This window comes from Pelodiscus sinensis, chromosome 5 (genome assembly GCF_052426305.1).
Source record: "Pelodiscus sinensis isolate ZL-2025 chromosome 5, ASM5242630v1, whole genome shotgun sequence".
NCBI lineage: Eukaryota > Metazoa > Chordata > Testudines > Trionychidae > Pelodiscus > Pelodiscus sinensis.
The window spans coordinates 1,382,610-1,454,493 of record NC_143056.1 but is presented as its reverse complement, the minus strand read 5'-3'; positions in this window follow the sequence as shown (position 1 = coordinate 1,454,493).

The window sequence follows — 71,884 nt, the reverse complement described above, 5'->3', positions numbered from 1 at the left end:
ATGAAAGAGGCAAGCGACCAGGCACATTTACATAAGGCGAGGGAATGGTGCAGAGACGAGGGTGCCTTGCCTGGGGCCTAGGGACCTCATTCCAAGCCAGGCCTTTCCCCAGACGTCCTGTGGGGGCGGGGAAATGGGAGTCTTGTGCCGTACGTCCCATCTGTACAATGGGGGCAGCACAGGCCTAGCGCACAGAGCAGCGCTGAGGAAAAGGCCGTGCCTATGGCAAAGTGCTGGTGCCGCGCTGAGAGATCCAGGCCGAGGGTGGGCAGGCACGAACCCGCGAGCCTGTGGCGTTAAATGCAAGAGCCCCTCCTGCATGGGCGAAAAGCCACGTTTCTGTCGGCCCAGGCTCCGGCAGACTCACTACGGCGTCTCAGTGCCCCTAGCTGGAACACAGCCCCGCACCCGGGGGCGGGCAGGGGACATTCCGACGCAGCGGGTCTGTGCGCCCTGCAAAGCCGAAACAGCCATTTCACTCCGCTCCATGGCAAAGTCAAATCGAGTGCAGGGACCCCATTTCCCTCGCTTGCACGAACCTGCGGAGTTCCTCTTCGCCTGAAGTCTACTGGATGGGACAAAGGTTTGGTCCAAGGCGCGTCGGGGGCCTGACAGAGCTTTTGGGGTGACTTGGGCGTGTTCCGGAGCAGGGTTGCAATGGCAGGTCTCTTGTGCCCCCGGCTTAGAGTTCTAGCCGGAGAGGCGACAGCAGACGATGCCCGCCCTTTGGTACCCGCAGGGGAGACGAGCTCCGCAGAATACGCTGGAGAAATGACCTTGCAGGAGAAGCACGGGCCAGGGGCCTTGGAGAATTCAGGAGGAAAACAGCAGACTCATCCCGGGTCTGAGCCTCATTCTTTGTAGCTGGACCTGCTGGCCCAGCTGATGAGTTTAGCCCATTCTCTCATTCCAGGCTTGCTCCCAGCAGTCAGCTCGTGCCCGGGGGCGTGTCTGAGAGACTCTGCCATGAGCCTTCAGCAAGACTGGAGCGGGGCAAACCCTGTAAGAATATCTGTTTGAATTCAAAGCCAGTTTCAGTTGGAACCTTCTGACACCTTGTCACGCTCCCTTTCCGTGAGGACGGGAGCTTTGCCCAGAGAAGGGGAATGCTCGGCTGTAATGCTCCAGCCCGGGCCCGAAGAGACCACGGCTTAGGACATGCCTGTAAAAGGTGCCGTTCAGAACGGCAGTTCGTGCTCCGTGGCCTGGCTGGGTTGCATTTACCTTGGGACGGTGTCTACCCGGAAAGGCCATTGTGAACTGCGCGTATTACCAATCAGCATCAGAGGCACGCAGTTACGTGCCGTACAGCTGCCCTCCTTCGCTGGGCACGTTGCAATATGCCATGTGATAGATTCAGATTCGGTGTTTGCAATCAGCACTGCGGGTGACCAAGATTCATTTGCTGAGGCAATCTGTGAGTAGCTTCATGCAATAAGTAAATACTCGGAAACACTTCCCCGTATCCTTTGATTTTGCAGCTGTCATTATCCCCCTTCCAGATGGAGAAACTGAGGCCCAATGCAGCAAGCGTCTGTCCTAAGGTCATGGAGAAACCCAATGGCTCAGCAGGGAATTAAACCCAACTCTTCCAAGCCCCAGGGTAGTAGCCAAGCCAATAGGCCGCACGGACTGGCCTGTAGTTTTTTCTGCATTTGGATGCAATCCCCCGCCAAGTTGCTGTAAGCTTCTGGCTGTACAAAGAAGCGGATTTTACCGAGCCATGCTCAGCACCAGTCACTATTCAAATCATTCACCAAGCATCACGGTTTATGCCAAACACAATTGCTACTGTGAATGAGAGCACCAATGAGGAAGCAGGAAACGCCATAAGGCAAAATAAGCTCAGCCCCAGAGTCTCCAAAGCAGCTGCCCGATAATCCACTTGCCAAGATTTTATCCCCCTGGAATCCTGCCTTGCCACGGGGCGAGTTCAGCCGAATGAGCCGGGGAGCCAGGTTTTCTTGTGCGTGCCGATCAGTTGGCAAGTCTGCGCTCGACGGGGAGAGCAGGAGATGGACTCTTCGAGCCCCGTCCTCTGTCAGTTCCCAGAAGGAAGAGCCGTTGAGATTCAGGGGGGAGACAGACTTTGTTCCGACTGGATGCTCAAGGTACAAACGAAAGAAGAAGAAACTTACAATTTGGTGCTTTTAATTAAAAACTAATCGCACTGATCTCTGATAATCTCTGTTTTATTAAGCATCTCAGCTGCAATTATCTAAACTAAGAAAATAGTATCTTGTCGGGTGATTAGAGTCAGGAAACAATAGACGTTGCTGCCAATGCTGAGTGTTCATTTCCAATTCCTGCTGGCCCCTATCATGGGGCCACCTTACGGCACTGAACACTTCATGAATGCGTTGTCACATTAGACGTGATTTCTGGTTAAGCTTAGCACTCCCTAGCGATTTGCAGCACAGGCACTTTAAAGTAGCGCTGTGTTTAGGGTCCTGTAGTAACAGCTGCCTCGTTCTCGTAGCATTGTAGGTCCTTAGCCTCTGTCTGTCGGGGGCTGGGAATGGGGACAGGGGAGGGATCGCTTGGTGATTGCCTGTTCTGTTTACTCCCCCGGGGCACCTGGCGCTGGCCACTGTGGGCAGACAGGACACTGGGCTGGATGGACCATTCGTCTGACCCGATCTGGCCGGTCTCGTGTTCTCACGTTCCCACTTCAAACAGGCTATTTCCAACAGTTGTAAAAGAAGCTAAATCGGTGCTAGAAGTTGTCCAGTCCCAATCCCACAGGCTGTGCTACGAGCGTCGTTCTGAATTCACGACGCGGTCTGTCAACCTGCTGTTGTGATTCAAAGCTAGAGAGGACACAACCCGACACTTTTTATGCTGCTTCCTGGGACCTGAGGAGGAGTTTGGAGAAGTTCTCAGGTGAGCTGGAAGAAGGGAGAGCGTATCTGGACAGGGTAGGGGGGAAGTAAGACAAGACTGGCCCGATGCAGAGCCCCTTGGCACAAGATATCGCTACGGGAAAGAGTGCCAAAGGTCAGGAAAGGAACGGACATTTACAGCAACTCTTCCGTAACGATCACGTGCGGGGGATTTCTCAGACAGGGCCTCGCTTGGGGCATCCGTTCTGTTGTAGCAACTAGGCCTGGCTTCCAGGCCCTGCGAAGAAGTAAATAGGGGAGTGGCAGAGCTGATTTCCTTCTGAAAAGCCATCTGCAAAGAAGCAATTCAGTCAAGCTGCCCATGCACATGCTGAAATGGGGGGAACTACCAGACCATTCCACAGAGGACAGCTGGACGGTAGTCGTGCGTCTGGGCTGCCTGCTAGGGAAATCCAGTAAGCAGACAGGAAGTGGCAAAATACACGACTGCCAGAGTGGAACTAGCACCTCTCACGGGGCCGACTGTGGGTTGTGCTTTCAGTTTGCACGTGGCTCTCAAAGCAAAGCCCACGTGTTCAAACCCACGTGAATGGAACCAACCAGCAACGTTCTCCAAAACACACACAAAGAGCCATTTGCAGATTTCTCACAGCCCTCACCAAAGCTTCCTAATAATTGTAACGCTTCACAATGTAGGAAAATCCAATCTTCCCTTGGAACTGCTCCTGCCCTGCCCAACATCCGTGAGGTGTGGTCTTTGCTCTACACCCGCTGAGCTGAAACTCTCTTCCTGCAAACTTGGTTGGAGCAACTTCCTTCCCTCTGGCCTTCTCCACTGCAGCGTTGCAGGTCTCAGACCCCTCCAGCATCCTTCGATGTAGGACACAGGTTTATACAACCAGCCCTCGGGCAGCAGCTCACTGGTCAACTGTTGAATTGTGGCTGGTAATTGAAAGGTACAGTCAGCCTGCCATTCATGTGGGTGTGTCAGTGAGCGTCTGCCTTGTTCTGCTCTTTGGCATGCCGAGTTTACACTGTTTCCACCACCTTTGGAAACATAATTATTCTCATTTCCCAAGGACAGTTTGGACACTTTTGAATAGTTTTGCCCTTCACCCTCCTTTATAGAGCACGACCGGTATAGACTATAGAATATATAGATAATTCTTCCCAGTTCTCATTTTTCTAGTATAGCTTCATGACCACGGCGAGCCAAGTCAGGATACAAGGTTGTCACTTCAGATACCAGCAGGGCTACTGAAAAGTTCTCCACAGCAATTGTTTTTACTTCAAGGCCAGGATCTATTCTGAGGACGTAATTGACGGCGCGTAATGTTCCAATCCCGCGCCTGTGCAGCCACAACCGCCAGGATTCCGATGTCGCAGTGTGAGCGGCCCCTTGGCTGAACTCCCGCGTTTATCCTGGTCATTCCGGGGTCGTTCTCGCCCTCAAGTAACTCACTCAGCATCGTCACCGTTCCGACGGGCGTCAGTGGGGTGCTACCGGCTGCTGGGCTCAATCAACTTCTGGGAGCCTGTTTCTAAACTTTGGCTCGAAAGCCGATCCACCTCCAGGTTTGTTTTCGGAGCCTTTTCATGTGTTTCGTCCACTTCGCAAGGCCCCAGAGGAGCGTGGGAGCATGACAGACACACATGCTGTTACTGGAGACAGACGTAAGAGCCACGTATTGAAGCCAATTCCACTCGGCGTATCAGGGATGTGGCTGCCCCACAGTGCCAGTGCTTAGCTACCCAGCCGTGGGGACCCAGGATGCTTAATCCCCAAACAACCCCCACTCGGGTCAAACAGCCAGACTTGGGCTTGGCTCTCCGCTACTGGTTTGCTCCAGGCTAGCAGAGCTCACACCGAGTCCCCTCCACGCACTCAGGGGCTGCCTGGCCCTGCTACACCGTCAGCTCCTCTGGCACAGCCCGCCCGGTCCCACCTGCCCGGCAGAGCCAGCGTGAGCTGCTGTTGAGAATCCCAGCGTCCCTGCTCTTTGCAACAAGCCCTCTCCCGTTCGGCCTGCGTTGGGGTCTCATAGATTCCTGCAGCTCCTGCTGCGTTACCACACGCCCCCAGTATTGCCCGTTCTGCTACCAGCGCCATCGGCTGTGCTGAACGAGAACCCACAAAGCAGGCACCATCTCCTGGACGCAGCTTCATGTGCGCAGCGTCCTCCTGCCTGAAGCAGCCCGCACGTCCCACACTGCACGGCAGTGCCCCGAGTGTCATTAACACGGTGAAACGGGCCAGCAGCTCAGCTCGGGGGCAGCTTGTCTGTGAAGCCTCTTAGCTCTGGGGCTCCCTGCTTGACAGCGCGGAGTCAGGTGCCATTCAGCATCCCCCCGGCAGCGGCTCTGGCCCCTGCTCACAGCTGCCACCGGTCGCTACCAGGTGTCTGAGGTTCCTGGAACTCCTGGCACCAACGCCCTGTACTGGGGCCTGCAGACTGAGCCTAAACAGAGGCTCCCCGGCTCACAAGCAAGCAGCCTGCTCCCACGTCCATGCCCCCCAGAGCTGCAGGTGTGGAAACAGGCCCCTGCCGTTGTGAGCAATGCAGGAGCCAGGCCGGCTAAGGAGGCACCACAGGCACCGGGAAGGAGCCTGTCACGTTGCTGAATTGGAGGGAAGCAGCCAAATCGCTGCTGCACCCCTAGGTGGGGGTGTTGGCCCCAGAAATTGGTATGGGGGGAGCCATGTGGGGTGTTGAATGGGAGATTGTTGTTTGTTGATCTTATGTACGCTATTTATGTGAGTGTATAATGTCTATGTGTGTAGGTAGGAATTTGTAATCTGTGTGGAAGCTGAATATTTCTGTGAATGTGGTTAAGCATGGCTATGGACAGGCTGAGTAGCAAAGCCCTGTGGAACAATGGTTCTCAATGGGCTATGGACACACCCAAAGAATGGGATTTGTCACCTGAGGGCAGCCAGCAGGAAACATAGAGATTGGCCTCTGACCAGGTGACTCGCTGCATACAAGAAGAGGCTAGGAAGGAGTATAAAGAGGCCATGTGGTCGATGCCATTTTGTTCTCAGCTCAGCACTTCATCCCAGAGGCAGCATTGCAGGGATTGAAGAGCCCGGAAGACCTGTGAACCCATCCTGATCGTAGGATGTGCAATAAGAACTTTTAACCAGCAGCTGCAACATCTCTGCTAGAGCCTGCATCGAGGACTGGGAGATTCGGTGCATGTAACGTACTGTACTTTAACAACCTTACTCTCATGCTTTTCTTTCCTGTAATAATAAACCTTTAGATATAGATTCTAAAGGATTGGCCCAGCGTGATTTGTGGGTAAGGTCCAGAGGGTAAATTGACCAGGGATCTGTGGCTGGTTTCTTGGAACCGGACAGAACTTGTTCGGGGTAGGTGGGATTGGGTGCTAGGACCCCCCACCTGTGTACAGGCCTGGGGCCATCTGGGGCACGGATATTGCTGGGGTGTCGGAGGGGTTTTGCTCGGGAGGCTTCAGGCAGGCTGCTGAAGCGCTCTGTGAGACTGGTTTGTGGCCTGTGTGGAGAGGTCGCCAGTCGGGGGCTGTAAGGAACCCCGGATTTGAGCAATTCGCCCTGAGCGGACGCACTCAGCTGTGCCCAGACAAGGCCCGGTCTGTCACAGAGCCGTCTCTTTGTCTTCTCCCCACGCTCCGGCACATGGGACCCCACCGCGAAAGCGAGACTCCGCACTCCTCAGGGGAGGGTCTAGCCCCCTTGCTGCCCCAGAAAGCTGCAAACTTGCCACAGGCCCAGCCCTGCAGCTCAGCCCCAGGCAGACGGTTTGTTTTCCTAAGCTCAGCGCAGCTCTGCCAGTCACAGGGGTCCTGGCTCGTGCGTTTGGACTGGTCGGGGCTGACAAAGCAGCTTCCCCCGTTTATTTTGTCTGCACTGCCTAGCACCGTCCAGAGTCGCTGTGGAAATAGCTCGATGTCTCCATCGATTTTACACGGCCCCATCCATCACCGCATCTGAATGCCGGCCATGGGAAATCAATAGCGACAGTAACGTCCTTAGTGGACTTCCCTAGACACGCAGATTCCTCCGCCCGCAGGGACCGCTGGGAGTGTCTTGTCTCAGAGCACAGGCCAGAGACCTGCCTGACGATAATTCCCAGCTACAAGCCTTTTGGAAAGAGCCGCCAATTGTTATTTCAAAGTTGCCGTTAATGGAGAATTCACCATGAGCCTTGCTAAATTGTTCCCATGGTTCGTCTCTTCATGGGGTCTCTGGAGCCATGTCTAGACAGCTTCCCTCTGTCGACAGAGGGATTTAAAGCAAGCACATCGAAATTGCTAATGAAGCCGGGATTTACATATCCCGTGCCTCATTAGCATAAACATGGCTACCGCTTTTTTTTTCGAAACGGAGGTTTTTGGAAAAAAAAACCCGGCAGCCTAGATGCAGCTCTGTCAAAAATAAAGCCTTTTTCAACAGATCCTGCAGTCCTCGGAAAATGAGGTTTATAGGATCTGTCAAAAAAGGCTTTATTTTCAACAGAGACGCGTCTAGACTGCTATTTTTTTTTCAAAAAAACTCTGTTTTGAAAAAAAGCGGTGGCCATGTTTATGCTAATGAGGTGCAGGATATATAAATCCCTGCTTCATTAGCAATTTCAATGTGCCTAATCTACATCTCTCTGTCGACAGAGAAGTGTAGTCTAGACACACCCTGGCTGCGTCTAGACTGGCATGATTTTGCGGAAATACTTTTAACAGAAAAGTTTTTCCATTAAAAGTATTTCCGCAAAAGTGCATCTAGATTGGCATGGATGCTTTTGTGCAAAAAGTGCTTTTGCACAAAAGCATCCGTGGCCAGTCTAGACGTGGTTTTGCGCAAGAAAGCCCCAATCGCCATTTTAGCCATCGGGGCTTTTTTGCGCAAAACGGTTCTTCCCTGTCTACACTGGCCCTCTTGCGCAAGTATTCTTGAGGGTTTTTTCCCGAGCGGGAGCGTGAAAGTATTTGCGCAAGAAACACTGATTTTGTACACTACAAAGTCAGTGCTCTTGTGCAAATTCAAGCGGCCAGGGTAGACAGCTGGCAAGTTTTTGCCAGTCTAGACACACCCTGGGTGTTCTCCCTTCTGGTGTTAAAACTGCTTGCAGGAGGCTGTTGCTGTCGTGTGTCTGGGTTTGGGGTTAGTTGTTACTGTTCATCTTCTCGCCGTGTGGCGGGATGGCAGGGGCTCTGGGTAAATGGGAAGCCCTCCTGGGGTGTCCGTGTTGGGGTTCAGGGTTGTAAGGAGTCTCATGATAGAAAGGCTGCATGCTGCAGGAAAAGCTGGTCTCTGTGTCTTTCTGTGCTGAATAAAAGCAGGACGCACCAGATGGCCCACAAGCCCCGGGAATTCCAGAGCTAAACAGCTGAACCTTCCCACCTGCCCGGCATGCAGAGTTCACTTCCCAGCATGCAGCGCTCTCGCTCGGTGACACTGATGCCGTGTCACACTCCCAGCTGTGCAGGGCGGGGGCAGCCACCTGGCTCTTTGCGCTCCTCAGTGTCTTTCCCTTGCACAGCTTGGTGCCTTTCGCGCCCCCCGAATTCCATGTGCACAGCGTGCGCCGTGTCCTTGACCGCCCCCAGGGCTCACGGCTGGGGCAGGATTGCACAGAAACACGCCTGAGCCAGACTGGACTGGGCGGAGCCCTTCTCAGACCCTGCCCTTGGGGTTCTGCACCTGCGTCAGGAGGAGAGAAAACGGTTAACGAATCGCCTGTCACGCCAGAGCTGCCTAAGCTCAGGCATGTTGCATGAGGGGCCCTCGCGTGGGAGAAGAGCAAGATCCTGCTGCTCACGTGGGTTACAAGCGCTTTGGGGCAGGGCGGGTGTCACTGCGCACAAGACACACGGGGGGGGCGGTCCTGCGCTCAGGCTCAGGCTGCCAGGCACAATGGCCGGAGGAGGAGGGACTCCGCGACATGCATGACACCTGCCATCCAGCCCCACCATGCGACTGGTCCACATGCCGAGGAAAATCACCCTGCACCCGCTGCCAGCCTGGCATGACACCTGCCATCCAGCCCTGCCACGCGACTGGTCCACGCGCCGAGGAAAATCACCCTGCACCTGCTGCCAGCCTGGCATGACACCTGCCATCCAGCCCCGCCACACGACTGGTCCACACGCCGAGGAAAATCACCCTGCACCCGCTGCCAGCCTGGCATGACACCTGCCATCCAGCCCCGCCACGCGACTGGTCCACGCACCGAGGAAAATCACCCTGCACCCGCTGCCAGCCTGGCATGACACCTGCCATCCGGCCCCGCCACGCGACTGGTCCACGTGTCGAGGAAAATCACCCTGCACCTGCTGCCAGCCTGGCATGACACCTGCCATCCAGCCCCACCACGCGACTGGTCCACGTGCCGAGAAAAATCACCCTGCACCCGCTGCCAGCCTGGCATGACACCTGCCATCCAGCCCCGCCACGCGACTGGTCCACGCGCCGAGGAAAATCACCCTGCACCCGCTGCCAACCTGGCATGACACCTGCCATCCAGCCCCGCCACGCGACTGGTCCACGCGCCGAGGAAAATCACCCTGCACTCGCTGCCAACCTGGCATGACACCTGCCATCCAGCCCCACCACGCGACTGGTCCACACGCCGAGGAAAATCACCCTGCACCTGCTGCCAACCTGACATGACACCTGCCATCCAGCCCCGCCACGCGACTGGTCCATGCGCCGAGGAAAATCACCCTGCACCTCCTGCCAGCCTGGCATGACACCTGCCATCCAGCCCTGCTACGCGACTGGTCCACGCGCCGAGGAAAATCACCCTGCACCCGCTGCCAACCTGGCATGACACCTGCCATCCAGCCCCGCCACGCGACTGGTCCACACGCCGAGGAAAATCACCCTGCACCCGCTGCCAGCCTGGCATGACACCTGCCATCCAGCCCCGCCACACGACTGGTCCACGTGCCGAGAAAAATCACCCTGCACCCGCTGCCAGCCTGGCATGACACCTGCCATCCAGCCCCGCCACGCGACTGGTCCACGCGCCGAGGAAAATCACCCTGCACCCGCTGCCAACCTGGCATGACACCTGCCATCCAGCCCCACCACGCGACTGGTCCACATGCCGAGGAAAATCACCCTGCACCTGCTGCCAACCTGGCATGACACCTGCCATCCAGCCCCGCCACGCGACTGGTCCATGCGCCGAGGAAAATCACCCTACACCTCCTGCCAGCCTGGCATGACACCTGCCATCCAGCCCCGCCACGCGACTGGTCCACGCGCCGAGGAAAATCACCCTGCACCCGCTGCCAACCTGGCATGACACCTGCCATCCAGCCCCGCCACGCGACTGGTCCACACGCCGAGGAAAATCACCCTGCACCCGCTGCCAGCCTGGCATGACACCTGCCATCCAGCCCTGCCACGCAACTGGTCCACGCGCCGAGGAAAATCACCCTGCACCTCCTTCCAGCCTGGCATGACACCTGCCATCCAGCCCTGCCACGCGACTGGTCCACGCGCCGAGGAAAATCACCCTGCACCCTCTGCCAGCCTGGCGGGTCCGTGGCCTCCGCACGTGGTGCCCCACGAGTCATTCTGGTGCATCGATCAGATTTCCCCAGGGCCCCGGCCCACGCAGAGCCCTCAATGACGCCCTCCAGCATGGACCAGGAGTGTGATGCCAGGTCTAGAGCCCCTTTCCCGTGCACGCTCCCCTGGACGTGGCTACCGGGGGCACCTGTTCACAAGTGAACACCAGACGGGGTCAGAGCAAAGACCCATCCAGCCCCGGGTCCTGTCGGCCCACAGTGGCCAAGGGCAGGTGCCCCGGGGGAGCGAACAGAACCGGGAATCATCCAGTGATCCCTCCCCTCTCGCCCATGCCCAGCCCCTGACAGACAGAGGCTGGGGACACCCTCCCTACCCAGCGTGGCTAACAGCCACTGATGGACCTACCCTCCTTGAATCTATGTAGCTCTTTTGTGAACCTTGTTAAAGTCCTGGTCTTCACAACATCCCCTGGCAAGGAGTTCCACGGGTTGACTGTGTGCTGCGGGAAGAAAATCTTCCTTTGGTTTGTTTTAAACCTGAGGCCTGTTAATTTGGTGACCCCTAGTTCTTGTGAATAAAGAAAAGTTATTGAGTTGTTCCCATAACATAACTGCAGTCACCTGACACTACAAATCCGCTACCTGAAAGCCAAACTCCAAACTCCCATGTTTGTTATCCCCAGAAGGAGCTGTCGATACAAAACCCTTCCCATATGAGGTCTGCCGAGACAGGCGAGTGAAGGGCTGGTCCCTGCGTGATGGGTGACGGGGACCCGTCACACCGGGGGTACTGAGGTCTTTTTCTGCCCTCTCACCCCCGCACACAGCAGTTCTGAACTGCACTCACACAACTACAGTTTTACTCCCAGCAGCTTGTCCACGTGAGAGACACCAGTGACCAGGGGAGCCTCACACAGGGCATCTTCTGGTCCCCAAAACCTCATGGAAAGATGTGTGTTGTGCACAGGGACATCGATCCGTGTTTGCCCAAGCCCGGGGGCCAGGCGCAGCGATGCAGCCCCCTGGGTGAGCTGGTGGCTTTGGGCACTGTGTAGATGGGGAGTGGGAGCCAAGGGAAAGGGCTGTCCAAGGGGATTTGCTTCCTGTGAGTGGCCTAGCCTGTGTGGCTGGCAGTAGCAGTGCGAATGGGGACCGATGGGTACCCAGCACTCAGAGAAAGCCCAGGAAGATGGCAGGCCGGGTCTTTGCGGGCTGAAAGAGGAATATGGGACCAACCTCGGAACGATAGAAATCCTGGGGGAGCATTTGGGACCAGAAGAGGGCTTCCGGGAACGTGGTATGTGATGAAAACGTGTCCCTCCATTCCTGCTCATGTGCGTGCAGCTGACAGGAATGTCGGGCGTTTGGAATCGATTTCCTTTGCCAAAATGGATTTCTTCAGATCTTAATGTTCACCTGAGCGTTTTAGAGACAAATCTGAAAATGACACGGCTCCTGGAACTGGCGGCAGCGCATTCTGGATTCCCAAAGAGTCTCGCTCCTAGCACAGGAGCACAAATGCAATGTGAGTAGCGGGCTTACTGAAACCGGCGTCCACTCCTAATCCAGGACTGGACTTTCTATTAGTGCTGTGAGCAGCCGGCTGTTTCTGCTCGTGGCCCTTGGCACGTTGCCGTTCTGGGTTACTCTGGAACATCGGCTAAGCCTGCGCAGGGCAGCTGTTTGCAGTTAACTCTGCTCAGCACCAATCTGCTCCTCTGGTCCCGAGATGGATCCTCCTCACACTGTCATGAGCTGAAAACTTGAATATTTCACACAGTGGCCACAGCCCCCAGCCCCCGCAAATCTCTTCTGCGCGGTGAGTGCGGAGCTGGCTGGCGCATGTGCGGAGCTAGAGGCATAGCCTGGTCCAGGACGTAGAGCGAGTGACGGGGGAGCCTTAGCAGGCTGGCCCCTCAGACACTGCTCGGCCCGTCACACATGGAGGTGCCCCAGGAGTGAATCGCTGCTTAGCCTCAGCGGCCACTGGAGTCTGGGTGGGATGCAAATCCGTCTCTGTGCACCCCTGGCTGGACCCTGCCGTGCACCCCTCGCCCAGGTGGCTGCTGCAATTCTTGCAGCTCCATGCATGGACAGTTTTGCCCGAGGCTGAAAACTGCCGGTCCCTGCTCAGGCTGGGCGTTCCCTGCTGCGCTCGCAGGTTGGACCGAGCAGCCTGTTCTCACCTGCAGGTCTGGGCAGCTCTCGGGGCTGCTATGCAGAGGGCCAGCCCCTGGCTGGTACGTGGGCCCCTGGGGCTGAGAGTAGAGGCAGTGCTGTAGGGTCTGGCATTGCACCTGCTGTGCACGGGGGCGCAGGAACCCTGGTGAGCGACGACAGGTCTGTGCACAATTTCCACCCTCCGAAGGCACCTCGCAACCCTGTAAAACAGCCCTGATCAGCATCACCAGGAGTCACAACGAGCGTCCCCGGCACTGCAGGTCAGGGCCACAAAGCCACAGCACGGCGGAGGCTGGCGTGTGCACTCCCCTGGCTGCCCAGGAGAGGCAGGGCTTTGCAGTCACCCCCTTCGTGAGCTTTTTACACACTCAGCTGCCAGAGGTGCACGTCAGGGTAAAGGCTCGCACGGGTTGCACGTGCGCCAGTTTTAAAGCCCAGACGCCGCCACAGGAACAGGGGAATAAGGGATAGCGAATAAGACCCAGAATATCTTACTGCCTCCATGTAAAACCATGGGACGCCCACCTCCTGAATACAGCGTACAGATGTGGTCACCTCATCTCAAAGATATACTGGCAGGCTGCGTCTACACTGGCATGATTTTCCAAAAATGCTTTTAACGGAAAACTTTTCCGTTAACAGCATTTTCGGAAAAGCGCGTCTAGATTGGCAGGATGCTTTTCCACAAAAGCACTTTTTGCGGAAAAGCGTCCATGGCCAATCTAGACACGCTTTTCCACAAAAAAGCCCCGATCGCCATTTTCGTGATCGGGGCTTTTTTGCGGGAAACAGTACTGAGCTGTTTACACTGGCCCTTTTGCGCAGAAGTCTTTCGGAAAAAGACTTTTGCCCGAACGGGAGCAGCATAGTATTTCCGGAAAAGCACTGGTGATTTTACATGAGATCGTCAGTGCTTTTCCGGAAATTCAAGCGGCCAGTGTAGACAGCTGGCAAGTTTTTCCACAAAAGCAGATGATTTTGTGGAAAAACTTGCCAGTCTAGACACAGCCGCATTGAAAAAGGTTCAGAGAAGAGCAACAAAAATGATGAGGGGTTTGGAACCGGTCCCGTATGGAAAGAGATGAAAGAGACTTGGACTTTTCAGCTTAGAAAAGAGGAGGCTAAGGGGGGGAGCGTAGGATAGAGGTGCATAAAATCATGACTGGTATGGAAAAAGAGAATAAGAAAGAGTTATTTGCTTGTTCCCATAATATAAGAACTAGGGGGGTCACCAAATGAAATTAATAGGTTGAAGGTTTAAAAGAAACCAAAGGAAGTTTTTCTCCACTCAGTGCACAATCAACCTGTGAAACTCCTTGCCAGAGGATGTGGTGAAGATTAGGACTTTAACAGGGTTCAAAAAAGAGCTAGATAGATTCATGGAGGTTAGGTCCATCAATAGCTATTAGCCAGGAGGGGTAGGAATGGTGTCCCTGGCCTCTGTCTGGAAACGGGTGACAGGGGAGGGATCAAGTGAGGATTCCCTGTTGTGATCCCTCCCTCTGAAGCATCTGGCATTGGCCATGTCTGCAGACAGGACACTGGGTGGGATGAACCATTGGTATGACCCAGTGTGGTCGTTCTTATGAAATATCTGTCTGTAAGGGTACGTTTAGACTACAACTCTCTGTCGACTGAGAGACGTAGATTAGGCACGGTGAAATTGCTAATGAAGTAGAGATTTAAATATTCCGTGCTTCATTAGCATAAACATGGCCATCGCTTTTTTTCAACATGGAGCTTTTTCAAAAAAATCTAGAGGGGATCTGTCGAAAATAAACCGTTTTTTGACCGATCCTGTATTCCTCAAAAAATGAGGTTTACAGGATCTGTCAAAAAAGGCTTTATTTTCGACAGATCCATGTTTAGACTGCCGTTTTTTTCAAAAATGCTCCATTTTGAAAAAAAGCGTCTGCCATGTTTATTCTAATGAAGGGTGGGATATTTAAATCCCTGCTTCATTAGCAATTTTGACGTGTCTAATCTACATCTCTCAGTCGACAGAGAGGTGTAGTCTAGACACAGCCTAAGAGTAATTCAGGGGCTATTGAAAGAATCTGGAAAATTGGGATTTCTAAATAAATCTGAGGCTCTGATATTGTAAATCAGAACTACAGGTAAACCTGTTACCGTTGCTGCACCGATATGGGATAGAAATGCAGGTTTGTAACTTGCATACACCTGCAGGTTCTCTTTGAGGCTAATACCTCATTACAACAGTGAAACAATTCCAGCCTGTGTGACATGACAGACAGCATGGGAGGCGTATCCGGCGTGTACCGGGGAACGCTGCATGCCCGACTAGAGCTGTGCTTCTTCAGAGTCTCACACAAACAGCCACTTGCTATGTATTATATCTGGGTTATTTTAATGGGCAGAAGGATTAGCTAGCCTGCCTCTAACATAAAGGGAAGAGAGAAATGTTTTCCTAGACAAGCCAAAACTCTCCCAGAACTTGAGGCATGTGGTTTGTTAATTGAAGCATGGAGCATATTAGCTTCCATTAGAGCCATTTTTTCAGGTAAGCATGGACTAGGAATGGAGGCCAAAAGGAAGGCTAGCGTTTTTAGTGCAAGGGCTAGTGGATGTTCAAGCAAAGCTAGCTCGGTGCTGGTTCGCTTGTCAGCCTAGTTTGTTTTCCAATGTACTCCCAGTGAAACTGCATGGTGATGGGGCGGCACGCTTCTGCCCAGGACGTGGCATATTTAACATCCACCCCTGTCGTGTGCACCCGAGTAGCTGCCTGTTTCCTCTCCACTGACCCGATGCAAAGGAAGGTCCCGGTTTGCATCGCTAACGTTCCTCGGTTTCCCCCGCCCCCGCCCCAATGCATTCACTTCCCTCGTGGATCTTCAGACCCGGAAGAGCTTAACTCAGTGCACTTCATTGAGCCCTTGTAGGGTCACAGGCAAACTAGCAAGGTCAGGTCCCTCTTCCTGTTGCCATGGTGAGCACTGTGGCAATATAGAACGTGGCAAAACCACTTTTCTCCCCATTCCGATAGCTCGGCCCTTGCTGCTGCTGGAGCTCCTTGGGATGCAGGGGAGATAAAGCCGGAGCTGACAGCCGTGACCAAAGCCCACACGAAGCCTGTGAATTCATGACCAGCACTTGGGGAGAGTTTTGTGCATAAGGCAAGTCTTCCACGTGCATTTTCTTTAAAAGGCGGAATGCACATAGCACCCCTGGCCCGCCAGAGACCGGTGCCTTCTTTGGGGGATCAGCATATATGTTTCTCATCTGCACGTCTTTAAGAACGCTTTCCCGCCAAGGCCTTTAAGAGCAGTCCTGCTGCAGCCGAAGTCCAGGAGGTGGGAACCAGTATTACCAACCCCAAACGTGCAACACTAAATCAGGCCCATGAAAAACCATGAGATTAGCTTTAAGAAAACAAGTTTATGCCCAAATCGTGCATCTGGTGTTCTTTGTATCTGCTTTCTGCTCCTTTAGCCTGTTGAAGTGCACTGGGGTCACATTTTGCAGCTTTGTCTGCAGCCACAAGGGCTAGCAACATACCTATGCTGTGAGAAAGAAGGCTGCAATCATCACAGACCCACTTGGCTGCCAGAGCCGGGCCTTTCAGGAAAACAATAATTTCTATGACAGGTTTCAGAGGTGACCATGTTAATCTGTTTCAGCAAAAGCAACAAGGAGTCCAGTGGTCCCCTAAAGACTAACAATTTTATTATGGCTTAAGCTTCTGTGAGTTGCATCTCCTATCACAGAGACACGAGGGGAAAGAAAAAGAAGCAGATAGCAGTGATAGCGGAGGGGAGTGTTACATCAGAGCTAATTCAGTCTGGGTGGATGTGTGAAAATAGCTAAAGTGGAAGGTTATTTATGGTAATGACAACGCAGTCCTGTGGCTCCTCAGGGCATGTCTACCCCGCAGGGCTAAAGTCGAGTTAAGCTGCGCAACTTCAGCTACGTCCATTGTGTAGCTGAAGCCAAGATAGCTTCATTCGGCTTTTGGCACAGTCTACCAGCAGGAAGTCGACGGAAGAACACTCTTCCTCTGGCTTCCTGTGCTCCTCGTGAAATGAGGGTTACAGGAGTCAGCGTAGGAAGTCCTCCAGCTCGACAATATTTTGAAATAAAGGCTTGCAGAGTAGACATGTGTTTTGTTATTCCGAAATAATACTGCTGTGTAGATTGACCCTTGGAGACTAACAGATTTACGAGGGCGCACGCTTTCGTGGGCCGAACCCACTTGGTCAGATGGAGCAGAGTGGAAGTTACAGAAGCAGGGGGTCTATAGAAGGAAGAAGTTGCTTGTGTTAATGAAGCTGATCAAGTCAGTGTGGAAGTGGCTCATTCATAGCATTGGGTGTGGAGATGTGAATATCCAGAGAGGGGAAAGTGCCTTTGCAGTGCGTTAACCAGTTGGGATCCTCAATCAGTCCTAAACGGACAGTGATGAATTTGCAAAGGAATTTCAGTGCAGCTGTCTTCCTTTGTAATCAGGTTTGGAAATTCTTGTCTAGTGGGACGGCTACTTTCCAATTTATTCCTGGGGGTCCAGGCAGGTTACAGTGTTCCCCCAACCCCCATGCTAAACCTGTAGGCAGAAAGGGTCACCGCTTTACACAAGGTTTCCCTTGTGCAGGCACAAACAGAGACCGTCGCCTTTCAGCAGCAATTTATTCATTGTTTTTTAATTGACCCCAAACCAACTGGAAAACTTGCACAGCTGATTTGGACACCAAGGTCAGTGGCTGCAGGAGCAGGGGGCTCAGCTCATGCAAGAGACAGAGAGGGAAAAGCTGGGTGAAGCGAGGAGCACGTGTGTGCAACTCGCTCCCCAGGATGTTATGGAGAGTCACAGCAGAGCCATGGAGAGCAAGCGCTTCTGGAGAAATCCACCAGCTCTGAGCACACACAGGGACCTTTTCCTCGTCTGTGATGGACAGGCCTGCTGACAGGGGGAGCAAAGGGGGCAATTCCCGGCCATTCACAGTAGGGGTGTGTCTAGACTACATATCTCCATCGACGGAGGCATGTAGATTAGACAGATCGGCAGAGGGAAATGAAGCCGCGATTAAAATAATCGCGGCTTCATTTAAATTTAAATGGCTGCCCCGCTCTGCCGATCAGCTGTTTGTCAGCAGATCGGGGCAGTCTGGACGCGCCGCGTCGACAAAGAAGCCTTTCTTAATCGGCACAGGTATGCTTCGTGAAACCAGGTTTACCTGTGCCGATCAAGAAAGGCTTCTTTGTCAAGGTGGCGCATCCAGACTGCCCCGATCTGCCAACAAACAACTGATCGGCAGAGCGGAGCAGCCATTTAAATTTAAATGAAGCCGCGATTATTTTAATCGCGGCTTCATTTCCCTCTGCCGATCTGTCTAATCTATATGCCTCTGTCGACAGAGGCATGTAGTTTAGACGTACCCTAGCAGTGGAAGGGGCCAGAGCCCCAGATCCTTTCCATTGCTCCTGGAGCGCCATGCCAGAGCACTGCACTGGAGCACTGTGCCGTAGTGCTGCACTGGAGCGCTGTGCCGTAGCAGTGCACTGGAGCGCTGTGCCGTAGTGCTGCACTGGAGCGCTGTGCCGTAGTGCTGCACTGGAATGCTGTGCCGTAGTGCTGCACTGGAGCGCTGTGCCGTAGCAGTGCACTGGAGCGCCATGCCGTAGCAGTGCACTGGAGCTCTGTGCCGTAGCGCTGCACTGGAGCTCCGTGCCGTAGCGCTGCACTAGAGCGTTGTGCTGTAGCGCTGTGCCGTAGCGCTGCACTGGAGCTCCGTGCCGTAGCGCTGCACTAGAGCGTTGTGCTGTAGCGCTGTGCTATAGCGCTGCACTGGAGCTCCGTGCCGTAGCAGTGCACTGGAGCGCTGCGCCGTAGCAGTGCACTGGAGCTCCGTGCCATAGCGCTGCACTAGAGCGTTGTGCTGTAGCGCTGCACTGGAGCGCCGTGCCGTAGCGCTGCACTGGAGCATTGTGCTGTAGCACTGCACTGGAGCACTGTGCCGTAGCGCTGCATTGGAGCGCCGTGCCAGAGCGCTGCACTGGAGTGGCACACTATATTGCTGCACCGGAGCACCATGCCGGAGCACTGCACTGGACACTGCCGTAGCACTGCACTGGAGCGCTGTGCCATAGCGCTGCACTGGAGCTCCGTGCCGTAGCGCTGCACTAGAGCATTGTGCTGTAGCGCTGTGCCCTAGCGCTGCACTGGAGCGCCGTGCCGTAGCAGTGCACTGGAGCGCTGTGCCGTAGCAGTGCACTGGAGCGCTGTGCTGTAGCGCTGCCCTGGAGCTCCGTGCCATAGCGCTGCACTAGAGCGTTGTGCTGTAGCGCTGTGCCGTAGCGCTGCACTGGAGCGCCGTACCGTAGTGCTGCACTGGAGTGTTGTGCTGTAGCACTGCACTGGAGCACTGTGCCGTAGCAGTGCATTGGAGCGCCGTGCCAGAGCGCTGCACTGGAGTGGCACACTATATTGCTGCACCGGAGCACCATGCCGGAGCACTGCACTGGACACTGCCGTAGCACTGCACTGGAGCGCTGTGCCATAGCACTGCACTGGAGCGCTGTGCCAGAGCGCTAAGAGCTGGGGGTCATGGTGTGATCTGGGCAGCATGGAGGACTGGCTGCACTTGGCCCCACCCCTTCTGGGGGTGCAGAGCCGGGCCCTCCCCCAGCTTGCCCCTGGGCCTGCCGAGGGTTCCTCTCTGTTGGTGGTATCCTGAGCGTCTCCTGCCATTGCACCTGCTGCTGTCGGCCTCGTGCCTTGGTGCCAGCGAGAGACCTGGGGCAGCGCGGAAGGCAGCACCGCCCGGGCCCTGGCCTCTGTCTCTTGTGCGCAGACGGTCCCTGGGGGGCAGGCCTGTGTGTGCCTGCGGCCGGGCCCGGGCCAGTTCTAAGCACTCCCCGGCTGGGGGGGGAGGAGTGGCTTAGTGACCGTCTCCAAGAGCTTTCCTCTCAGGGAGCATGTCCCATTCGCCCTCCGGCCTACCAGCAAGTCAGCAAGGTTCTCACCTCCCGGAGGGGCAGTGCGAGGCGGAGCCCCCCTCTGGCGCCCGCCTGGAGACGGGGCCAAGGAATCGGTCTGCCACGCATGTTACCTGATCGGCCCTGAGCGCCCCTGGGCCGGTTCCAGTGTCCCTGGGGACCTCGGCAGCGCCTCTGCCCTTGGGAGCACATGACGGGTCCGACCCCTGGAGCTTAATGCGCCCGCCAGGGACACCTGGAATTCATCCTCCAGCACTGGTGGCATCAGTGCAGCTCTCCAGCTTGCTGTTCTCTCCAGTCAGCCGCGCAGACAAAGCCTGCTGGGGAGTCTCCTTCCCCTGCCAAGGGAGCTTGCGAGGGATGCCGTGTTCCGGTGAGACCGTCCTATCGGCAACGCAGACCGTGCGAAATGGCGCTCATGCTGATCTGCCGAGATGCCTCTTCTTTTCCCCAGGTGATCCATGAGCCATGGTCCCTGTGCACAGTAACTCAATTAACCTGGAAGGACTGCCTGCTCTAGGCCAACCCCTGCTCTTCCTTACTCCATCGCCAACCCTGAGCAATTCCAGGGCCCCCGGGATCTCTGCCACACGCCCCGTGTCGTTCTCACGTCTGGGAGAGCAGAATTTGACCCATGCCAAGCGAGCAATGTCCAGCCGAGCACCACCCTGTGCTCCGCAGGAGGCTGAGATGCCAATCCCATGGGGGTTCCTTGCAACCGTCTGCATGTCCCATGGCTCCTACACGTGTCACCCTGCATTAGAAGACAGGCCATTTCAACAGCCCTGCTGTTCTACACACATCAGACCCGGACGATTTAGAGAACGGCGACGGCGCGGGAAATTAGCTGCCTCTCGTTCAACGCACTGAGCCGTATTTTTAGTCTTACTCCCAAGTGTTGGTTTCTTTTGTTTGTCAGGTCGACACGTCATCGTCTCTGAGAGCCCAACGGTCCTGTCTGAAATAAATCGCCGTTCTAGAGCCAGTGCACACGACTGAGAACCCAGGACTGCAGCTTGATATTTTAACACGGGCAAGATCGTTGGGAACACGTCTCACTTTCAAGCATCTCCACACAGGAGCTAGGTTCTTGTGCCCCTCGGATCCCCATCAGCAATCGGCATCTGTCCCAGAGCAGGGGCCTTCTGTTCCCCAGAAGGCCCAGCAGTTTGTTCAGACACAAAAATCCTCTGTATGAAAAAATCAAAATATTCTGCATACATTCTACAGGATTTTACTGGTGCATTGTCCACACTCAGAAGGGCCTGTCTGCATAGGGGAGTTATTTCGAAATCCCCAGGCGAGCGTCCACATGAACAAGTCTGGTTTTTCGAAATAGCGACTCCGGCTTGTGAAGGGGAATGAGCGTGTTTCGAAGGAGTTATTTCAGGAGTTACTATTTTGAAATACCCTGGTTGTGTAGATACAGCCTTAGAAAACCACTCTAAAAACCCACTCTACTGTAACATCTGTGCATATTGTAGCATCTCTCTTCCACATGGCTAGTAAACGTTGACTCTCAAGAGGTTTCATTCATCCGAAGCTCTGGATGGTCACCAGATGGATTTTATTTCAGTGTCTCTGATCCGCAGATGTGGGTAAATGTGTCCTAGGGACAGGCTGCCTGCGCAATACCTTGTCATTTCTGCGTCAGGCAGGGTCATCCGGAAATGCTGTGAGAGCAGCCCCTTCGGAAGTGTCGCCATGTCTCTGCAGGGAACTGACCCAGCGTCTATGCAGTGACACCCTACCAAAGCAGGCGTGGGACGGGACTTCAACCACAGAAAATAAGGAAAAAAACAAGAGCATAAGAACCACCGCCTTGGGTCAAGCCAATGGTCGTCCAGCCCAGCGACCCGCCCGCCGACAGCGTCTGGGACCAGATGCTCCACGGGGAGGGAACAAGAACAGGCTCATTACTAAGTGATCCATCCCTTGCCAGCCGTTCCTGTTTTCTGGGAGACAGAGGATTAGGATTCCCAGAGCATGTGGTTGCACCCTGGCTAATAGACATGATAGATGGCCAGATCCTGCAGGAGTTTACCTAATTCTTGTGTGAACCCTATTACAGTCTTGGGCTTCACAACATCCTCTAGCGAAGAGTTCCACTGATTCGCTCTGTGCTGTATGAAGAAAGACTCCCTTTTGTTTGTTTCAAACCTGCTGCCTGTTACTTTCATTGGGTCACCCCTGAAGTTTGTGCTGTAGGAAGTGATAAATAACACTTCCTTATTTATATTCCTCGGAGGGATTTCCTCTTTCTAACGTGAATTGCCCCATACTTTTAAATCTCACCTCCTATGGAAGCGTTTCCTACTCCCCATAATTGTACTGCCCTGCCCTGTCCTTCTCCCAGTCCTAAGATACGTTTGTTTTTCAGCTGGGTCACCGTGAACTACAGTCCTCAGAGTGGGGGGTAGCATTGTGGCATTTGTCCAGCGTTCTCTCCCCCTTTCCGAAGGGTTCCTAACGCGGAGATACCTATTGACACCAGTGCGTGTTTAGCAGCTGTCTCCAGAGAACTATTCATCCTGACTCCAAGATCCCTTTCTTAAGCGCTAAGGGGACCATGTCCTTTTATACGTATGGTCGGGATTATGTTTCCCAATGTGCAGTGTGACGGTCCGGGCCGTGTCTGGGCACAGCTGAAGGTGTCCGCTCAGGGCGAATTGCTCAAATCCGGGGCTCCTTACAGTCCCCGACTGGCGACCTCTCCACACAGGCCAAAAACCAGTCTCACAGAGCACTTCAGCTGCCTGCCTGAAGCCTCCCGAGCAAAACCCCTCCGACACCCCAGCAATATCCGTGCCCCAGATGGCCCCGGGCCTATACACAGGTGGGGGGTCCTAGCACCCAATCCCACCTACCCCGAACAAGTTCTGTCCGGTTCCAAGAAACCAGCCACAGATCCCTGGTCAATTTACCCTCTGGACCTTGCCCACAAATCACGCTGGGCCAATCCTTTAGAATCTATATCTAAAGGTTTATTAACACAAGAAAGAAAAGCCTGAGAGTAAGGTTATTAAAGTACAGTACGTTACATGCACCGAATCTCCCAGTCCTCGATGCAGGCTCTAGCAGAGATGTTGCAACTGCTGGTTTAAAAGTTCTTATTGCACATCCTACGATCAGGATGGGTTCCCAGGTCTTCCGGGCTCTTCAATCCCTGCAGTGCTGCCTCTGGGATGAAGTGCTGAGCTGAGAACAAAATGGCATCGACCACATGGCCTCTTTATACTCCTTCCTGGCCTTTTCTTGTATGCAGCAAGTCACCTGGTCAGAGGCCAATCTCTGTGTTTCCTGCTGGCTGCCCTCAGGTGACAAATCCTATTCTTTGGGTGTGTCCATAGCCTATTGAGAGCCATTGTTCCACAGGGCTTTGCTACCCAGCCTGTCCATAGCAATGCTTAACCACATTCACAGAAATATTCAGCTTCCACACAGATTACAGATTCCTACCTACACACACAGACATTATATACTCACATAAACAGTGTACACAGGATCAGAAAACAATAATCTCCCATTCAATACCCCACATGGCTCCCCCCACACCAATTTCTGGGGCCAACACCCCCACCTAGGGGTGCAGCAGCGATCTGGCTGCTTCCCTCCAATTCAGCAACGTGACACCCCCAACGCAAAATTGATGCAGGAAGTGATGCCAGTAACATCACTGAGGGCATCACAGGCCTCCCCCGTCAAAATGGTGGTGTGCCTCAGTTTCCTTCTTACACAGGACCTTCTGGCTGGAACCCTTTTTGTCCTGTAAGAAGTTCCAAAACCAGTTACAAGTGTTAACCATGAAAGAGCAACATCACAATGTCCCCTTACATACCGTCTGTCGTTTGGTACATCTCCAGACAGATTACATGGTATTTTCATAAGCTCATGCACACTGTATACCGTTACAATTCTCTGCAACAATAATACATTGGTTACAAGAATTAACATCAGTGACAAAAACAATCCTATATCAGGTGTATACTGAAATTCTCCATCAGGCCCCTTCTCTGGCCCCACACCATTGCAGTTTTTTCCCTTCAGGTTCAACCTGCAAATCTTCTTTGTCAAAGCAAGTCCTGCCCCTCCCCCTTGTCCTCTGGGCTCCAGGCCTGAAACCTCTGGCCTGACCAAGACAAAGGGCTGGCTGGGCGTGACTCCCTGGCTCACAATGGCCCTGGAATTCTCCCCCTTCCCCCACTCAGTGGGGTAACAGCAGTAAGCTGTAGACTCCCAAGTCTCTCCTCTGTCCCTCTCTAACCTCTGTTTCCACATGGAACCAGATATCAAACTCCCTGATTGATTATGAGTGTCCACAGTGTCCAGAGATGGGAGCATAACTGCCATCTCCTGCATCCTAGAGAGAGTGACCACACAGCTGTTCTGCTCTGCATACTTGGCTACACAGTCCTTCTCCTGAATCTGAGACACTAACTTCCCACTTTCCTCATTCACCTGGGAAGAATCCTGTTCCAATTCTCTGGCTGTTCCTGCCTCATCTGGAACAACCCTCAGTCCCTCTGAGACCTCTCCACCACCATCCACCCTGGGTTTCCCTAAACCCAAGTCAGTGGAGTCACTGCTAACAGACAAATTCTGTCTGTCAGGCACCAAAACAAGTGCCTCACACAAGAAGCTGCTGCCGTTTACAGGCAGAGCTTTCTCCTGAATGCCTTCTCCCAGCAAGGCCCTGTCACCTCCCTCAGTCACAGCAAACTGCTTGCTACAAGCACTGCCAGGACTCTCCTCCCTATGAGCTTCCTTAAGCAGCAGTTCACCCTTCCCTGGCTCTGCAGTAGCATTGCCCTGCTGAGCCCCAACCAATTCCTCCTGCACTTCCCTTACTCCCTGAGTTATCTCTGGCCCCTCAGGTGGATTCACAGACAATCCCCTCTCAGGCACATAGACAGACTCACAAGAGACAGGGTCAGAGGCATCTTCACTCTCTGTGCAGCTCTCTAGATGGCTGTAAACGTCCACACCCTCATTAGGCACCAGAGTTAACACACCCTCATTCTCTCCTTGTGCCCGGGCTAAGGGGTCTCCCTGCTCTCACAGAGTCGCTCCCCCCTCTGCCAGCAACACAGCAGCATTAGGCACAACATCAGGGTCACCACTGTCTGGTCTCTGGGGTTCTGGTAAAACACTGACTGACTCTACCTGAGTCACCCCATCCCTCTCCCCAGCAGACACAAACCTTGGGCCGCCCCCATATCCAGACCCAACTCCAGGACATTAGCACTGCTCTCAGCCATCACAGACTGTGGGGCACCTTCCTCAGACCCAGGAAGAAACTCTTCCCCACACACAGACAGACAACCAGAGACAGCTTCTCCCTTGTCCCAACACCCCTGGCTAATCTCAGGCATACAGCTAGCCACTGAGACAGCTTCCTTTACTGCCCCACTGCTACTTCCACCAGCCAAATTGCCAGCTTGCACACACTGTGCTTCTTCACACAAATCAATTTCAGCTTGTGCAGGTTCAATTCCACAAACCTCACCAGCCACCAACTCCTCAACTAAAACTTCACTCTGGCCAGCCACTCCAGGCTGCCTCAGAGAAACACTTCCCTGATTTCTGGGCTCTTCTTGCCCTGGTTCTGATTCCAGCCTCACCTCTGAGGCATCAGACGGGCCCTCACCCACAGGCTCACATGTAGAGACACTTTCCCCTTGGTTACAGGGAGACTGACCAGCTCCAGGAAACTTTTCATACCCACATGCACCCCCTTCCCAAACCTCCCTGTTAGCTACAGGTAACACAAAAGGTTTGCATTCACACATGCTTTGGGGTTGGGTCATCACATCAGCTGGGCAAAATACGTCTGCCATATCATAAGCATACCCCATACCCACAGAGTTATACATTGAACCTTCAGGAGGATACAGTCTTTCTTGTTCTTTTAGTCTCTTAAGCTGGAGGTCAAGTCTAGCATTTTCCTCCTTGGCTAGGGCCATCTTCTTTGCATGCTCTACCTCTTCCCTCCGCTGTCTCTCAGCATATTCTGCCTTTTTCTCCTCAAGTTCCCGATCCATCTCCTTCTGTCTCTTAGCAATTTCTTCATCTGCCTTCTGCCTTCTTTCAGCAGCTTCCTTGGCTCGCTTCTGATCCCTTTCATCCACATCTCTGGTTAGTAACAACACTACCAGATCTAGTTTAGAGGCCCTTTTCCTAAAGGCAATGCCTCTCTCCAAGCACAAATCCTTCAGAGCACTTTTGCTAAGACTCTCATATAATTCCGGGTTCATTGCAGCGGCTCTTTAATCAACCAAACTCTCAACACCAAAAATCAAATTTAGACAGCGTGGGGTCCTGATCCCAAAGCTCAATTGACCAAGATCTGTGGATCCTGCCGACTACGCCACTGTGACGGACCGGGCCGTGTCTGGGCACAGCTGAAGGCGTCCGCTCAGGGCGAATTGCTCAAATCTGGGGCTCCTTACAGTCCCCGACTGGCGACCTCTCCACACAGGCCAAAAACCAGTCTCACAGAGCACTTCAGCTGCCTGCCTGAAGCCTCCCGAGCAAAACCCCTCCGACACCCCAGCAATATCCGTGCCCCAGATGGCCCCGGGCCTATACACAGGTGGGGGGGTCCTAGCACCCAATCCCACCTACCCCGAACAAGTTCTGTCCGGTTCCAAGAAACCAGCCACAGATCCCTGGTCAATTTACCCTCTGGACCTTACCCACAAATCACGCTGGGCCAATCCTTTAGAATCTATATCTAAAGGTTTATTAACACAAGAAAGAAAAGCCTGAGAGTAAGGTTATTAAAGTACAGTACGTTACATGCACCGAATCTCCCAGTCCTCGATGCAGGCTCTAGCAGAGATGTTGCAACTGCTGGTTTAAAAGTTCTTATTGCACATCCTAGGATCAGGATGGGTTCACAGGTCTTCCGGGCACTTCAATCCCTGCAGTGCTGCCTCTGGGATGAAGTGCTGAGCTGAGAACCAAATGGCATCGACCGCATGGCCTCTTTATACTCCTTCCTGGCCTCTTCTTGTATGCAGCAAGTCACCTGGTCAGAGGCCAATCTCTATGTTTCCTGCTGGCTGCCCTCAGGTGACACATCCCATTCTTTGGGTGTGTCCATAGCCTATTGAGAGCCATTGTCCCACAGGGCTTCGCTACTCAGCCTGTCCATAGCAATGCTTAACCACATTCACAGAAATATTCAGCTTCCACACAGATTACAGATTCCTACCTACACACACAGACATTATACACTCACATAAATAGTGTACTTAAGATCAACAAACAACAAGCTCCCATTCAATACCCCACATGGCTCCCCCCACACCAATTTCTGGGGCCAACACCCCCACCTAGGGGTGCAGCAGCGATTTGGCTGCTTCCCTCCAATTCAGCAACGTGACATGCAGCACTTGGCATTTACCACCGCAGAATGTCACCTGCCATTTATGCAGCTTTGTGAGATCCTTTGCACCTCGCCACTCTCGGCGTGGCCTTCTCTTTCTTGCGTCATTGTGCACTGTCTGCGCACCGGTCCCGCTCCCTGCTCGCCCGGCCCCGCACGTTTCTAAACACGATCCCAGAACAGATCCCTGGGGCACCGCTCGGGATCCCTCTTCACTAGGAACACGGCCCCCTTGTTCTGGCCCATTGCCTCCTGGCGTCCCACAAGTGAGGGCTCCTTTTGAACCCAGCGTGCCCGCCTTTGCTTAAGAGCCTTTGCCGAGGCTTTCTGGGAGCCCGAATACACTGCCCCCTTCCATCGCAGGTGTCCACGTCCTTGTCAGCCCTCAACAGGTCTCCACGTTCGGGCTTGGCAAGAGCGACGGGCGCAGCCTGGGTCTGGTGCCAAAGAAATCCATCCGTCGCCAGTGTGGAGCGGCTCTCGAGGGGCTGTGTGCACACGGCCTGACCCCAGCGCGGTGCGGGGTGCTCTTCCCAGTGCTCCTTCACCGCCCGTCTCTGGCTGCGCATCGTGTCGAATGCTCTGCTCTGCGGCGGACTCCTACGGAGGGAGATCAGGCAAGTGACTCAAGAGGAAGAGGCTCTGTGTGTTCAAAGGCAAACGAGTGTGACAGACCAGGCCGGGTCTGGGCATTGCTGAGGGCGTCCTCTCAAGGCAAATGGCTCAAACTAGGGGCTCCATACAGCCCCAGACTGGAGACCTTCCAAACAGGCCACAAACCAGTCGCACCGAGCGCTTCAGCTGCCAAGCCGGCCAGCAGGAACCTCGCGAGCAAAACCCCTCAGACAGCTCAGCTCTCCTGTGCTACAATCAGCCCCGGGCCTACACACAGGTGAGGGGTTATAAACCCATCTCACCTACCCCCAACGGGTTCTCCCGGTCCCAAGAAACTGGCCACAGATCCCCGGTCAGTTTACACTTTGGATCTTACTCACAAGGTCACACTGGGCCGATCCTTTAGAATCTACAACCTAAAGGTTTATTAACAAAAGAAAGAAAAGGTTGTTCAGGAGCATACCTTACACGCACCGATCCCCCAGTCCTCGATGCCGGCTCTCAGCAGAGACGTTACAAACTGCCAGCTTAGAAGTCTCTGGGGGTTTGATGCAAGGAGGTTTAACGGTAGTTCGAATTAGGAGCTTTAATTTGAACTACCTAGTCCGTGCTGCGTGTAGCTGCAGGCAGGTCGTTCAAACTACGGGGCATTTAAAAATGGTGGCGCCCGGGAACATGCAAATGAAGCCCAAGATATTTAAATTCCAGGCTTCATTTGCAAGTTTGAATACCTACATTAGCCGCCCTAGTTCAAACTAGGGTGGCACTGTAGACATACCCAAGTGTACATCCAATGTCAGGGTGGGTCCACGATTCTTCCCGGCTCTCTGTCCCTCGCAAGGCTGCATCTGGGATCAGTAGTGAGATTGGAGACAAGATGGAGTCCGCCGCATGGCACTTATATGACTCTGGTGTCTCCCGAACTGGAGCTGGTCACATGATTCACGTGCCAGCAGCCATGAGAAACTGGCTGGTTTGCAGGTTTCCAGACGCACCCCTCAGGTGTGAATTGGCCACTCAGAGCCATTGTCCTTGGGCCGTGCTAATTAGCGCAGTCATTGATTGAACAATCCTTCCGTGCAACAGGCAGCCCAGGCCCACTGCTAAGTGCGTCTGCCCCATGAAAGCTCATCCCCTAATAAACCATCTTGTTAGTCTTTAAAGCGCTACATGACGGCTGGCTTTACTTTACCAAGGTTAGACCAACACGGCTGCCTCGCTGTTACTGTCTCAGGCAGAAAACATTCCCAGGACCAGCCCAGAGCCCCGACCATAACCCCACACGCAGACATCACACCAGCACGAGTAGCACACGTAGAATCAGTAGGACATGAGCTTTCATTTGACACCTCACACGGCCCCTTTGTGCACACTTTGGGGCAAACACCCCTCCCCCTCCGTGGGCGCAGGAATGATCTGGCTGCTCCCCTTAAAATCCAATGTGCCATGGAGGGGCGTGCTTCTATGGGCTTGCATGTCTCCTTCCCCTTATTGCTCGTGTCAATGCACCTCCAAGGAGGGGGATTCCTCGCTGCAGTCCAGCCAAGTGGCGGCAGGTGGCAGGAATGACGTGCAGCTCTATTGTTCTCGCCCTGATGCCGCTGTCAGCTACGTTTGGGGCCATGGAGCTCCACATCGCCAAACGCCGAAATGTGGCCCACCCAGGGGCATCCAGCCAGCCAGTGGCTTTCCAAGGCTCCCTCCAGGGCTGGTTCTGTGCCTCTTCTAGAAGCAGGCAGTGCCGATATGGGGCTGGCAGTGCCCCCCGAGCAGGTCGTCCACCACGGAAGGAAAATCCAAAATAGATTTTGCAAATTGTGTCAACGTTTGGAATTTTTAGAAGTGCCCCGAATGGAACCATTTTTCAGTTCCATTTTTTATTATGCCTTTTTCAAAGCTGCTATCGATCTCAGTGGTTTCTTCAGCAACATTTTTGGAAAGCCAATAACTGAAGACAGCGTGACATTTGTCATAGAAATCCGATTTAGACAGAGCCATTTGTTTTAGGTTTTTTTAAAACAATCCCTCCCGGCCCCTGGATGAGCAGCAAGATGGCCTGGTCTCCGTAAGGATCTGGGCCTGCGTTTGGGCAATTGCTGAATTCCCTGGGCGATTGTGCAGCTTTATCAAGCTACAAACTCCACTTTGGGAGCAGCCCTTGTGCCGTCTCTGTCGTCCTCGTGTCTAGGAGCTGCACGGAACGCTCCAGGCTGGGAGACGGGGCTGACAGCAGAGGATGGTACGAGGGTGTTCAAAGCCAAATATCCTGCGCCAAAGCCCTCCTCCCCCTCTGCAGCACCGGACTGCTGGCCAGTTGTTGCCTGGCAATGAAGACTTCCCGTAGGCGCCAGGGATCACCTGGGAAGCTGCCCAAAGGGTCCCCAGCTGAGGGACCAGAAGGTCTGGGAGAGCAGCAGCTGTTTGCAGAGGGAAGCTCCGGGGGCAGGCAGAGCCCTGGTGGTCCCTAAGGGGAAGGTGGGCGGCAGCCTAGGGAAGGGTTTTGTATTCGGGGCATTTGCTGCTGTCCCGCTGACCCGCGCTTTACGTGTGACGCGGAGAGCGGTGCCGGGAGACTCCCGTGCACAGGGTGTCTGGCTGCATTGTGCGCACCACCTGCCCAGGGCCTGAAGGACGTCACTCGGTGGGCCCAGAGCGCCCCCAGGCTGGGGCTCCAGGAGGCACTGGGCACAAGGCTGCGAGGGCGCGGCTCGTTGGAAGAGGAGCTGGGCAGAGGGTCTACCCTGCGCCTGTCCCCAGAGAGCCTGGCCTGGGGCAGTGGCAGGGCTCTGTAGGGGCTCTGGAGCTTGAGAACGCAGGGTGCCCAGCACGCAGCAGGCTGACGAATGCCCAGGAGAGGTGAGGGACTTTTGCTAGGCCTGTGGCAGGCTCCACGTGGGGCCATGGGGCAGGGGAAGGCTGGAAAACAGGAGGGACAGGGCACAGATGCGGGTGTGCAGGAGCAGTGAGAAGGCTGGGGGCGGGCCTGGGGAGGGCGTTCCATGGGCCAGGAAGGTGGCGAGTGAGCCGGGGGGCGAGGGGAGAGACCACAGTAACAGGGCTTTGGGCGCCTGGCTCTGCAAGCCTGACCTCTCTCTCCGCAGCCAGCAGGGGCTCAGGCCGGGTTCAGAAGCACGTTGCATTTCTAAGACATGTCTCCCCAGACTTCCTGTCAGCCCAGTGCAATTGAGAATTGTGCCCCCTTCTCGCGGGAGCCCTGGGAAGAAGACCAGGCCAAGAGCCAGGGCGCGGCTAGAGCTCCGTGTCCCAGCCTGTCCGTTCCGGAACGCGGGAGAGAAGTGAGGTTTTTGGTGACCCCCCAGCCCTCCTGCAAGACACAAACTCCAGTCCCCGCACAGGCTGCGCAGACTCCACACAGAGCCAGTCTGGCTCGCTGCCAGCGCAGTGAAGAAACATTATCCTGACAGGCTTGCAGTTCTGTACCAAAAGAGCCACTCGCGTGAAGTTCCACACGACTCCACCGAGCCCGGCCTGCCGTCTGATCACACGGCGCGCGCTAGCCCGGTTCTGCAGAGCTGCCCTCTCGTGTCTGCGGGCACGGCCCTGAACCCTTCCACACCCAGCACCCAGCCCCAAGAACCGAGCTCAGGGAGACGGAAACAAACCCAAACAAACGCGCTGGTGGAGCAGGCGCAGCCCCCTCTGAGAGTCTGTGATGCACAAAAGGAGGCACAGCCTCTGGGCATGGTGGCCACAGGGAGACCACGAGACGACCTGCTTGTGTTTTAATTCCACCAAGACCCCATCGTGCAGCTAGCCCGGCCCAGCACCTCTCACACCCATCGCATCTCCGCATGGCTACTTCTCCCAGGCTCGTTAAAATGTACTGAGGGGAGCCGTGTGAGTCTGGTGCTCTCAGAACAGCCAGCAGCCCTGCGGCACCTTAAGGACTAACACAGATCTAGGTACTTCGGGGGGAGCCAAGTTAGTCTGTACAGAAAAAGCAACCAATGGTCTGGTAGCACTTTAGAGACTCACAAAACGTGTCGATGGGATCATGAGCTTTCATGGGCACAGCCCACTTCTTCGGAAGACCGGAGTGATGAGTTTAGGGTGACTAAACTCATAACTAGGTATAAACTATAACAAGATCCAGATGGAGGCTCATGAGCGTTCGTGGAAAACCCCACTTCCTCAGAAGAGCGTCACTGAAGCTCATCTGAAGAAGTGAGTTTTGCCCATGAAAGCTCATGGTACTTGGAGTAATAGCAATTCTTCAACACTAGCTTTATAACTAAACCTTGCATTGCCATGACACATGGCTGAGTGGTCTGTGCCCACTTTGCATGGTAGACACAGATTTGATCAATTTGTCCTCTGCGTGTGTGTGTGCGTGTGTGGGGGAATTCCACTTGTGCTGGAAGCTTGCTGTTTGGGAGAAGGAGGTCTACACCTGCCCTGCCAATCCCCACCCCCAAACTAGCCCCATAACTAGTGCTCAGAGGGTATGCCTAGACTACATGGCTCTGTCGACGGAGCCCTGTAGATGAGCTTTCTAGACATAGGGAAATGAAGCGGCAATTTAAATAATCTCCGCTTCATTTACATCAAAATGGCTGCCGCGCTGTGCCGATCAGCTGTTTGGTGGCACAGTGGGGCAGTCTGGACACGCCACGGTTGACAAGGGAAGCCTTTGTCAACCGCTCCGGTAAACCTCATTCCACGAGGCATACCGAAGCGGTTGACAAAGGCTTCCCTTGTTGACCGAGGCGCGTCCAGTCGGCCCCGCTGTGCCACCAAACAGCTGATCGGCACAGCGCGGCGGCCATTTTGATGTAAATGCAGCTACGATTATTTAAATTGCCACTTCATTTTCCTATGTCTGGTAAACTCATCTACATGGCTCCGTAGACACACCCAGAGTGACTAAGCACAGACTGTGTTTGTCCCCGTGTTGTTCTGGGAGGTAATTTAGGCCTCACTCTGTGTCCCCCATCTAACTTCCCACTCCTGACTCCAGCTGCTCCCAGAGCAGGGTCCCAGAAGGCCCCATGGGGAGCAGGAGACCGCGCAGAACAGGAACCGTGCGGTGATAATGGAGTGAATATTCGTTTAATATTTTTATGCATCCTTTGTAAGGGGTAAATCATGATTCTATGACACTGGTGGATTTCAGACGGGGCGGGAGATAAAATCACTGGGATGGAGGATGGCGTTCTTTGGGAAGGCTCAAATTAGAGCAAGGAAGGACATTTGTACTACATTAGCCTACTTTGCATTCCACTAAAGCTACATCTTGCTTCCTCTGTGCCTTCATCTTCTTGCTAAAACCAGCAAAACAAAACTAAGACAAAGGAGACTAATTAGAATATAGAGTTTCCTCAATAGGACATGCTGAGTGTCAAGGCTTTCAATAGAAAAATTCAGGGGAAATAACAAAAATGTATGCACTGTGTACGCAGCATGTTACAATGACAATGAAATGCATCCGCTTCCATGCCACACAGGTTTGTCTGTGTATCCCGTTCCTGGAGCTTCCTGGCCCTTATAAAGAAATTCAGGATGCGTATGCGGCATCCACAGGAACCGGGAAGGGGGGGAGCGGGGAGTGCTGACCTGACATGCACCCTTTGCAGCCCCAGGGGCCCGCACTGTTTGTGTGTGGATTGGTTGGCCCAGACCTTGGTTAAAACCAGGCCCTCTTCTGAAGCCAATTGCTTGGGTGGATGCGAGAAGAATTCTTGGGAGAAAAAAATTAGAGTCTGAATTACAGGTCAGATTTCTGAGTAAATTTCAAATTCAGGTGCATTGAGTGAACTCCAGATTTGGGATTGTGGCTTTCCAGACCCACGCGGGCGGGTGTGTCCACACTGGCGGGTATGTCCATGTGGGCAGATGTATCCACATGGGTAGGTGTGTCCACACAGGTGGGTGTGTCCACACTAGCGTGTGTGTCCACACTGGCAGGTATGTCCACACTGGTAGGTATATCTATGCAGGTGGGTGTGTCCACACAGGTGGGTGTATCCACACTAGCGTGTGTGTCCACACTGGCAGGTATGTCCACACTGGTAGGTATATCTATGCAGGTGGGTGTGTCCACACTGGCAGGTATGTCTATTCAGGCGGGTGTATCCACACGGGCGGGTGTGTCCACGTGGGTGTCCGGCAGTGCCCCAGGACCAGGCAGAGACGTGCTGCAGAGATCACACAGAGCGGGGTTTGATAGGCAGTCTAAGCGGGTTCCCTTTGGGCTCTGGCCTGGTGCCAGCGCGATGGGACATTCGCAGCCCGGATCCAGACGGTGCCCAGTCTCTGCTGGTACATTTGCAGGTGCCGCAGAGACTGCTGGGGTAGGCGCCTATTCCTGTTCCATGGCGCTGGGATCCCTTTGCTTAGGCCAGGGTGCAGCAACCAGTGACCTCTTGGCTGCCCCTCTCCCTGCTGCCTAGAGCTCCGGCCGTGGACCAGGGCTGCCACTAAGGTCAGTGCAACCCCGCGGGGAGGCAGGGGTCCCCTGGTGCAGCTCCTGCCACGCCCCACCCCGCTATTCCCCATTGGCCAGTAAAGGGGACCCCAGAAGAGGGGGCGCTGCTGGGAGATGGGCTGTGTGCCTGGCCACGTGCCCACCACCTTCCACCCCGAGATGTAACCTGCACAGAATACTCACGTTCCCCAGGGGCCCCACCCCCACCCCTTCCTGGGGCTCAGTGTCACCCTCTCGACACCGGCCCCACCCCCACCCCTTCCTGGGGCTCAGTGTCACCCTCTCGACACCGGCCCCACCCCCACCCGTTCCCGGGGTTCAGTGTCACCCTCTCGACACCGGCCCCACCCCCACCCGTTCCTGGGGTTCAGTGTCACCCTCTCAACACCGGCCCCACCCCCACCCGTTCCTGGGGTTCAGTGTCACCCTCTCGACACCGGCCCCACCCCCACCCCTTCCCGGGGTTCAGTGTCACCCTCTCGACACCAGACCCACCCCCACCCCTTCCTGGGGTTCAGTGTCACCCTCTCGACACCGGCCCCACCCCCACCCGTTCCCGGGGTTCAGTGTCACCCTCTCGACACCGGCCCAACCCCCACCCATTCCCAGGGCTCAGTGTCACCCGTTCGACACCGGCCCCACCCCCACCCGTTCCCAGGGCTCAGTGTCACCCTCTCGACACCGGCCCCACCCCCACCCATTCCCAGGGCTCAGTGTCACCCGTTCGACACCGGCCCCACCCCCACCCGTTCCCAGGGCTCAGTGTCACCCTCTCGACACCGGCCCCACCCCCACCCGTTCCCAGGGCTCAGTGTCACCCTCTCGACACCGGCCCCACCCCCACCCGTTCCTGGGGTTCAGTGTCACCCTCTCGACACCGGCCCCACCCCCACCCCTTCCAGGGCTGGCGGCCCCATCCCCACCCGTTCCCAGGGCTCAGTGTCACCCTCTCGACACCGGCCCCACCCCCACCCCTTCCTGGGGTTCAGTGTCACCCTCTCGACACCGGCCCCACCCCCACCCGTTCCCAGGGCTCAGTGTCACCCTCTTGACACCGGCCCCACCCCCACCCGTTCCCGGGGCTCAGTGTCACCCTCTCGACACCGGCCCCACCCCCACCCGTTCCCAGGGCTCAGTGTCACCCTCTTGACACCGGCCCCACCCCCACCCGTTCCCAGGGCTCAGTGTCACCCTCTCAACACCAGCCCCACCCCCACCCGTTCCCAGGGCTCAGTGTCACCCTCTCGACACCGGCCCCACCCCCACCCGTTCCCAGGGCTCAGTGTCACCCTCTCGACACCGGCCCCACCCCCACCCGTTCCCAGGGCTCAGTGTCACCCTCTCAACACTGGCCCCACCCTCACCCGTTCCCAGGGCTCAGTGTCACCCTCTCGACACCGGCCCCACCCCCACCCGTTCCCAGGGCTCAGTGTCACCCTCTCGACACCGGCCCCACCCCCACCCGTTCCCAGGGCTCAGTGTCACCCTCTCAACACTGGCCCCACCCTCACCCGTTCCCAGGGCTCAGTGTCACCCTCTCGACACCGGCCCCACCCCCACCCGTTCCCAGGGCTCAGTGTCACCCGTTCGACACCGGCCCCACCCCCACCCATTCCTGGGGCTCAGGCTAAACCCTCTCGACACCAGCCCCACCCCCACCCATTCCCAGGGCTCGGCCGTAACCCTCTCGACACCAGCCCCACCCCCACCCATTCCCAGGGCTCGGCCGTAACCCTCTCGACACCAGCCCCACCGCCACCCATTCCCAGGGCTTGGGCGTAACCCTCTCGACACCGGCCCCACCCCCACCCATTCCCAGGGCTTGGGCGTAACCCTCTCGACACCGGCCCCACCCCCACCCATTCCCAGGGCTTGGGCGTAACCCTCTCGACACCGGCCCCACCCCCACCCGTTCCCAGGGCTTGGGCGTAACCCTCTCGACACCGGCCCCACCCCCACCCGTTCCCAGGGCTCAGGCTAAACCCTCTCGACACCAGCCCCACCCCCACCCATTCCCAGGGCTCGGCCGTAACCCTCTCGACACCAGCCCCACCGCCACCCATTCCCAGGGCTTGGGCGTAACCCTCTCGACACCGGCCCCACCCCCACCCATTCCCAGGGCTTGGGCGTAACCCTCTCGACACCGGCCCCACCCCCACCCATTCCCAGGGCTTGGGCGTAACCCTCTCGACACCGGCCCCACCCCCACCCGTTCCCAGGGCTTGGGCGTAACCCTCTCGACACCGGCCCCACCCCCACCCGTTCCCAGGGCTCAGGCGTAACCTTACACTCTACAGGGTTTGGGATCTTTCACAGTGAAGGAGCCGGCCCAGCGCTGTCCTGCTTCCTCTCTGTATCAACAATGCACAGACGCAGCCAGCCGGCAGCAGGCTCACTGCTCCCATGAGACGGGCGGACGGTCTCGCTGGCCAGGCAGTGCCAGGTCCGTCGGGGACTCCAGCTTAGGTGTCTGGTAACAATAGCAGTTGGTTTTCTCAATTTCTTTGCTAGTCTGGGTGCTTTGACGTTGCTCTGTGTTTGTAAAAGTTGGGGGGAGGGATAGCTCAATGGTTTGAGCGTTGGCCTCCTAAACCCACAGTCATGAATTCAGTCCCTGAGGGGGCCATTTAGGGATCTGGGGCAAATCTATCAGGGATGGTACTTGGTCCTGCTGTGAGGGCAGGGGACTGGATTCGAACCCCATGCAGCGTGGAACGAGGTGTACCGGTGGTTCGGAATAGGCTTCCTAGTCCAACTACCTAGTTTGAGCCCCATGTAGCCGCACTGCACGGGGTTCGAACCGGCGGGGTTTTAAAAATGGCGGCTCCCCGCTTATGCAAATGAAGCCCGGGAAATTCAAATCCCGGGCTTCATTTGCAAGTGCGGTATGCATACATTACCCCCTAGTTCAAACTAGCGGGGCAGTGTAGACATACCCCGAGAGAGAGATATCTCCATATTTTTTATTATTATTTTTAATTAACAAGTAGGAAAGTTCTGCCAGTTCATCAGGGCTGGTGCATCATTCGAATGCTGGTAAAAATGGAAGGCCAGTCCCAACCCTTCAAAACTGCAGCCATCAGTTTCTCGTTACCTGGAATTGCTCTTGCTTCTGAACCTGATGTTACTTTACATTCCCTGTGAAGCCAATATTATTCCAGCAATCAATGAAAGCTTGTTTTACACTAGCCCAACTTCAGCCTCATGCTACAATCAATTGATCTTGTCAAACAAGGCACCAGACTGAGTACACAATTTTTTTTGTTCACTTGAGATCTGGGAGGGAATCCCATTTAGGAAAAGATGCATGGAGAGATTGCATTTAAATGTAATTTAAATTAGAGACACTCACTCCGATCAGATTAGAAGGCCTGATGTTTGCTTTGCCTTTCCAGAGCTGAGCTTTCAATTGTATGTGAGAGCATTTTTTAAAACAAATCAAATATCAAAATGGAAATGGAATTAAATCCTGCAGCCCTCATTCCGCTTTGGTTCTGGCAAATCGCCCCGCAGCTGGAATGGGAGCTTTCTCGGGGTAAAAGCTAAGGACTTGTCGATTTGGATCGACATTTCATGCCTGGTGCATACAGCATATATACACAGCACACATGAGCGTTCAGAACGCTCAGCCTGCCAGGTAGGAAATAACTGGTGCCGCTGCAGCAAAAGAGGTGACATTGCCCCAAATGTGTGGACAATTATCGATAATTCAGGTTCCTATTAGACTCGTATAGGAAAAGGCGAGGCTGCATTTCTCCAGCTTTCTCTCCTGGCATTTCAGAATTCCAGCTCAGAACCCAGCACAACCCAGGGGAGAGCCGGGTCAAGGCTGAACAGCACTCCCACTGCTGGGCTCCAGAGGACCACCGGGAGGGGCAGGCTGTCAGCACTGGCTTGGGGTCATTTGACGGCCCAGATCAGCAGTTCTGAGACTGGGCGGCTGAACAAGGCTCCTTTGTCCATACACATGCACCCAACTGCCAGAGACCTGAGCTGCAGAGGAACTGAGCTCACACGAATCTCACTAAAGTGTTGTGAGCAAGACACGAGAAGTCCTTCTTCCGCTCTACTCTGCACCATTTGGCCCTCAGTTGGAATATTGGGTCCAGTTCTGGGCACCGCATTTCATAAGAACATAAGAACATGAGAAAGATGTGGAGAAATTGGAGAAGGTCAAAGGATGATCAACAAGAATGATTAAAGATATCGAGAACATGAGCTGTGAGGGAAGACTGAAAGAATTGGGTTTGTTTCATTTGGAAAGGAGAAGACTGAATCATAGAATCATAGAACCATAGAGCTGGAAGAGACCTTAGAAGGTCATCAAGGCAGGACCAATCCCAACTAAATCAACCCGGCCAGGGCTTTGTCAAGCTGAGACTTAAAAATCTCTAGAGATGGAGATTCCACCACCTCCCTAGGCAACCCATTCCAGTGCTTCACCCCCCTCCTGGTGAAATAGTTTTTCCTAATATCCCACCTGGACCTATCCCACCACAACTTGAGCTCATTGCTCCTTGTTCTGCCATCTGTCACCATTGGGAACAGCCTCTCTCCATCCTCTTTGGAACCTCCCTTCAGGGAGCTGAAGGCTGCTCTCAAATCCCCCCTCACTCTTCGCTTCTCCAGACTAAACAGATCCAACTCCCTCAGTCTCTCCTTGTATGTTATAGAGAGGGGACATGATAGCTGTTTTCAGCTATCTAAAATGTGTTACAAGGAGGAGGAAGAAAAATTGTTCTCCTCAGTCTCTGAGGACTGGACAAGAAGCAATGGGCTTAAACTGCAGCAAGGGAGGTTTAGGTTGGACATTAAGAAAAACTCCCTACCTGTCAGGGTGGTTAAACACTGGAATAAGTTGCCCAGGGAGGTTGTAGAATCTCCATCACTGGAGATATTCAAGAGCAGGTTCAACAGACACCTCTCAGGGATGGTCTAGACAGTATTTGGTCCTGCCATGGGGGCAGGGGACTGCACTCGATGACTCTCGAGATCCCTTCCAGTCCTAGTGTTCTAGGATTCTACGAAAGTTGGGGGAGCAGGGCTACTTGGCATCTGGCACATCCCTGCATGTTGAGGGTTGGAAATGGGAGCAAGACACTCCCTTTGTGCCCCCGATCTGGAAATGTTTCCTTTAGGAATCTGGCCAGTCCTACAAAGCCAACGTTCCCGCAGTGGTGACAGGTCCTTTGGAGTGGAGTGGCCGTGCGTGCAGAGCACTGTCCTGCGGCTGAGAAGAGCTGTGTGTTGCAGTGGATCTTCCTGGTTTGGTACCGGGGAGGAGGGACATAAGAGCAGAACTGGATCCAATACAGATAATTGGGCATTGACCAGGTTCACTGCCATGAAAACACAGCATGGACCATGACATCTGATCTCCCCTTGTGCAAGCGGAGCTGTCGTGGGCTTGTGCCCTACACTGTACAGCCTGCACATGGGAGACCAGGGTTTCTCAAATTCGGGTCCTGACCCAAAATGGAGCTGCTGGGGGGGTCGCACGGTTATTTGTTTGTGGGGGGGGTCACAGTATTGCCCCCCTTATTTCTGTGCTTCCATCAGAGCTGGGCCGAGAGAACTCAGCAGCTGTTGGCCAGACACAGCCCAGAAGGCAGCTCATCCCCAGCGGCATCACAGAAACCAGAGTGGCAAGGCTTATCCCAGGTCATCCTTTCGTACACTCCGCTGCCTCCGGCGCCAGGTGGCCAGAGAGAGGCTGCTGCTGACCGAGGGCTCCGCTCTGCCAGCGGCAGTGAGAAGTACAGGTGACAACACCATGCCAGGCCTTCCTTCTGTGCTGCCTTCAGAGCTGGGCTCCTGGCCAGCAGCCGCCACTCTCCAGCTGCCAGCTCCGAAGGCAGCGCGCCACCACCACCCACGGCAGCACAGCAGCAAGGAGAGCAGTGCCACATACACCCTGCAATAGCCCCGTGACTCTCCCCTCAACTCCTTTTGGGTCAGGACCCCACAATTATAACACCATGAAATTTCCAATTTAAATAGCTGAACTCCTGCAGTTTGCTACTTTAAAAGTCCTAGCACTGTGAAATTGACCAAAAAGGACGGTGAATTCGGTAGGGCCCTCCCGATAATCCTACACAAGTAAAAGGTGGAGTGGTGTGGGGAGGGATAAGTTAGGGTTTGGAGTTTTTACAGTACTAATTTCTTATTGATATAGTTTTTACTACACTAATTTGTTCTGACTAAAATGTGAATATTCCAGAAGACTCTCTATTTATTTATTCATAAGACATTTCTCTTTTCCTTTGCCCTTCAGAAAACCAACAGTCATACCCATTGTATAAACTGAGCTTTCATTAATGAAGTTACAAGTGTTGATAACTGAGATTACATTGTGATGCATTATTCACAAAGGCAAATGGGCTTCACCTTGCAATGGGAGCAGTTAAATGAAAACGTGCCATTTTGGGATAGGAATGCAACAGATGTAAATAGACTGCCTGTAATGACAGGCTTGCTGTTTGCAAGCAGGTAAACACCAGTGTTCAAAGCCTTTTGGAAACAGAGATAGAATTGTGTGAACTCAGTAGAAAACAACGTAGATTAGACAGAAAAACAAGGGAGAACTTTGCTATTGTGCTTACAGAGCACACCCCACTAAATTACACCCAGACACACAACAATCTAAAATTCCTCTTAGGTAGCACCAAGTGTTAGGCTTAGTACATCACAAACCCAATTAAATATCGCTGCACAGATAGACGCATCCATGTGAAACAAAAGTAGACAACTGATAAAGGCGTAACACAGACACACAAATCAAAGTGTTTTGGAAAATGTGTGTTTCCTTTGAAGCCTTCCTGAGATATCAGAGAGCGGGTTGGTGATTTACGTTTGCTTGCTAAAAAGCATGATGAATAATAGAAAGAGAGTGTCTGTCGGGGTTTTTACATTCAGATCAACTCATTGCAAGTCTTGCTTGACTGCCTTATGCAACATTGTAATTTTGCATGACACCAGGAAGAAAACCCATTTTAATTGCTATTAGACATGAGTCAACTATCATGATACAATAGTCATAACAACGCTACACAGATGCCACTATCATTTATAATTTTGCTCTTCCTATAATTTTAGGAAACACTTCAACCTCATTATGATTGTCAAGAAACCCTGCCAATCCGAAATATGCCACAGCGAAGGCGAAATACTTGCAGACCAAGGGGTGACTAGCATAACTGATGTGGGGCAGAAGTATCACATGATACTTGCCTGCCTGTTGAGTCTTTAATTACAGCTTAGCAACTATTTTGTGAACAGCATGCAGCAAAATTAATGGCGTCTGTAATCGCTAGGTACAGTGTTTCACTGGCGCACACCAAAAGGCTGCTCCTGGAGCTCCTTCCGCAGAGACACAAGGCCTCAAATACAGGCCTCTAGTGCATCTCTGTCACGCATGCCCAGACAAAATTGCCTGGTTCTGTTCATTCCCTCTGGAGCACCTGGCCCTGGCCACGCTCAGAGAACAGGGGACAGGGATAGATGGACCCTTGCTTGGGCCCCTGTGATGGGGCAAACCAACCCCGCACTAGCCAAGGGGAGAATAAACTGGCCTGCTGGGCTGAGAAGGCCCCTCCCCCAAGGCCTTGTTGGGCATGCTCCAACTGTGGGCCTGGTATAAAGGCCAGGGAAACAGCTCAGTTGGGGCTGACCTCTGGAGAGGAAGGAGCTCCTACAAGAGCACCGCCACTGCGGCATGAGCCAGAGCCGCAAACCCAGCCAGCGCTGCAGCCGTGGCCACCGTGCCAGTTTCTGCCGGCCCACCAGCCACGGCCTACAGCCACACCTACTGCCGCCGCCACACCAGCCGCCGCCACGCCATATGCCACCACCGCCCAGCTGCCGGACCAGCCACCGCCGCCATGTCATACGCCGCCACCGCTCAGCCACCGGACCAGCCACCGCCGCCATGCCATACGCCGCCACCACTCAGCCGCCAGACCAGCCACCGCCGCCATGCCATACGCCACCACCACTCAGCCGCCAGACCAGCCACCGCCGCCATGCCATACGCCGCCACCACTCAGCCGCCAGACCAGCCACCGCCGCCATGCCATACGCCACCACCACTCAGCCGCCAGACCAGCCACCGCCGCCATGCCATACGCCGCCACCGCTCAGCCGCCAGACCAGCCACCACCGCCATGCCATACGCCGCCACCGCTCAGCCGCCAGACCAGCCGCCGCCGCCGCCATGCCATACGCCGCCACCACTCAGCCGCCAGACCAGCTGCCGCCGCCATGCCATACGCCTCCACCACTCAGCCGCCGGACAAGCCGCCGCCACCATACCATACGCTGCCACCACTCAGCCGCCAGACCAGCCACCGCCGCCATGCCATACGCCGCCACAGCGCCAGTTACCACACCAGCCACTGCTACCACGCCATATGCCGCCAACGCCCAGCTGCCAGACCAGCCGCCGCCACCATGCCATATACTGCCACAGTGCCAGCCGCCAGACCAGCCGCCGCTGTCACACCACATGCTGCCTCCGTGCCAGTCGCTGCACTAGCTGCCACTGCCGTGACAGCCACTTCTGCAGTAGAGTCTGCACGCATGGGTGGGGCCTATGCCGGCCAGGGTAACAGGGTAGGAAGCAGCCCAGGGCGGGGAGCAGGAGGTAACCTGGCGGGTTTGGCACGTTTCCAGGGGAACTCCCCACTGTGCCAGTGGTGGGAACCACCCACTGCGGATAGGGCCCTGGGCTGAGGCCCAGTGGAGAGGGAGGGGGCCCCTAGCCTCCCTTTACTAGCTCACAGATTAGACATTGTGAAACTAGGTCTCTGGGCCTGACCGTGAGAAACTAGGCCACAGGGCCTGATTATGAGAGACTAGGCCGCTGTGCCTGACCGTTGGGGTTGTCAGGTGTCCTGTTTTGAACTGGACAGTCCAGTATTTGAGCTTTCTGTTCTGGGAAACAAATTGAGAAAATAGAAATGAGAAAATATCCATGTCCGGTATTTTCTAAATAAGATGGGTTGTAGATTGTGATGTAATGTCAAGTGTGTCGGGTATTTTTGTTGAAACCATCTGGCAACCCTACAGTGACCATGAGAGACTAGGCCACTGGGCCTGACCATGAGGAACTAGGCCTCTGGGCTTGACAGAGAGAGAGATCCCACCGGCTAGGGAGATGCCAATGCTCACCTGCTCCCTCCCTCACTGGCTCCTAGAATCCGGCAAAGAGCTTTTGGTTTTACTTGGACAGGGGCCTGCGACGAGAGGCCGGTGTCAGAGGGCCTAGGGGAGGGGAAATTGTCCTGGGCTTTCCGTGCTTGGCTGGTAGTGGTCATTCTTATTCCTCCAGGCAGGGAGTTCTGCTGTTACTTGCACACTGTTATCTCCTAGGGGTTTGCAAACTGATTGCTTATTTATTTGCTCCATTATCTTTCTGCATAAAACCAGAAGATTAGTCCTTAATGCAATAAATCACACACATAAATTACATAGAAGGTATATAGGCAATACATAAAATAAGAATACTAGCCCACGATGCAATAAATTAGATGTCTGACAGTGCTCCCTCACTGATTATTGCATAGAATTATAGTGATGTTATTCATCTGACAGATTTACCAGAGTTTAACTACAATGAATGGCAGGTTCCTAACAAGATGAATATTTTATAACATTTTACTGTAGTCAAGTCCTGGTTTATGATAAAATCCATATAGTGGATTTCTACTGGGATTTTGCTCATTTTAAAGGATAACAAATTTCCATGGCACACAATCAGGGTGACAAAAGAAGATATAGAAATGCAGAAATGCAGACAGACAACCTCACCTGTCAGATTCACAGGGCTTTATCATTAGGTTTTCTGACTGAGATTCATATGTCAGAGACAAAGAAAGGTGTCAAATCTGTCCTACATACTTGTTATTTTGCACTTCAATGGGATAACCAGGTATTACAGGATCCTCATATGCAACCAGAGCATGCGAGGGAAGAGCCGGTTCATTCAGGGCCAAAGGCCCGTCCTGTTCTGCCAGGGAAGTGAAGGGAATAGGATCCAGCTAGGCATGGTTATGTGCCTACAGGAGGGCCGTACAGACACTTGCCTTGATAATTATTATCACCATCTGCTTTCCTGCACATTTACCAACTGCACACAAAGCACAAGGGCACAGATGTAAGCGCTGGACACTGTCAGAACATGGCCACACTGGTTCGCATCAATGGCCCAGCTGGCTCATTTTGGAAGCTACCGAGGGAATTAACAGAACAGGGAAACTCTCCAGTGATCCATCCCCTCTCCTCCGGTCCAAGCTTCTTGCAGCCAGAGGGTTAGGGACACCAAGCATGGGGTTCTCTCCCTGGCCATCTTGGCTAGTAGCTATTGGTGGACCTGTCCTCCCGGAACGTCTCCAGTTCTTCTTCAATCCACTTTTACTTTTGGCCTTCACGACATCCTGTGGCAGCAAGTTCCAGTTTGACTGTGGGTTGGGTGAAGTGTTTCCCGCTGTTCGTCATAAAACCTGTTGCCTATTAAATGTCACTGGGGCCACTGGTTCTTGTGTTCTGTGAAGAGGTAAATGACACTTTCGAACGCATTTTCTCCACACATCTCATGATTTTATAGACCTCTGCCACCACCCCCCTCGCCTTAGTTTTCTCTTTCTTCAGCAGAAATTCCACATCTTTTTAATCTCTCCGCACATGGAAGTTGTTCCTTACTCGACATCATTTTGGTTGCCCTTCCCTGTACATTTTCCAGTTCTAAAATAGAGAATCACGGGGCTAGCAGGGACCCTAAGCCCAGGGCTCGCCACCTTTCCCGGCCACCTTTCCCCTTTCAGGAGTCTGATCTGTCGTACACACCCCGGGCTTCACCTCGCTGACAGTGGCTTGCTTACAAACTCAACATGGCAAGGCCAACGCGTCCCCACGCACTATTGCTGAGAAGGGGCTGGCAGTCCCGCGTGTGCCATGCGATTGGGCAAGGCTCAGTGCAGGAACAGAAACACTGCCCTGCGTTCCAGTGCCATCCGGGGGGGGGGGGGGTTCCACTTCCCCCTGGCTGAAGCCCAGGCCCCCAGGCATGGGACTGAATCATGTAACTTGCAATTAGGGGCCCCTGTGGCACGGGGCCAGTGTCCCTCTAAGATGCCTGGCAGCACCGCTTCCCGGGTGGTTAATCAGCCTCGCCCAGGCACAGGCTCGGGACTTAGAGGGAACTCTGCATGGGGCCCCAAGCAATTGCCCTACCTTCCAACAGCTGTTACTGGTCCTGCCCTAGCAACCCCCAAAGCCCTGGGGTTGCAAGCCCCTTGTTGAGGAACACGACTCTAGGTGAGTTGAGTAGCAGCCCAGGGTTACAAACAGCCTTTTCGTACCACGGACCTAGTCTAGCCCCCTGCTCTGATGCGGGATGCCTCTCCGGACTCCTCTGGGAAACGTCGGCTGAGGGAGCTTCCATGCCCTCCATGGGCAGCCTGTGCTGTTGTCCTGCTGCCCTTAACATTAGCAAGTCTTTCCCGAGAGTTAATCTAAATCTGCCACGGTCTGAACCCATTGTCCTGCCTGCCGTGGTAAGAGAGAGCATGAGTGGGTTTTCTCCTTTTGAAGGGAATTGATTATTCCCCTCCTTTCAGTACTGAAGGCCACAACTAGAGCATTGCACCTGAAATCCAATAACTGATTTCTCTCAGAGATCTTGGCTAAATACAGTCTAGTCCTGGAGGCTTATTCATAGAATCCTAAAATCCCAGGGCTGGAAGAGACCTCAGGAGACACCAAGTCCAGCCCCCTGCCCAAAGCAGGGCCCAGAGTTGTGGTGGGAGAGGTCCAGATTGGATATTAGGAAAAACTATTTTACTAGGAGTGTAGTGAAGCATTGGAATGGGTTACCTAGGGAAGTAGTGGAGTCTCCATCCCTAGAGGTGTTTAAGTCTCGGCTTGACAAAGCCCTGGCCGGGTTGATTTAGATGGGATTGGTCCTGCCTAGAGCAGAGGGCTGGACTTGACGACCTTCTGAGGTCTCTTCCAGTTCTGATTCTATGATAAGGGGATGGTTGGATGAAATAACATGATCTTGGTAACTAATTGACCATTCATTTCCAGTTGGAAATAGGTCAATGGAGGGATGATAGGAGTTGCTATAGGGAACTTTCTGGGTGTCTGGCTGGTGAGTCTTGCCCACATGCTCAGGGTTTAGCTGATCGCCATATTTGGGGTCAGGAAGGAATTTTCCTCCAGGGTAGATTGGCAGAGGCCCTGGAGGTTTTTCGCCTTCCTCTGTAGCATTGGGCACAGATCACAGCTGAAGGACTCTCTGCATGTTGGGGCCTTCAAAGTATTGGAAGGCTTCAATATCTGAGACATAGGTGAGAGGATTATTCTAAGAGGGGTGGGTGAGATTCTGTGGCCTGCACTGTGCAGGGGGTCAGACTAGATGATCATAATGGTCCCTTCTGACCTTAAAGTCTATGAGTCTATGAATCTCAACTAAATCAACTCAGCAAGGCTCTGTCAAGCTGGGACTTCCAAACCTCTACGGATGGAGATTCAACCTTGTCAATTGCTTTCTGAAAATCTAAGTACACTGTATCCACTGGAGCCCCCTTGTCCACATGTTTGTTGACCCCCTCAAAAAACTCTAGCACATTCGTAAATCATCATTTCCCTTTACAGAAACCATGTTGACTTTCTCTCAACAAATTATATTCATCTGTGTGTCTGACAATTTTATTCTTTACTATATTTCAGCTCATTTGCCCGGTCCTGACGTCAGACTTACCGGTCTGCAATTGCCAGGATCACCTCTAGAGCCCTTTTTAAATATTAGTGTCACGTTAAATATCTTCCAGCCATTAGACCTCTCCAGCCTCTCCTAAAGAAACACTCTGCACAGCCCCATAGGCCAGCGACCGCAGGGGCAGCTGCACAGAACCTCAGTACGAAGGGGTATCTCCCTTTTAAGAGACCCATCTCCTTGTCAGTCCATCCCTTTGTCCCAGCTGAGGACGGGCTCAGGACTCGGCCCATGGGTGATCTTCTAGGTGAATTTCATCGGTGGCATTCCGAGACCCTTTAGTCACTTAAAACTCAGAGTAATTGGGTACGGAGAAGGGGGGGGGGCTCCCATGGGGCAGCAGATCATTGCTGGATGGGATTGTATTTCCCCAGCGAGTTGCAGTGATCTGGCAAATGGACTCAAAAGACCAAGCCCCAAACTGCCCATTGGTTCCGGCTGTGCACATTTTGATGCCAGCTGATTTCTGCTGGCTGCAGCCAGGTGTCTCTGGAAGGGCAGAAAGTGCTGGAGGACACGGCCCCTCTCCAGCAATTTCACACATTGGCCTGTGACCTGGCCCTGCAGAGTCCCAGCGCCAGGTAATTGACACATGTCCTGCATTCTGCCCCGGGAGGACACATGCCGGATTCTTCTGTACTTCTTCATTCATAACACAGGACAAAACGTACGGTGCCTGGGAAGCAGCTCCGTCCCTTTTTATGCAGTTTAAGCTCTCAGAAGGGAAAATATTTTTAAACGGCTAAGACAGACTCTGGTAATTATGCACAGCCACCTGCCACAAGTCAGGGGTTCAGTTCGGAAGGAGGGAAACATTAAGGATTTACTGAATTTCCATTCGGAGACTCTAGCTCCTGCCCCAAACCTGCCACATCATTCTTTGGTACCTTTGCCCACCAAGCCAGCTGATGCTCACTCTGCCGTTTCTGGAAACAGACACTGGGGCAAGGAAGTTGGTGGCCTGCAAGGCAGATTCGCTGTCACCTGGCACTGAAATCCAAGGGCTCTCGAAGGCTGGATCAATATAATAACTTACAGGTGCAGCTCCTGCCTGTGACTAGTTGACATTTATCCTTCATGGGCTTTCATGTTTTCCTGTTTTTTCTCAGCAGCGCAGAGGAATGGAAGAGTTCCACGAGGAGACTAGCTCAGCGCTAACTGAAAAGAACGCCAGGGCGAAGCAGAAGAAGGGAGCTGGGGCATTTCTATTTTACTCTGAAGAAGCTGTTCAGGGCTCTGAAACTCCAGCTACATCGTTCCCAGGCCCTCCCCCCCCCCCTCCCGGGAAACACGCAGCACAAACCCACCTCCCCAGTGAGCCTGGAACTATGAAAGACTTTGACTCGGCAGGGCTGTTTCCTAGCTGAAATGTTCCTCCTCTGGCCTTACCCCACTCAGCACAGGTTTTGGCCGGCTAATCATTAAATGTAGCAGGCTCAGGGAGAGAGGGGACCGACAGAGTCACGGGCTGGGTGACCTGGCTAGCAGACCTCAAGCTGCTCCATGGACAAGCTCAGGAAGAGCCCCTCATCTTCCACCATTCGTCCCTCCCTTGGTTACAGAGCCAGCTTGGAATCCGGGTGCCTGCTGGAATTGCTCTGCTAGCAGAGAAGGGCTGGGTGGGTTTTGTTTGCCCCTCTCTGCACCCCTCCATTTAGTGCTGTCTGTGGCGGATGGGTCTCCTGCTTGTCTAGCCTCCTGCAGGGAGACGGAGCCCTGTGACGAAGGGACAATCACAGCGATTTTCCCCACTGCACCACGTGGGCTAAGCAAAGGGAGCAAGATGAACAAACCCCGGGGCTAAGTGCTCCGGAAGCATGGTTCCCAGGGTCCCGGGGCCTGGCCAGAAGGGGGCCTTCCAAGCCAGAGATCACTGGATGCAGGGAGATCGCCGGGGGAGGCTGCTGTGAGCTTGTCAGGTGGCAGCCTGCGACGGACCGGGTCGGGTCTGAGCACAGCTGAGGGCGTCCGCTCAGGGCGAATTGCTCAAATCCGGGGCTCCTTACAGCCCCCAGACTGGTGACCTCTCCAAACAGGCCACTAACCAGTCCCACAGAGCGCTTCAGCTGCCTGCCTGAAGCCTCACGAGCAAAACCCCTCCGACACCCCAGCAATATCCGTGCCCCAGATGGCCCCGAGCCTCATACACAGGTGGGAGGTCCTAGCACCCAATCCCACCTACCCCGAACAAGTTCTGTCTGGTCCCAAGAAACCAGCCACAGATCCCTGGTCAATTTACCCTCTGGACCTTACCCACAAATCACGCTGGGCCAATACTTTAGAATCTACCATCTAAAGGTTTATTATCACAAGAAAGAAAAGCATGAGAGTGAGGTTGTTAAAGGATAGTACGTTACATGCATCGAATCTCCCAGTCCTCGATGCAGGCTCTAGCAGAGATGTTACAGCTGCTGGCTTAAAAGTCCTTGTTGCGCATCCTAGGATCAGGATGGGTCCACAGGTCTTCCCGGCTTGTGATTCCCCGTGAGGCTGCATCTGGGGTCAGAAGCAGATCTGAAGACCAGCATGGAGTTGGCCACATGGCATATTTATACCTCCTCCTGGTTCCTTCCAAGCTGGCTGGAGGCACATGGCCAGTGGCCAGCTGTGTCTTTGGCCTCCAGAGGTCCATTGTCCCTGGCGACTTGCTCATTAGCAAGTCCATAGGCAAACATTCCTGGCCCATTACTCACCTGCATACAGCGAAACTCCCAGTCTCCACACAGAGTACAGATTCCTAACGCCACATACAGACATTGTACAGAGATATGAAGAGCAGATACAGAATCAGAAGAAAGTAGCTTTTGTTTGACCCTTCCCATGGCCCCTTTGTACCACTTTTGGGCGAACACCCCCCTCATGGGTGCAGCAGTGACCTGGCTGCTCCCCTCACAATCCAATAACGCGACACAGCCCTCAGGGTGAGATAGCGGGGGAATGTTGAGGAGCACCGGCCACAGGGCGGCTGGCGGGGACAGCTTCCAAGGGGAGTTCAAGGGGAGCCTCTATTCCCCAGCCTCCCTACCTCGGCTCTCCACACTAACCCTGCACAGGCCTGCACAAAGCACCAGGAAGGGAGCATCCTGGCTTGGGGAAGGGAGGAAACTCGGGATCTAAATGGATGAGAACTGACCCCGTTGTGGGCGCTACCTCATGGCGGGGACAGCTGTGTTCTTGCTCCAGTGTACGCATGGGGGGTGACCCCTCACACACAACTCCCCCCACCACATTGCATCTGCTTGATCGCTTGGGCATCACTGCTCCTGAGAGAGCCCTGTGCAGCCCAGAGCCCCGAAGCGGGAGCATGGCCCCTGGCATTCGACACAGTGCTAGCCGCAGTAAGAGACAGGTCCAGCCCCAGAGAGCTTCCAGGAGAAATGACTCTGCCCCAGACACTAAACTAAACGGCTTCAGAGCCCCGCGAGCTGCCAGGCAGCCTCCCTCTGCATGTGCAGCAAGCGGAGAGAGGAGGAGGGAACCAATCTGTCGGAAGAGCCTTGACTGGGCGAATATCGCCGAGCAGACGAGACTCGCACACCGAGGCTGGTGCCGTAGGTGTCCCAGGGACACAGTCCCGCTCAGCTCATTACAGCACGTCAGTGGGGAATGGAGGCAAAGTGGCCGGTCCAAGACGTGCTCTGTGCCAGCCCCGGGGAGAGGAGCCAGCAGAAGGAAGGAGCAGCCCTGCACTGCTGGAGCTGGGGACAGGGACACGCAGGTTGAGGAGAGCCTCCTCCTCCGAAGACAAACCCTTTTCACAGTCAGGGGCCTGGTGCAGCGCGAGCGACTCTGCCCCTGCCAGGCCACAAGGCAGCAGGCTCCTTCCTACAGCCCCGACTGGCTGGTTAGTCCAAGACAGGTCACGATACGCACCCACCCGGCCCAGCGCCCCGTCCTCGGGAGCACCGGTCGTGCTAAGAGCACCCAGCGCATAGGCTGTTCGGAGAAGTGGGCACCCAGGCAGCCCACCTGGCTCATCTTCAGCCTCCGTACTATGCGGGAACAGACCCTCTCCCTTGCCAGGACTCTTTGGCAGGCTGGCCAGGGCGAGGCCTCTTCCCCACAATGCCCAGGCCACATTAGATCCATGAGCAGGAACTCGGTGTACTTGGGTTCTTCGGGTTTGCATCTCACACATCGCTAATCTCCATCGGCATCATTTTACAGCTGAGCATGTCTCCATCTGCCAACTTTGCAACTGTTTGCCTGAACTTTGAAATACTTAGATTAGCTACATGCTGGGAGATGTACCGCTATGTTACAGAGGAATTCGCTTTGCGTTGTACTTCTTAGGACACGTTGAAATATTCATGCCCAAACAGCCTTCAATTTCAGCTTCATACTTTGAAACCGGGGGTAGGTGTCTTTTATCCTAAATTGCCTGATGAAATCTAATAAAATGGCAGGTAAAATGACAGGAAAAAATAAAATTCATGACAGCATTTCTTCAGCGAGGAACTGTTCCTGCTAGAAAGCTTTTTCTCTTTGTTTTCAAACATAATTAACATATAGAAACAATTGCAAAAGAGGAACTGATTTTTGGTATTAGATTAACTGAGTATGTGACCCTGGCTCTCAGGGTATGTCTACACTTGCAGCCTAATTCAAACTAGGGCTGCTGATGTAGGCATTCGGAATTGCAAATCAAGCCTTCATCATGCATCTGACGAAGTGGGTCTTTGCCCACGAAAGCTTATGCTCCTACACTTCAGTTAGTCTATAAGGTGCCACAGGACTCCTCGTCGCTTTTGCAGATTCAGACTAACACGGCTACCCCTCTGATACTTGAAATCAAGCCTGGGATTTAAATATCCCGCATTTGATTTGCATCTTCCTGGTCGGGCGCCATTTTTGAAATTTACAAGCCCGAAGTAACTGCCCACGTCCACACATGGCAGTGAAATGGGCGTTCGAAATAAAGCCCCAGTTTGAACTACCTGTTAAACCTCATTGCACGCAGGCAGTGATTTTCAATTCCGAATGCCTACATCTGCAGCCCTAGTTCGAATTAGGCTGCCAGTGTAGACATACCCTGACTGATCACTTCCAAGATCAGTGACTCAGCGCGGCCAGACGAAGCTGACACTCCAGACAGTGCTGTATCCCAGAACTGCGCTCTGTGACACATGCATTCATGCCTTTGACAAAGCCAGCCCACTGAGGGTGTGAACACTCCTGTCTTTGTGGGGTTTACAACCACAGACACACACAACATTGTGGTTCAGTTTCAACAGTAACTTTTTAAATATATATATTGTGACAGGGTCAGGCCAGGGAGCTGCTGCAAAGAAGGGGAAAAGCAGCCCCAAAGGGAAAAACCCAGTGAGAAGAAGCAGAGAACTGCAGCCCAATTAGATGCACCTGGGAGGGAGCTGGCTCAGGCAAATTGGGGCCAGCTGACTTCTCTGCTGTCTGTCTGAGGGCCTTGAAAAGCCTCAGCAGGTGGAGGCTAGAGGGGAAAGTGAGAGGACGAAAGGAAGGTGGTGGGAGAGACAGAGAGGGAGAAATCAGAGAGAACAATTTTGACCAGCATTAGGTAAAGGCAGCTAAGGAGGGACCCTGTGGGCCCCTGGCCGGGCTCCCTACCATTGAGACCGGCTGCAAAACCCCAAACTCGGGGGCTAAGGGGAGGAGGTCTACCCAGTGGCGGTGTGGGGAAGAGGTCCCTTGCCACAATATGTATGTAAAGTAAAAAGAAAAATAACTGAACTCTTCCACTCTGACACTGTTAGCCAGGGTTCGCATTAGCTAAAAGCTTTGTTCAGCTCTTTAAATTGTGGTTGACCTCAACAAGTTCCCACAAAAGTTTTGACAAAATGTCCTTTTTGAAGAGATACTGGATTCATTAGTAAACGGCCAACCTGCTCTCAAAAGGGCAATGCCACGGAAGTGAATTGAGCTGAACCACTGTGAGTGAGATCAGAGTCCAGTGACTTGTGACATATGACGCCAGGCAGCCTAGCAATGCCCTTTGGGAGCACTCCCTGATGGAGACAGCCCCACCTTCTTTAGTTACACTTACATGTCCTGCAAGCTTTGATTTTACAGCTCTCTCAGCTTCCTAAGGCGTGCTTGCTTTGACTTCTAGAGAAAAGAAACAGGTGTCCATTGATAACGAACCAAGTTTCTAAACTAAAGATTGTGTAAAGAATGAAAAAAAAGCATCAAATGGTTGTTAAGGACCATTCAAAAATTACCCTGATCCTGTGTCATTCTCTCTAATACTCTCTCTCCATATAGCTAAAAAATAGTCTGTTAATGGCTTTCCAGTGTTATTATATCATGGGAAATCCAGGGAAACTCATGGCCTAGCTATTTAAACCATTCTCTCTCATAATTATATTTGTTTTATGGTAGGGTCTAGAAATCCCAATCAAAAATCTAGACAAAGTATCCAAGATGACTGTTCCTGCCCCAGATGGTTCACCATCTAGATGTCAACTAGAACTTAACTCATGGACAAAACAAACAAGATGAGGAAGGGTGAGATACCAAAATGAATATACTTTAACAGGAAAATGTACATCTTTGTCACCCACTTACCCTATCGATGACAGGAAAATCAGGGCTGTTTTACTTATCTCACCTTTCTACCTTTCCAAATCTCTCTTTTGTTTCCTCACATTTCTCTTTAGAGCAGGGGCAATTACTAAAATTGTGCAAGAAAAAACAAAACAAGAAAGGTTTCTCAGGCATAGCTACACTATCACATTATTTTGAAATAACTATATTTTAAATAACTCCTGGAATAAATATTTTGAACTAAACTCATTCCCCAAGGAAAGCAGGAGTACAGATTTCAAAAGAACCAGCAGTTATTTCGAAATAACAAGCTTGGTTTGTAGACGCTCCACTTATTATTTTGAAATAACAACACCAAGGCTCAGCGTTTAGAGTACTTGAAAATGCAATGACTGTTTTCTCCTATGCTAGAGCACGCCTCCTTCCAATCATTACATTTTTCCTTTGGTCACATTAATTTTTGCATTTGTACAAGTCTTATAATCAGCGAATCATAGAATAATAGAACTGGAAGGAACCTCGAGAGGTCATTGAGTCCAGTCCCCTGCACTCACAGAAGGACCAAGGACGGTCTAGATCATCCCTGGTAGATGTCTGTCCAACCTGCTCTTAAATATCCGCAACCCCCCTAGGCAATTTATTCCAGTGTTTAACCACCGTGACAGGCAGGAAGTTTTTCCTAATGTCCAACCTGAATCTCCTTTGCTGCTGTTGCTTCTTGGCCTATCATCAGAGACCAAGGAGAACAATTATACGCCCGCCTCCTTCTAACACATTTATCATGTCCCCTCTCAGTCTTCTCTTCTCTAAACTAAACAAGCCCAATTCTTGCAGCCCTCCCTCATAGGTCATGTGTTTCTAGATCTTTAATCATTTTTGTTGCTCATCTCTGTACTCCAATTTCTCCACATCTTTCTTGAAATGTGGTGCCCAGAACTGGACATAATACTCCAACTGAGGCCTAATCAGCACAGAGTAGAGCGGAAGAATGACTCCTCGTGTCTTGCTCACAACACTCCTGTTAATGCATCCCAGAATCACGTTTGCTTTTTTTGCAACATTGTAACACTGTTGACTCAAGTTTAACTTGTGTTCCACTATGACCTTAGATCCCTTTCTGCAATACTCCTTCCTAGACAGTCGTTTCCCATTCTGCATGTGTGAAACCGATTGTTCCTTCCAAAGTAGAGCACTTTGCAATTGTTCTTATTAAACTTCATCCTATTTACTTCAGACCGTTTCTCCAGTTTGTCCAGATCACTTTGAATTCTGACCCTATCCTCCAAAGCACTTGCAACCCCTCCCAGCTCGTTATCATCGGCAATCTTAGTAAGCATCCTCTCTATGCCAATATCTAAATTGTTGATGCAGATATTGAACAGAACAGGTCCCAAAACAGACCCCTGCAGAACCCGACTTGTTATGCTCTTCTAGCATGATTGCGAACCATTAATAACTACTCTCTGGGAATGTCTATACTTGCCCCCTAGTTCGAACTAGGGAGGCAAATGAAGCATACCGAAGTTGCTAATGAAGCATGGGATTTATATATCCCGTACTTGATTAGCATATTCATGGCCGGTCGCCATTTTAAAAGGCAGGTAGCCCTAATTAACTAGCCGCATGTAGACACCTCATGTAGACACCATTTTAAAAAGCTGGTAGCCTCGTACAATGAGGAGTAACAGTTAATTTGAGGGAAGGGTTTTGGATCGGACTACCGTGTCTACACGCGGCAAGTTAATTCGGGCTACCAGCTTTTTAAAATGGCGACCAGCCACGAATATGCTAATCAAGCGTGGGATATTTAAATCCCGTGCTTCATTAGCAACTTCGGTATGCTTTGAAGTTTTGTCAATGGAGGTAAACCTCATTCTATGAGGAATAACGACTTTTGTCGACAGAATTCTGTCAACAGAAGGCGTTATTGCATCTACACTGTCCTTTGCGTCTACACTCCTATGTCGACAAAGTGGCTTGCTTTGTCAACAGAACTGGCTGTAGTCTAGATGCTCTTTGTCCACAGTATCTGTCAACAAAGTCTCTGTCAACAAAAGCCTGTGGTCTAGACATATCCTTGGTCTGGATCTTCAAAAGTGACAAGGAGTCCTGTGGCACCTTATATAAGACATCTGTCAGTCTATAAGGTGCCACAGGACTCCTTGTCACTTACGTTAGGCATTCCTTCATCATCAGACTTCTTGGTGCAAACTGAAACAAAGTCATTAAGCACCTCTGCCATTCCCAAGTTTCCTGTTATTGTTTCTCCCTCCTCACTGAGCAGTGGGCCTACCTTGTCCTTGGTCTTCCTCTTGCTTCTAATATATTTATAGAATGTCGTCTTGTTACCCTTGTGTGACGGTGTGTTGGGGGTTCCCCGTCTCCTGCACCCCGAGATGGCACAAACAGACTGCACCAGCCAGTGGAATAGAGGAAGTTTATTGCCTCTCCAGGATACAGCATAGCACAGATGTAGTCTGGTCACAGAACTGGGCTAGGATGCCTCAGGCCCCCTTGAGTTGGGGGGAGACTGGGCCCCTAAACTCCAGCTCCTCTCCCTAGGCTGTCTCCTCCATGCTCTCCCACAGTAACCACCAAATTCCCTTGCAGCCCTGCCCCCCAGTCCAGGGCAGCATTCACCTTCCTTTGTTCCTCTCCATGGGGGGTGTCTGGCCACTGGTTCGACAAGTTTGGCCTTATCTCTGCCTAGCGAGATTTTCCCTGCTGGGTCTGCTCCAGACAGCAGGGGTCACCACAGCCCAGCAAGTACCCCCACTACGTCACAGTTCTCCCCCCTCCGAGAGCGAACTGAGCAGGGTCACTCCGCTCGTGACCTGGGGAAGTTCGGGCCCCTCGCTACGGGACAGCGCGTCGGCAATGATGTTGGCGCTCCCCTTGACGTGGATCACTTCCATGTCGTAGTCCTGCAGGAGCAGGCTCCACCGCAGCAGCTTGGCGTTCGTCCCTTTCATCTGGTGCAGCCAGGTCAGGGGGCAGTGGTCGGTGAACACCGTGAAACGCCGGCCAAACAGGTACGGCTGCAGCTTTTGCAGGGCCCACACCATGGCCAGGCATTCCCTCTCTACGGTCGCGTAGCTCCGCTCCCGGGGCAGCAGCTTCCTGCTCAGGTACACGATGGGGTGACGTTCCCCTTTCTCGTCCGCCTGCATCAGCACCGCCCCCAGCCCAGTGTCCGAGGCGTCCGTAAACACGATAAAGGGCTTGTCGAAGTCTGGGTTTACCAGCACTGGGGCCTTGGCCAGGGCTTCCTTCAGGGCACAGAGAGCCCTCTGGCACTGCTCCGTCCAGACCACCCTGTCGGGCCTCCCCTTCCTGCACAGCTCTGTGATCGGGGCAGCGATGGAGCTGAAGTTGGGCACAAACCTCCGGTAGTACCCCGCCATCCCAATGAAAGCCTGGACCTGCTTCTTGGTCTGGGGCACAGGCCAGTCCCGGATGGCCTCCACTTTGGCCGGCTCTGGCTTCAAGCAGCCGCTCCCCACCTTATGGCCCAGGTAGGACACTTCGGCCATTCCAACCTTGCACTTCCCAGCCTTTACGGTCAGCCCAGCCTCCCTCAGCCGATCCAGTACCTGGCTGACCTGGGCCACGTGGTCCTCCCAGGACTGGCTGAAGACGCAGATGTCATCGATGTACGCTAGGGCACAGTTCTCCATTCCCCTCAGCAGCTGGTCCACCAGGCGCTGGAAGGTGGCCGGCGCCCCTTTGAGGCCAAAGGGTAGGACCAGGAACTCATAGAGCCCCAGCGGCGTGATGAAAGCCGATTTCAGTCTGGCCTCCTGGTCTAGCGGCACCTGCCAGTAGCCCTTGGTGAGGTCCAGGGTGGTGAGATAGCGAGCTCCCCCCAGCTTGTCCAGGAGCTCGTCGGGCCTTGGCATCGGGTAGGCGTCGGACACCGTGATGGCGTTGAGCTTCCGGTAGTCCACGCAGAACCGGATCGACCCGTCCTTCTTGGGAACCAGCACCACGGGAGAGGCCCAGGGGCTGGAGGACGGCTGGATCACCCCCAGGGCCAACATGTCCTGGACCTCTCTCTCCAGGTCCTGGGCTGTTTTCCCTGTGACTCTGAATGGGGAGCAGCGCACCGGGGGGTGAGTGCCCGTCTGCACCCGGTGGACAGCCAGGTTGGTAAGACCCGGCTTGTTGGAGAACAGCTGCTGGTGGGAGCGCAGCACCTCCCGGATCTCGGCCTGCTGGGCCGGGGTGAGCTGGTCCGAGAGGGAAATTGACTCCAGCGAAGAGTCCTCTCCGGTCCCAGGGAACAGGCCCACCAGGGGATCCTCCCCCTGCTCCTCCCAGGGCTTACACACGGCCAGCACCAAGTTCTCCCTGTCCCAGTACGGCTTCATCATGTTAACATGATATACCCGCTGGCCGCGCGTCCGGCCCGTCAGCTCCACCACGTAGTTCACCTCGTTCAGCTGCTTAACCACCTTGAAGGGGCCGTCCCAGGCGGCTTGCAGCTTGTTCTTCCGCACGGGGATCAGGACCATCACCTGGTCCCCGGTAGCGTAGGCGCGGGCCCGTGCATTGCGGTCGTACCAGACCTTCTGCTTCCTCTGGGCCCTGCTCAGGTTCTCTCTGGCCAGGCCCATGAGCTCGGCAAGTCTTTCCCGGAATGTCAGGACGTATTCCACGACCGGCTCACCCTCCGGGGAGACCTTCCCCTCCCACTCGTCTTTCAATAAGTCCAGGGGGCCCCTCACTCGCCTCCCATATAACAGCTCGAACGGCGAGAACCCCGTGGACTCCTGGGGCACTTCCCTGTACGCAAACAGCAGGTGGGGTAGGTACTTGTCCCAGTCCTGCGGATGTTTGTGCATAAAGGTCCGTAGCATCTGCTTCAGAGTCCCATTGAACCTCTCCACCAACCCGTTGGTCTGGGGGTGATACGCCGAGGCCCAGGTGTGTTGCACCCCACTCTTCTCCCACAAGCACCGGAGCAGGGCCGACATGAAGTTGGATCCCTGGTCCGTGAGAACCTCCTGGGGAAACCCCACCCTGCTGAAAATGGTCAGCAGTGCGTCTGCCACCGTGTCTGCCTCGATGGAGGGCAGGGCCACGGCCTCGGGGTAGCGGGTGGCGAAGTCCACCACCACCAGGATGTATTTCTTCCCTGTCCGGGTCGCTCTGTTGAAGGGCCCCACAATATCCATCGCCACCTTCTGGAAAGGCTCCTCTATGATGGGCAGGGGTCTCAATGCAGCTTTCTTCCTGTCTTGGGCCTTCCCCACTCGTTGGCAGGAGTCGCAGGACCGGCAGTACCGCTGGACAGCTGCAAACATCCCCGGCCAATAGAAGTTTTGGAGCAGCCTCAGCCGCGTGCGCCGGATCCCCTGGTGTCCCGAGAACGGGATGTCATGGGCCAGGTGTAGCAGCTTGCGGCGATACCTTTGGGGAACCACCAGCTGCCGCTGGAGCCCCCACTTGCCTACCGTCCCGGGGGAAAGCCATTCCCGGTACAGAAATCCCCTCTCCCACCGGAACTTCTCCTGGCAATCTCCTCCTAGGGGTTGAGCGGCACCCAGGTCAGCCCGGTCCCTCAGGGCCTGCAAGGAGGGATCCGCTCGCACCTCCGCCTGGAATTCAGCGGCTGGGGCTGGGACAGGGCCGTGGTTCCCCCCACTGCCTAGGTCCAACTCTAGGTCTGCTGGGACGGGGCCCTGGGCCCCCTGTTGGGGAACCTCCTCGAGTTCCGGGCCGCAAGCCCCTCGCTTGCTCTGGCTACGGGTGGTGACCAGCGTCCTGTGGGGTCCGTCTGGCCACTCCTCTAGGTCACTCCCCATTAGCACGTCGGTGGGCAAGTGCGGGTGCACCCCCACTTCCTTGGGGCCCTCCTTGGCCTCCCATTTCAGATGCACCCTGGCTACAGGTACCTCAAAGGGGGTGCCGCCTATGCCCCTCAGAGTCAGCTGAGTGTCGGGTAGCATACGGTCTGGGGCCACTATGTCGGGCCGGGCCAGCGTCACCTCCGCTCCCGTGTCCCAGAAACCCGTCACCTTCCTGCCATCCACCTCCAGGGGTACGAGGCAGTCCCTCCGTAGGGGCCGCCCCGCCCCCACCCGGTGCACGGATAAATCTGTCTCCCGAGGGTCAGACCTCCCAGGGGAGGTGCACTGAGCATCCTTCCCCTCTCTCTGAGCTGAGGTTTGCCGGCCAGCCCCTGCCACTGGGGCAGCCTGCCCTTCCTCCCGCCCCAGCCAGTTAACCCTGGAACGTCCCAGGTCATGGGACCTGTTCTTGCGCCTGGTGCATTGAGCCCTCTTGTGGCCTCGTTGCCCACAGCGATGGCAAGTTAGGTTCTGTGGGCCCATTCGGGTCGGCTCTGCCCGGGCCCTGGCTGGTTTTCTGGGGTATCGACGACTGGTCCTGGTCCCTGGGGCTCGCCTCGGAGGTGTCTCTCTCCGTTGCTCCGCCGAGAACCGGTCTCTGCGCGATTCTCTTTCTCTCCGGGACTCCCGTTCACCCCCGGACCGGCTCTCCATGAACTCATCCGCCAGTCTCCCGGCCTCCTGGGGGTTCTCTGGTCTCCGGTCCTTGAGCCACAGCCTCAGTTTGGGTGGGCACGCTTCATAGAACTGCTCCATCATGACCAGCTTGAGCAGCTTCTCTGCGGTCTGGGCTCCGACTCCCGAGACCCACTTGCGGCAGTATTGCGCCAGGCGGGAGGCCAGGTCCACATAGGTCTCCCGTGGCCCTTTCTGTACCCCCCGGAACTTCTTCCTGTACATCTCGGGGGTCAGCCCGAACTTGTGCAGCAGGGCCTCCTTGACTCGGTTGTAATCCCCTGGCTGTAGGTCCTCCAGCTGACTGAGCACTCCGGCCGCCTCCTGGTTCAGTGCGGGGACGAGCTCCTGCAGCCAGTCAGCTGGGGGGACCTGTTGCAGCCCACAGGCCCTCTCAAAGGAGCTGAGGAACCCGTCTATGTCGCCCACGTCCTTCAATTGGGCCACTGTGAGCCTCTCCAAGCGCCTGGCATCCCCGGGACTCTGGGGCCCATCCACTCTTGGCGCAGCCGGGGCCCCGCAGGTTCTCCGCTCTGCCATGGCCAGCTCATGCTGTCGCTGCCTCTCTCGGTCCTGGCGCTCCTTCTCTCGGTCCTGGCGTTCCTTCTCTCTGTCCTGTACTTCCAGTTCCTTCATCCGCAGCTGGATCTCCAGCCGCCGCAGCTCCGCTGGGCTGGCCCCTGCCCTAGATGGGCTACGGCTTGCAGGCCTCCCGGGAGACGCTGTCTCATCTCTCCGGTGGGTCCCAGCGCTCCTCCCCCTCTCTGAGCCTGACACACTCTCAGGGGGGGTCTGGCTGCTTCCCCTGGGGACAAGATCCTGGCCCCGTGGCTGGTCATTCTCTTCCAGCTGGGTAATCAGCTGGGCCTTGGTTGCTTTCCGCACCGGCAAGCCCCTCTCTCTGCACAGCCCCACCAGCTCTGCCTTCAAGAGTCGGGCGTAGGCCATCTGCCCGCTGGGCCCCTCGGTGCAGACTCACCAGTCTAGTGCTGCAGCGCCCCACGATTCCCAGGAACCGCTTCGCTCTGTCTCCAGCACGCCTGGCTCCAGGGCTCTTGCTTCTACAGCGCCTTGTCGCTCACCGCTGGGAGCTCCATCCACGGGGTGCAGTGCATCCCACTTCTGACACCAGTGTGACGGTGTGTTGGGGGTTCCCCGTCTCCTGCACCCCGAGATGGCACAAACAGACTGCACCAGCCAGTGGAATAGAGGAAGTTTATTGCCTCTCCAGGATACAGCATAGCACAGATGTAGTCTGGTCACAGAACTGGGCTAGGATGCCTCAGGCCCCCTTGAGTTGGGGGGAGACTGGGCCCCTAAACTCCAGCTCCTCTCCCTAGGCTGTCTCCTCCATGCTCTCCCACAGTAACCACCAAATTCCCTTGCAGCCCTGCCCCCCAGTCCAGGGCAGCATTCACCTTCCTTTGTTCCTCTCCATGGGGGGTGTCTGGCCACTGGTTCGACAAGTTTGGCCTTATCTCTGCCTAGCGAGATTTTCCCTGCTGGGTCTGCTCCAGACAGCAGGGGTCACCACAGCCCAGCAAGTACCCCCACTACGTCACACCTTGATATCTCTAGCTAGATGGAGCTTGTTTTGTGCCTTCACCTTTCCAATCTTGCCCCTGCCTACCTGTGTTGTTTGCTTATATTCATCCTTTGTAATTTGACCTACTTTCCACTTTTTATACAACTCCTTTTTGATTTTTATAAGATCTCCTGGTTGATCCAAGTGGTCTCCTGCCTACTTTCTCTCTTTCCTATGCAGTGATATAGCTTGCTTTTGAGCCCTTAATAATGTCCTTTTGAAAAACTGCCAACTCTCTTCAGTTGTTTTTCCTCTAAGTTTTGCTTCTCATTGGACCTTACCTACCTGCTCTCTGAGTTTACTGAAGTCTTCCTTCCAGAAATCCATGGTCTCTATTTTGCTGTTCTCCCTTCTACCATTCCTTAGAATCGTGAACTCTGTGATTTCATGATCACTGCTGCCTTCCACTTTCAAAGTCTCAACCGGCTCCTCCCTATTTATTAAAATCAAATCTAGAACAGCTTTCTCCCAGTAGCTTTCTCAACCTTCTGAAAGAAGAAATTGTTTCCAGTGCAGTCCATGAACTTATTGGATAATCTGTGCCCTGCTGTGTTTGTTGCCCAATATTGTTGCCACACTCCACTATTTCAGGTTTAACAGCTTCAGGTTACTTATTTCACGTAGGCACTTGATACTGCCTATTAATCCCTATTAAAACTGGCGTGCAATGGCTTAGCAATATGTGGTTGATTCATTAAGGGGAACCAAACTGGGCAGTGTTTATGCTTGAAATCATTTTCTCAGCTGAACGAGCTTCCACTCCCCCAATTCCAAACTGAGAGCACTGGCCAAGTGGTGGGCAGGACTGCAGGTTCTGGACAAGAGAAATGGTTTGATTTGTTTGCAAACACTTGACACTCTGTTTTGTACTTTTTTCCCCTCAGAAAGTTTAGGAGCACTGGGGAAGCTCCAGAAATGAGGAAGAAAACAAAAGTGCCATTTTTTACAAAGCGTAAATACAATGATCCGAGTAATTGCAGACCTGTCAGCAAGATAATTAAGTGGTTGATATAGTACTTAATTAACAAAGGTAATTTAATTAATGTAAATCAACATGGGTTTATGGAAAATCATCCTATCAAACTAACCTGTGATCTATCTTTGATGAGATTACACATTTGAGTGATAAAAGTAATAGAGTTGAGATAGTAGGTTTTGACTTCTGTAAGGCATTTGACTTGGTACTGGACAACATTTCCAGTTAAGAAAAAAGAGAGAGAATGGTAAAAGTACCTTGAGGAAATATCTCTTATTGGACCAACTTCTGTTAGTGAGAGACCTTACCCCACACACCTAGTCTCTCCGGATATGTCTACACTACCCTCCTAGTTCGAACTAGGAGGGTAATGTATGCATACCGCACTTGCTAATGAAGCCCGGGATTTGAATTTCCCGGGCTTCATTAGCATAAGCGGGGAGCCGCCATTTTTAAATCCCCGCTGCTTCGAACCCCGTGTAGCGCGGCTACACGGGGCTCGAACTAGGTAGTTCGGACTAGGGTGCCTATTCCGAACTACCGGTACACCTCGTTTCACGAGGAGTAACGGTAGTTCGGAATAGGCACCTAGTCCGAACTACTTAGTTCGAGCCCCGTGTAGCCGCGCTACACGGGGTTCGAAGCAGCGGGGATTTAAAAATGGCGGCTCCCCGCTTATGCTAATGAAGCCCGGGAAATTCAAATCCCGGGCTTCATTAGCAAGTGCGGTATGCATACATTACCCCGCTAGTTCGAACTAGCGGGGTAGTGTAGACATACCCTCCAATATCACAGGGCCACATTGGCTATCATAATCCTGCATCCATACAACTACCATGGTCCAGATAACGTGGATAAAGGCCAACGAACTCAAAATGTCATTGTAAATGGGGAATGGTCATAGGGAAAGTGTGTCGAGGCGTGTCCCCCAACAGTTGGTTCCTGGCCACGGGTTGTTTAATCTCATTTTCAGTAACCTGGAAGGAAGGATAAGAAGATCAGAGATGAAGTTTGCAGGTAACACAAATATTGGGGGCATGATCAATAACAGAGAGACATTGGGCCCTCTTTGCACACTAGGTGTGGGAAACAATATGCAATGGAGCAGAGCCCTGTGTGTCTATCTGGGGATGAAGAAAGCGGGGGCTGGGAGGCTGGGAAGCAGTGACTCCAGACAGGCTCTGGGGCTGTGGTGGATAATCAGCTGACTGTGCGTGCCCAGGGTGCTGCAGTACATCCTGGGATGCATAAAGAGGGGACTCTCAGCTACACGGGGAGAGGCTATTTTCATCTGCCTCTGTCTGTGTAACGGGCAGGCTCACCCCATGGCGCCTTCTGATGGCCGTCTGGGAATTATCTCAAGTCCCGCTCCCGTGCGCCCGCTTCAGGTGGTGCCTCACCCCTCGTCACTCTGCAGTCTCTGGCAGCTCAGCCCTGGGCTCGCACCACGGTGTCTTTCCCAGGGAACTGCCCTCTGGCTGTGCCCCAGTCCCTTCTCCCTGCCCTTAGCCAATACCCCGCTGCAGCCCCCCTCCCATGGGGCAAACGGCAGGACGTTCAGCCGTCTACGTCAGCAGCCAGGGAGGCAAAGGTGTGGTGGGGAACCAGGACTGTGCACTACTCTGTGCCCAGTCTAGGCAACTTCTCCCTGCCTCACCTTCCCATCTGCCATTGTCTAATTTCCCTGGCCGCTTCCCCACAGACCCTGCATCTTCTCTGCCCCTTGTCAAGGCTTCCGTCCCCAGCAGCTAGTCCTTCTCCCTTGCAGGTCAGAGAAAGACTCCCCTCTCTTCTGCAGAGCAACCATTTATATCTGGGGTGCTCCTGTAAGTCCTTTTCTGATTGGCTCGCTATCAACTCTTCTCTCATTGGCTGGGCCCTGCACAGTCATCCCCAGGGCTGATGTAGCCCCGTCCATACCAAAGAGGGGCAGCTGCCTCCAGTGCTGATGCTGGCAGCTGAAGAAGGGTGATGACAAATTGCAGAGGGTTCAGAGAAGAGCCACAAAAACCATGATACAAAACATGCCACGTAGAGATGGATTCGGGGAGTTAATTTATTCATCTTAATAAAGGGAGAGCTAATGGGTGAGGTAATTGCAATATGTGGGGGTCTGACGGGGGACTAAATATCAAAGAGCAGGCTTTGCGATCCAGCAGAGAAAGTGAAGCCATGACTCTGGGGCTGGAAGCTGATACTAGACGCATTCAGACTGGAAATAAACGTTTTAATGAGAGTAATTAGCACTACGGCGTAATCAGCAATTATCTAGGGCGTGGTGGGTTCTCCACCATGGACAATTTTTAAATCAAGCTTGGATGGCAATGGGTCACTCTGCATCCCCAGCCTCTGACGCCCAGAAACCTTTCAGACCCCCCACAAGTGGGACCTGCACATTGATTCATTATAGTCCCACCACCTGCTTCCAACACAATCTGGTGCAGCCAAATATTTGCAGTGAGTTTCTTGCCCTTTGCACCTGGACCAGATCCCTCCCTCTGGATCTCAGTGCTGACGGGTTCTCCCCACTTCACTTCCTTCCCATCTTCTTCTATAGCCCTAAGCTGGTCACTTAATTAGCCAAGTATCAGAGGGGTCGCCGTGTTAGTCTGGATCTGCAAAAGTGACAAGGAGTCCTGTGGCACCTTAGAGACTAACAGATGTATTGGAGTGTAAGCTTTCATGAGCAAAGATCCACTGTCTACTTGCATCTGACGAAGTGAATCTTTGCCCACGAAAGCTTATGCCCCAATACATCTGTTGGTCTGTAAGGTGCCACAGGACTCCTTGTCACTTTAATTAGCCAAGTATTCCCCAGTCAGCCTTCTCCAGGGGAACTAAGTGGTCCTGACGGCCAGGTCTACACTAGATGAGAACACCAACCTAAGAGAACAGCCTAGCTGGAGTCGACATTTCTTACATCAACTATCTGCAGCACCCCCAGTAAGGGAAGTTGATGGGAGAAACCTTCCCACTGACTTTCCTTTCTCCTTGCGGCTTGGTGGGGTACCAGGGTCGATAGGGCTCTCTCAAGGGTTGATTTAGGGGTCCTTTTTAGACCCACTAAATCAAACCCTGGGAGATGGATCTCTGAAGTGTTGATCTTGGGGTAAGTGAAGACAAGCCTTGAGTGCTTCCAACAGCTGTCTCTCTTCTTACCCTCTGGTATTTAGTCACATTGCAGCTTTTCTGAAAGACGTGCTCTAGGAGTTATTTGTTCTGTGACCAGATCGGACGATTCCTGCCGTCCCTTCTGCCCTTGTAATCTAGGAACCTAGGACAACCATGGTGCAAACATTTGCAGATAAATTGAGCTATAAGGTACAGCAGTGTGGCTGCACCTTCCTACTCCTGGGGACCAGATGCTCCTTTTATCTCTCCCCCCTCAGACCTGCCGTATCACCAGGATCTCACCTGCAGCCTTTCTCTCTCACCCACAAGGACTGCAGTGTCTGGGGCATGGAGATTCTACATCTCACCAGATACAAAGCCAAGAGCCAGGTGGATCTCACTTGGCCACCTGGGAGGGACGGGCCCTTCCCCAGTGCGGCTGAATAAAATCTGGGTGCAATCTAGCAATTAATATACCAGACTAACCCATGGAAAGTAGAAAATCCGGTGAGATGGGATGTGTTGCTGATCGCTCATGTCGCATATGTTGTCATTGTGAGTTATGAGAGACCCTAAATCTATCATTACATTGGCGTCATGTATCTTTTGCTGTAAACATACTTTCCAGTTCTGCCCCCATTAGCTTACATTTGTCAGAAGATTGTTTATTGTAGAACAACCTGACATCAAGCTATCAGGAGGAAAAATAATTGTGCTGCCCCAAGAGAGAAGGAAAGCACAAGGATTAGTGGCTGTGCTGCAGCATAAAGTCATTTATCAATCTCTGACAAATTGCTGATAATTTGTATTGATTGTCTGGACTGGACACACTCGACTGAAAAAGCAAAATGCAAAGACACATGGAACTAGAATTGCAAACACGGCTGCATCAATTCCTTCCGAGCGGGGCTGGATTGAATGTTTATCTTCCTGCTGTAAAGAGGATTTGGTATCCAGAAAATGGATGCGGGCACTCCTAGAATGACCTGCCTGTTGCCTTCTTAATCTGTCCTTCTTGAGGTGTGTTTCCAGGGCGGTTAAGGAATACACTAAGGGATATTGTAAAGTTTCAATAAAGCGATTGACACCAGCAATATTTTCCAAAACTTTGCATTAAGGTAGCTAGTAATCCTGAATACAGGATAGTCTAAAAAGCCTAAATAAGACACACAATCAATCCCTTACACGTGTCCCGTACTGCAAGTGTAAAGAGTATTCAAACTAAAATCACACCTGATTTAAATGATTGGGAGCAAAGTCTTTCGTTACAAACAACCCATTTGCAACTCCTTGTCAACAGTTCTTATGTTACTTTAGAGTTTCCACAGGTAAGCTGCAATTAGTAACACAATTATATGTATTGCATAAGCACACCCACATACACGCTAATCCTATATATTAGCATACACAGCACTTATGCTATACTCTAATTCAAAATATCAGGCTGGCTTCCTTTGTAAATCCATTGGCATCCCTTTAAGTTCCAGCTGCTGATTGTCCTTCTCCCCTCCACCGACTGGGCAACTTTGCTCTTTATTTCTTATTTCTTTATTGCTCTTCTTGCTCTCTGCAGCCGCTTCCCCTCCTCAGTCTCCTATTGTGTGCTCTCTCTCTCTCTCTCTCGCTCTCTCTCTCTCTCTCTCTCTCTCTCTCTCTCTCGCTCTCTCTCTCTCTCTCTCTCTCTCTCTCTCTCTCGCTCTCTCTCTCTCTCTCTCTCTCTCTCTCTCCAAATCCAAATCTTTCTGCTGGCCTCTGGCCCGTTCCGCTGCACTCCGGCTCTCTCATAACCTACTGTTCTGTTCTTAGAAGCAGCGACTTCCCGGGCACAAGCCCCGCCCCTTAGAGCTACGTGACTGGCTAGCCGACCTCTCTCTCCCCAGGGACCGCACATGCTCAGTTGCTATGGACTTTGCACATGCTCACGGCTGTCTCATAGACTCATAGACTCATAGACTTTAAGGTCAGAAGGGACCATTATGATCATCTAGTCTGACCCCCTGCACAGTGCAGGCCACAGAATCTCGCCCATCCCTCTTAGAATAATCCTCTCACCTATGTCTCAGATATTGAAGCCTTCAAATACTTTGAAGGCCCCAACATGCAGAGAGTCCTTCAGCTGTGATCTGTGCCCAATGCTACAGAGGAAGGCGAAAAACCTCCAGGGCCTCTGCCAATCTACCCTGGAGGAAAATTCCTTCCTGACCCCAAATATGGCGATCAGCTAAACCCTGAGCATGTGGGCAAGACTCACCAGCCAGACACCCAGAAAGTTCCCTATAATGAATGGTCAATTAGTTACCAAGATCATGTTATTTCATCCAACCATCCCCTTATCATAGAATCATAGAACTGGAAGAGACCTCAGAAGGTCGTCAAGTCCAGCCCTCCGCTCTAGGCAGGACCAATCCCATCTAAATCAACCCGGCCAGGGCTTTGTCAAGCCGAGACTTAAACACCTCTAGGGATGGAGACTCCACTACTTCCCTAGGTAACCCATTCCAATGCTTCACTACCCTCCTAGTAAAATAGTTTTTCCTAATATCCAATCTGGACCTCTCCCACCACAACTTGAGACCATTGCTCCTTGTTCTGCCATCTGTCACTACTGAGAACAGCCTCTCTCCAGCCTCTTTGGAACCTCCCTTCAGGAAGTTGAAGGCTGCTATCAAGTCCCCCCTCACTCTTCGCTTCTGCAGACTAAACAGACCCAAGTCCCTCAGCCTCTCCTCGTAGGTCATATGCTCCAGACCCCTAATCATTTTGGTTGCCCTCCGCTGGACCCTCTCCAATGCGTCCGCATCCTTTTTGTAGTGGGGGGCCCAGAACTGGACACAGTACTCCAGATGTGGCCTCACCAAAGCCGAATAAAGGGGAATAATGACATCTCTGGATCTGCTGGCAATGCTCCTCTTAATGCAGCCTAATATGCCATTAGCCTTCTTGGCTACAAGGGCACACTGTTGACTCATATCTAGCTTCTCATCCACTGTAACCCCCAGGTCCTTTTCTGCAGAACTACTACTTAACTGGTTGGTCCCCAGCCTGTAACTATGCTTGGGATTCTTCCGTCCCAAGTGCAGGACTCTACACTTGTCTTTGTTGAATCTCATGAGATTTCTAGTGGCCCAATCCTCCAATTTGTCTAAGTCACTCTGGACCCTATCTCTGCCCTTAAGCGTATCTACCTCTCCCCCTAGCTTAGTGTCATCTGCAAACTTGCTGAGGGTGCAATCCATCCCCTCATCCAGGTCATTAATAAAGATATTGAACAAAACCGGTCCTAGAACCGAACCTTGGGGCACTCCACTAGAAACCGACCGCCAACCTGACATCGAGCCATTGATCACTACCCGCTGGGCCCGGCCTTCTAGCCATCTTTCTATCCATCTTACCGTCCATTTATCCAATCCGCATTCCCTTAACTTGCTGGCAAGAATATTGTGGGAGACCGTAACAAAAGCCTTGCTAAAGTCAAGGTATATAACATCCACTGACTTTCCCATGTCCACTGAGCCAGTTACCTCATCATAGAAGCTAATCAGATTGGTCAAGCACGACTTGCCCTTTGTGAATCCATGCTGACTATTCCTGATCACTTTCCTCTCATTCAAGTGTCTCAAAATGGATTCCTTTAGGATCCCTTCCATGATTTTTCCAGGAACCGAGGTAAGACTGACCGGCCTATAGTTCCCTGGATCGTCCTTCTTCCCTTTTTTGAAGATGGGCACTACATTTGCCTTTTTCCAATCATCCGGGATTTCGCCCGATCTCCACGACTTTTCAAAGATAATGGCCAAAGGCTCCTCAATGACATTTGCCAACTCCTTCAGTACCCTTGGGTGCATTAAGTCTGGACCCATGGATTTGTGTACGTTTAGTTTTTCTAAATAGTTCCTAACCTGTTCTTTACCCACCAAGGGCTGTCCATCTTCTTCCCATCTTGCGTCGCTTAGCACAGAAGTCCAGGAGCCGACATTGTCCGTGAATACAGAGGCAAAGAAAGCATTGAGTACTTCAGCTTTCCCCACATCCTCTGTCACTAGGTTACCTCCTTCATCCATTAGGGACTGCACACCCTCTCTGATCACCTTCTTCTTGTTGACATGCCTGTAGAAACCTTTCTTGTTATCCTTTACATCCTTAGCCAGTCACAACTCCATTTGCGCTTTCGCCTTCCTGATAACCCCCCGGCATTCTCGAACTATACATTTAAACTCCTCCCTAGTCATTTGTCCAAGTTTCCACTTTCTGTAAGCTTCCTTTTTGTGCTTAAGTACACGAAGGATTTCCCCTGTAAGCCAATCCGGTCTCCTACCAGGTTTGCCTCTCTTGCTACGCGTCGGGATGGTTTCTTTCTGTGCCTTCAATAAGGCTTCTTTAAAATACTGCCAGCTGTCCTGGACTCCTTTCCCCTTCATGTTAACATCCCAGGGGATTCTTTCCATCAGATCTCTGAGGGAGTCAAAATCTGCTTTTTTGAAGTCCAAGGTGTGTATTTTACTACTCTCTTTCCTTCCTTTGGTCAGGATCCTGAAATCTACCATCTCATGATCACTGCTTCCCAGGTTGTCACCCACCTCTACGTCCCCTATTAGTTCCTCCCTGTTTGTGAGGAGAAGGTCAAGCTGTGCACGGCCCCTGGTCGGATCCTTCAGCACTTGTACCAAGAAGTTATCCCCAACATTCTCCAAAAACTTCCAGGATTGCCTGTGTACTGCCGTATTGGTTTCCCAACAGATGTCAGGGTGATTAAAGTCCCCCATGAGAACCAGGGCCTGCGATCTGGAAGCTTCGCTCAGTTGTCTGAAGAAAGCCTCATCTACCTCATCCACCTGGTTCGGTGGCCTGTAGCAGACACCAACCACAACATCACTGCTGTTTGCTCCTTTAAACCTGACCCATAGACTTTCAACAAGTTTTTCTCCCTCTTTATACTGGAGTTCAGAGCAATCATAGTGCTCTCTTACATATAGTGCAACTCCTCCTCCTTTTCTCCCCTGCCTATTCTTCCTGAACAATCTATACCCTTCCATGACAGCGCTCCAGTCATGCGAGTCATCCCACCAAGTCTCTGTTATCCCAATTAAATCATATTTCTTGGTCTGGGCCAGGGCCTCCAGTTCTTCCTGTTTGTTGCCCAGGCTTCTCGCATTAGTGTACAAACACTTCAAGTAACCAGTTGATTGCCCTATCTTCTCCATTCGAAACTGGGGTCCTCCTTTCTCGCTCCTTGCTCTATGCATTTCTTCCCGGTATCTGACTTTCCCACTCCCCTCAGGGTTTTGGTCACCGTCCCCCGACGAACCTAGCTTAAAGCCCTCCTCACTAGGTTCGCAAGCCTGCCCGCGAAGATGCTCCTTCCTCTCTTCGTTAGGTGGATCCCATCTCTTCCTAACAATCCTTGCGCCCGGAACAGAGTCCCATGGTCGAAGAAACCAAAGCCCTCTCTGCGACACCACCTGCGCAACCACGTATTTACCTCCTCAATTCGACGATCCCTGCCCAGTCCTTTCCCTTCAACAGGGAGGATGGACGAGAACACCACTTGCGCTCCAAAGTCTTGGATCCTTCTTCCCAGCGCTACATAATCCGCAGCAACCCGCTCAAGGTCATTCTTGGCCGTATCATTCGTTCCTACATGGAGAAGCAGGAAGGGGTAGCGATCTGAAGGTTTGATCAGCTTGCTAAGCCTCTCAGTGACATCCCGAATGCGAACTCCCGGTAAGCAGCACACCTCTCGAGATTCCAGGTCCGGGCGGCAGAGGGATGGCTCAGTCCCTCTTAGGAGGGAGTCCCCGACCACCACCACCCGTCGTTTCCTTTTGGGGGTGGTGGCCGTGGAACCCCCATCCCTAGGACTACGCATCCCATGCCTTTCAGTAGATGGTGCTCCCTTCTGGTTTCTACCTTGTGAGGTCCCTTCCAGAGCTTTCAGCACTGCAGAGCCTGTGGAGAGAGCTTGAAAGCGATTGCTTACCTCTATAGCATCGGGGGAATCCCGTGCTGGCCTTTTTCCCCTTCTAGAAGTTACATGCTGCCAGTTCTCTTCTTGGTCGCGTACTGCCCTCACTGGCTCCTCTGCCTGCCATGCTTGAAGGATCAATTGCTGCCTTCTATCGAGGAAGTCTTCATCCTCTCTGATCAAGCATAAAGTCGACACTTGGGCCTCCAGTCCTCTAATTTTTTCTTCCAAAATCTCGACCAGCTTGCACTTGGTGCAGATGAAATCCGTTCTTTCTTCCGGGAGGAAGACAAACATGGCACACGCCGTGCAGGTAACAGCAGCAGACGCATCATCAACCATCGCTGCTGTCCTGGAGAAGGGATTTAAAAAGAAAGACAAGAGAACCTCCCGCCCTTCCCTCTCCCCTTCCCAACTCCCTCTCAAAACTCCCTGTTAGCAATCACCTGTTCGCAAGCTCCTTGGTCGCTTGCCCACTGCCTT